The 71,182-nt window shown below is 35.8% G+C and overlaps 7 protein-coding genes and 1 long non-coding RNA gene across 9 annotated transcripts; 5 read left to right on the top strand and 3 right to left on the bottom strand.

The window, feature by feature from the left end:
* Positions 1–10,682: 10,682 nt before the first annotated feature.
* Positions 10,683–16,825, top strand: LOC111878899 (probable disease resistance protein At5g66900). Its single transcript, XM_023875379.3, has 5 exons — positions 10,683–11,489; positions 11,574–11,980; positions 12,156–12,511; positions 13,262–13,476; positions 14,029–16,825. Exons 1-5 carry the CDS (start codon positions 10,808–10,810, stop codon positions 14,844–14,846), a joined length of 2,478 nt encoding a protein of 825 aa, XP_023731147.1. The 5' UTR covers positions 10,683–10,807; the 3' UTR covers positions 14,847–16,825.
* On the bottom strand, positions 14,917–16,694 carry LOC111878900 (microtubule-binding protein TANGLED). Its single transcript, XM_023875380.3, has 4 exons — positions 16,563–16,694; positions 16,338–16,477; positions 16,185–16,240; positions 14,917–16,102 (listed from the first exon to the last, which is right to left on the bottom strand). The coding sequence occupies exons 1-4, from the start codon at positions 16,644–16,646 to the stop codon at positions 15,024–15,026; spliced, it is 1,359 nt and encodes a 452-aa protein (XP_023731148.1). The 5' UTR covers positions 16,647–16,694; the 3' UTR covers positions 14,917–15,023.
* A 1,650-nt stretch (positions 16,826–18,475) lies between the features above and the next one.
* Positions 18,476–21,109, bottom strand: LOC111878901 (uncharacterized). Its single transcript, XM_023875383.2, has 8 exons — positions 21,004–21,109; positions 20,358–20,686; positions 20,050–20,133; positions 19,860–19,897; positions 19,687–19,766; positions 19,346–19,429; positions 18,945–19,053; positions 18,476–18,720 (listed from the first exon to the last, which is right to left on the bottom strand). The coding sequence occupies exons 2-8, from the start codon at positions 20,679–20,681 to the stop codon at positions 18,579–18,581; spliced, it is 861 nt and encodes a 286-aa protein (XP_023731151.1). The 5' UTR covers positions 20,682–20,686; positions 21,004–21,109; the 3' UTR covers positions 18,476–18,578.
* Positions 21,110–21,857: 748 nt separating this feature from the next.
* On the top strand, positions 21,858–22,481 carry LOC122195896 (uncharacterized). Its single transcript, XR_006186928.2, has 2 exons — positions 21,858–22,135; positions 22,216–22,481. It is a non-coding gene; the product is annotated as an uncharacterized LOC122195896 (long non-coding RNA).
* An 18,598-nt stretch (positions 22,482–41,079) lies between these two features.
* Positions 41,080–41,835, bottom strand: LOC111876552 (uncharacterized). The gene has a single exon (XM_052767910.1). It carries the CDS (start codon positions 41,833–41,835, stop codon positions 41,080–41,082), a length of 756 nt encoding a protein of 251 aa, XP_052623870.1.
* Positions 41,836–46,327: 4,492 nt separating this feature from the next.
* LOC111878886 (long chain acyl-CoA synthetase 7, peroxisomal) lies at positions 46,328–54,141 on the top strand. The gene is made up of 23 exons (XM_023875365.3): positions 46,328–46,778; positions 47,317–47,377; positions 47,488–47,565; positions 48,253–48,324; positions 48,433–48,514; positions 48,936–49,041; positions 49,119–49,195; positions 49,307–49,351; positions 49,454–49,540; positions 49,703–49,792; positions 49,883–49,962; positions 50,297–50,390; positions 50,844–50,932; positions 51,032–51,120; positions 51,294–51,423; positions 51,537–51,655; positions 52,075–52,198; positions 52,496–52,582; positions 52,672–52,775; positions 52,856–52,941; positions 53,478–53,564; positions 53,653–53,739; positions 53,933–54,141. Exons 1-23 carry the CDS (start codon positions 46,655–46,657, stop codon positions 54,029–54,031), a joined length of 2,097 nt encoding a protein of 698 aa, XP_023731133.1. The 5' UTR covers positions 46,328–46,654; the 3' UTR covers positions 54,032–54,141.
* Positions 54,142–58,565: 4,424 nt separating this feature from the next.
* LOC111878897 (uncharacterized) lies at positions 58,566–62,120 on the top strand. Of its 2 annotated transcripts, XM_042898094.1 has the most exons (12): positions 58,619–58,759; positions 58,829–58,913; positions 59,303–59,390; positions 59,484–59,777; positions 59,874–60,032; positions 60,116–60,256; positions 60,346–60,402; positions 60,516–60,654; positions 60,753–60,857; positions 60,946–61,136; positions 61,479–61,520; positions 61,741–62,120. In XM_042898094.1, the coding sequence occupies exons 3-12, from the start codon at positions 59,322–59,324 to the stop codon at positions 61,909–61,911; spliced, it is 1,368 nt and encodes a 455-aa protein (XP_042754028.1). In that variant the 5' UTR covers positions 58,619–58,759; positions 58,829–58,913; positions 59,303–59,321; the 3' UTR covers positions 61,912–62,120. The 2 variants fall into 2 exon arrangements, with proteins under 2 accessions (XP_023731145.1, XP_042754028.1); XM_023875377.3 differs by lacking the exon at positions 58,829–58,913 and having other exon boundaries at positions 58,566–58,759.
* Positions 62,121–68,825: 6,705 nt separating this feature from the next.
* On the top strand, positions 68,826–70,630 carry LOC111878892 (F-box protein At1g55000). Its single transcript, XM_023875370.3, has 3 exons — positions 68,826–69,305; positions 69,572–69,987; positions 70,407–70,630. The coding sequence occupies exons 1-2, from the start codon at positions 68,874–68,876 to the stop codon at positions 69,944–69,946; spliced, it is 807 nt and encodes a 268-aa protein (XP_023731138.1). The 5' UTR covers positions 68,826–68,873; the 3' UTR covers positions 69,947–69,987; positions 70,407–70,630.
* Positions 70,631–71,182: the final 552 nt, after the last annotated feature.

Raw genomic sequence — 71,182 nt, 5'->3', positions numbered from 1 at the left:
CACATCCTCATCCCTGACTCGCATCTGATGGTACTCGGAGTGTAAATCAATCTTGGAAAACCAAGATGCTCCCTGCAACTGATCAAACAAATCATCTATCCTCGGGAGTGGGTAACGGTTCTTCACCGTTACCTTATTCAACTCTCGGTAATCTATACACATACGGTGCGACCCGTCCTTCTTCTTCATGAACAAAATTGGTGCTCCCCAGGGGCGAACTGCTCGGCCTGATAAAACCATTGTCTAGAAGCTCTTGCAGCTGCGTAGACAACTCCTGCATCTCTGGGGGAGCCAACCGATACGGTGCCTTGGCTATCAGAGCCGCACCAAGGATTAGGTCAATCCTGAACTCGACCTGTCTCTCAGGAGGTATTGCAGGCAACTCCTCTGGAAACACAGTCGGGTAGTCCCACACTACTGAAACATCATCAACTGTCGCCTTGCCCTTCTCCCGGGCATCTAAAACATAGGCAATATAACCGACGCAACCCTGCTGGAAATAGCGCCTCGCTCTCGCTGCCGAACACAGAACTATTCCACGTTGTGGCCTCTCACCCTGAATCACCAACTCTCCCCCACTGGGAGTGCGAACCCTCACTAACTGCAGCTCATAATCTATCACCGCCCCATTGAGGATCAACCAATCCATGCCTACTATGACTTTATTCCCTCGCAGGGGAATATGGACCAAGTCCACCGGAAACTGCTCATCTAATAACTGAAGGGAACATCCTTTATGTACTCTTGCAACCCTAATGGTCCTGTCAGCTGCTATCTCAACCTCAAGTGGACAATCTAGCTCCCCTGGAGCTCTGCTAAACCTCTTGCTAAGCGCAAGAGAGACGAATGATCGGGTGGCCCCCAAATCAAACAATATTGTGGTTGATATGTCGTTCACTGAGAACGACCCTATACAAAACATATAACCATAAGAAACAACCAATAATAATTGCAGAGATAAGGAAAAATACATACGCGTCACCATGTCAGGAGTCGCTCGCGCCTCCTCTGTTGTTAGTTGAAAAGCCCTACTCTTCGCCATCGGCGTCTCAACTCGGCCCTGACGGCCATCTGTAATCCTCAAAGTAGCAGGGGCAGGTGCTAATACCTTCCCCGCAGCAGCTAAACCCAGATACTGAGACTTTTTATGTCCCCTCTGTTTGCACTGGAAGCAAATCAGATCTGATGCCACAATGGCGGTAGTAGTGGCTGTATAATCTCTGCTCATGTGACCAGTCCGACCGCACTTATAGCAGCCGACACTCCTTGCCTTGCACGCCCCATCGTGCAATCTCCCATACTTGCCACACCGACCGTGGCTCTGCCGACTCCTGGATCTGTGATCTGAAACCTTGGGCTTTTTGCCCGAACTCCCTGAACCCAAAGCCGCCTCCGGCTTCCTTTTTCTCTCTATCTCAAGGTCAATCTCTCTCTCTCTCTCTCTCTCTCTCTCGCCCTAGCAATCATGTCATCCAGCGTTTTACAGTTGGACCGACTCACAAACTGGCGGATGTCACTTCGTAGCATCTCATGATAACGAGCCTTCTTCATTTCCTCATCAGTTGCGTACTGAGGAACGAGAAGCGCCCTTTCCCTAAACTTGGCGGTAATCTCCGCCACTGCCTCTGTAGTCTGGGTGAGATCCTGAAACTCCCTGGCTAACTACTGCACCTCAATAACCGGTGCAAACTCAGCTTTGAACCCGGCAGTAAAGTCAGCCCATGTCATAGAATCCAAAGTTGCGTCAACTCCAATGACATGTCCAACCTCCTCCCACCAATCTCGTGCCCTGTCCTTCAGGAGACAGGATGCTAATCTGACCTTGTCCCCCTCGAGACACCTGCTAGTGCGGAACGTGTTGGCCACATCCGCCAACCATCTGGTACTCGCTATGGGGTCCCGCGCCCCGTGATAATCTGGAGCTCCACATGCCCGGAATTCCCTGAAAGTAAGCGTGTGCAACCCCATCATGACTGCCACCTCAACACGAAAGGTGCCTAGCTTTTCCTCCATCATCTCTAGTATACCCTCCTTGATCGAACCAAAGATCACTGGAGTCTGCTCAAGAATGATACGAGTAACCTCTAAAGTGAAGAACTCTCTAGTCTACTCATCCAACTATTCGGCCCTCGAGCCTGATCCTAATCCCTCCCCAGCACCTGAATTGTCGCCTGCTGGTCTAGGGCGTAAAACCACCATTCTAAAACACATTACGATAAACGTCAAAAACACTGGTATATCTTGAGGGATCACTACTACTACAGGCTTTCCGGTCTTGTCTCATCCTTCCTCGATTCGAGTACGGATCCTCTGCTTCCAGTAGTATGGGCCCCTACTACCTTCCACATCTATCCGTGCCTTCCTCAAGGACCGCCTCGACTCCACCAAGCCACTACCACTGCTGCTGATCTCTGCTACTCTCATCCTAGGCTTGCCCTAGGGAAATCTCTAACTCAACCAAAACCTGTCCTCAGCCGCTGAAGGCCTCCTTGTAATGTCAATTAGTCATCACCTGAATACCATCATATGTGACAAGGCTCGGATAATCCTTCGAGTAAAAGACTCGTCCCTACAACGGTTAGACTCAAACAAGAGCTGCGCAGTAGGGCCAACTCTAGCACTCTGAGATTATTCAACTCTGATCACATGCGATGTGACGTATTCACCTAACGGCTAACACCCATTATTCGGAGTCCCACAAAGCACAAAGCAAGCAGCATTCGGACACAGGAAACTACCCAAGTAATTCTATCCTCATAACGAGAAATTGTACTAGCATACAATACTAAGCTCATACTATCAGGCATAACCTAACAGGCTATCCTACTGTTGTCTACTCAGTACTAGCATGTAACTCTCATAAAGTTGGAACACATATAGCAGGAACATAAGGCATCTTCCTAGATCCTTAGTCCTATTCTAGCATGTTGTTCTACTGAAACTAGAACAAATAATCATAACATAATCTTGTATGGGTAATTTGGGAGTACTTACTTGAGCTCGGCTGATCGCATGCACCACACCCTTTTCTCGTTTTCAAAACTCTTTTCTTTTTAAGTCTTTTCCTCAAAAATTCTTTTGAAAACATTTTTCTTTCAAAAATCTTTTTACTATTTCCCTTAGTTTGAGTTCGGTCACACCCATAAGTGTGCCTGAATCCCTCAAACCAAGGCTCTGATACCAACTTGTAACATCCCAAAATACGACCCAAAAATTTTTGTTTAATCATGACTAAATCATTATATCAATATCATAAAATACAAACCCATACGTGAATATCTCAAAACCATAATAAAGTATCATGAGAAAACTGTATCAAGACTGTATCAAATCATATCTACAAAAAAGTTGAATCGACTCCCATGACAAAAACTGAAGCGGTGGTGTATGCGATGCCATCATCCCGAGCTCTTCCCTTTACTTGTGGAAGTACCTAAAACCAAAACTGAAATTGTAAGTACGAAGCTTAGTGAGCTCCCCCAAACTACCACATACCATACAATAACATATAAAGCACATACTGGGCCTTGCCCACTGCATCAGACCAAAATCCAGAAACTGCATCGGACCGAAGTCCGGAACTAACCAAGGCCTTGCCCTCTGCATCGGACCGAAGTCCGGAAACTGCATCGGACTGAAGTCCGGAACTGACTGGGACCTTGTCCCCTGCATCGGACCGAAGTCCGGAACTAACTGCATCGGACCGAAATCCGGAACTGACTGGGACCTTGTCCCCTGCATCGGACCGAAGTCCGGAAACTAACTGAGCATAACATAGCATAACATAAACATATCAACTAGCATAAGCACATATACTGCATATTGCATCGGACCGAAGTTCGGAACACATAACACAAAACATGCTTGAATCACAAAGACATCAAGCAATCTAACTACTGCATCGGACCAAGGTCCGAAACTACTGCTAACTAAACAGGCCGGCATTGTGGCCGTAGACCCGTTCCTACTGGAAGGAAACTCACCTCGTAATCTGGCTGCTGAATGAACTGCTCGGGAAACTATCTGTTGCTGTTCCGGTATCTCCTCGGCTACGATTTCCATAAGTACACTCAATCAAATATTGATAACTATACTTAGGATAAAATGACTATTTTACCCCTGGTCAAAGTCAACCTCTTGGTCGAAGTCAACATACAGTTGACCTGACTCGTTGAGTTGGGCCACCAACTCGTCGAGTCCTTACTCTCATTTCTCGTTTCTGCTCGCTACTACTCGTCAAGTTTAGCGTAGACTCGACGAGTTCCTCTTCGATACCAACACTTAGTCAATCTGCATCCGACTCGCTGAGTTGTATGCACAACTCGTCGAGTTCTCCTACAACATATGAACACTCCGACTGTGACTCGCCGAGTTGTATGAATAACTCGCCGAGTCTGTTCTTGAGATATGAAGATTGCCTTGGACTCGCCGATTCAGGGCATTGACTCGCCGAGTCCCTCCATGAATGAGTCTGATCTGCGACTCACTGAGTCCACCTATAACTCACTGGTTCCACTCGACATAATACATGAAAGGGGGAAAACTCGGGGACTCGCGACTCGACTCACCGAGTCTGAAGAACGACTCACCGAGTCGGTTGCATGCAACTTCTATACAGTTGATTCTGCTTAAAACCAATGCATACAACTTGCAGATCTGGGTTCTTAAGGCTTGGTTACCACGTAAAGTTTCCAACTTTACGTGTACATATGCATGAAAAGGAATTTAAAGGCTCAAAAGACACTTAAAAGAGTAGATCTAAGGCTTTCATGCAAAATGGCTCCATAAAGGTGTTAGATCTAAGTTTTTGGAACTGAAACATGGCTAGATCTTAAGGCTATTCAACCCAATGCGATCTCTCTACTATAACCAAGCTAAGAAAGTGGAGAAAATGGCCTAAATGGGATTTCTAATGGAAGATCAACATAGAAACAGAAGAGATTCGGATTATACCTCAACAAGCTCTGGATTGGACACTAGATCTTTGCTTCTCACCTTCCCTTTTAGTCCTTCCTTCTTTCTTTTCTCCAAACTTCAAAAGATACACAATATATGCTCAAAATGCTCAAATAATGGCTAGGGTTTTCTAAATGACGTTCTGAGGGTGAAGGAGGCGAGTTTGGGGCTCACAACATGGTTTAAATAGGGTACAAACCCTAAAGATTAGGGTTTCCTCCAGACTGGCCTACTCGTCGAGTCCAGGTGCGGGCTCGCCGAGTAGATCACTTAAAACCCGCGTCCAACTTGGCATCTACTCGACGAGTTAGGGCTACTACTCGCCGAGTAGCTCTCTATAAAAGACATTTAATGAATTAATACGTACCAGGAATGGGCGTTACATAAACTATTTTGAAAACAAACTATAATAACTTTATGGTTTTAAAATGTATTAAAGTTTTAATTTGGCTTGAATTTTATGGGTGTTACAACCGGAGATGATCATTGAATGTGTATGGGGATAGCTTGTGTCATTACTTTAAGGAAAAGTCAACACTCCACCTTAATATCTTACCCAATAGATATCATTCTTAGACAAATATTTCCCTAAAAATGTGATTAAATTATCAATATATAGGGTCTTATATGTCAAAATATGAGTTTGGGTGAAAATACCATGTTAAAATCATGAAAAACGGGCTTAAAACGCGAAACTACTCGAAAACCGGGATCAAGAGGCGAACCTGCGAGGTTCGGTCTCTAAGAACCAAGAGGGAGGGTTCGGTCCGAGCAGCATCACAGGCGAGAATGGAAGGGAAGCGAAGGCGAAGGTTGCAGGCGAATGTAGGCGGAGCTTCGGTCCGAAGGCTTGATCCGAACCGAAGGGTTAGTTCGGTCCTTAAGGGGGTTCGGTCTCGGGTGCTTTCGATCCTCAACCTTTCGGTCCTCGGGGTTTCAGTCTTCTGAAGTTCGGTTCCTTAGACTTCGGCTTCTGCTCTAATTCTCTTCGCTTCTTAGGGTTCGTTTTCTAAGGGAACCGTCGGCTTCGGTCCTAAAGGGTTGATTTTCACATAAACATCCTGTTTTGCGCGGTTTTTGACTAAATTAAGGATCGGATTCCCCGAGTGATTATAAAAGTTGAGAGAGGTTATGAGAGAGATTTGGGAGAGATTTGAGAGAGATATGGGAGAGATTTGGGAGAGAGATATATAGTGTAACGCCCCGATTCTCAGGTGTTGATTAAATAAAAGGTTCTTTGATTTTAAGTCCTACTCGACGAGTTAGTTGCCCTACTCGTTGAGTAGTAGTAGGGTGGGATCGCGTGTTTAATGACCTACTCGCCGAGTCCAAGAAGGGACTCGACGAGTAGGAGTTGGCAGATGAAACCCTAAACCCCGGGGTGTTGCACCCTATTTAAGGAAGCTTCAACCTCTTTTGGCCTCCTTACAGTCTTTGAGAGCTCAGTGAAACCCTAATTCGTGTGGTACTCCTTGTGGTGTGTTTAAGACCTTGGAAAGAAGATTGGCTTTGAGGGAAGAGCTTGAAGAGAAAAGGATTTGAGGCAAGGAAGGTATAGGAAACATAACTTACCTCATCTAGCATCTTTTGGAGGTATCAAGTTGCAATCTTTACTCCCCTTTTCTTCTAGATCTCTTTATGGTTGAGTTTTAGGGTTTTATGGATTTTTGGGAGTCATATTGGTGAGCTATGGGTTAGACCTGAAGCTGTAACTTCAGATCTGGACCCTTCTCAAGTTCTAGAATCACAAAGTTTCTGTTTTGGTCGTGGTTGAGGCCCTCCTTGTGCATGAAACCCCATTAAGAGCTTAGATTTGGCATTAAGAGCCTTTTTAGTCTTGCATGCACGTAAAGTTTGCAACTTTACATGAAAAGCATGTCCTAGAAGCTTGGATCTGTAATTTAGAGCCATTACATGGCTTAAATAAGTCTGTATAGCTTAAGGACTGAAGGAACTCAGCGAGTCGCAAGGTTGACTCGACGAGTCTTATGAAGATGGCCATTGAACTCGACGAGTTGATGAACAACTCAGCGAGTCCGATGAAGATTGCCTTAGACTCGACGAGTTGTATGAACAACTCGGTGAGTCGGATGAGTTTTCCCCGATTTATGAATGTGTGTGTAGCCGACGTGTTGCAAGAAGGAAACTCGACGGGTGGCCTTAGGGTTTCGATCGAAAATCATGAGAACTCGACGAGTCACCCGATGACTCGGCGAGTGGGAAAGAACTTCAAAGAACTCGGCAAGTAGTCGAGGGTACTCGGCGAGTTAAGGTCAACAGAGACTGTTGACCTTGATTGAGGACTTTGACTTTGACCTGGGGTTGACTAGTTGGTTTATGGAGTACTTGTGAGGTTGAGGATTTATGAGTATTCTTGTACTATGGTAATAGGTGGAGGAGTCTTTGGCAAGTGATCCGAGATTTGGGATTTATCTACCGAGTCGACATCTGCGAGGTGAGTTATCCTCACTATATCAAAAGGGTCTAAGGCATCAAGGTCGGCCCTTTAGTTGTTATCGTTATGATATATATATATATATATATATATATATATATATATGGTTATGATCTAATAGATTGGAATCAGGATAGACAGTATATTATGCTTCTATGATCCTTAGGGATCGGGATGTTAGTGGCCTGCTAGGTATGTATTCTAGTCATGAGAGATTGCTATGATTGATGATCAGTGAGTTAGCTATGTTTGATGCCTATATATGCCAGTATATGTTAGTTTTGCGCACATGATTGTTTGCTCGTTGATTTGGGTTGAGGCGGTCCTGCTTTGTGCTGAAGGCCAACATACCTTATGAGCGGTCCGGGAAGACTGTAGGCCCACGTGGCGGTCCAGTCATGCCGAAGGATCGGTGAAGATTCAGTAAACTGTAGGCCCTATAGGGCAGTCCAGTCAGGCCAATGGCCCAGTATGCATGTTGTTGATTTATGGTTACAGATTTGGTATTCCAGTGTGGTATTGGTATTTTGGGGGTAGCTCACTAAGTACTCGGGCTTACAGTTTGCAGTTTATTGTTTCAGGAACTTCAGGAGGAGATCATGGCAAGGCAAAGGCATGACCGTACCGCTCCTCATCCTTATGATCTTATTTTGGGACACTATGATGGATATTGATAGAAAATGTTTTGTAAACAGTTACTCGTTGGTTTTAAATTATGATTGAAAAGTTTTAAATTTTGGCGTAAAAATTTATGGGTGTTACATATAGAGCGAGAGAGATTGCGAGACTTTGTTTGCGACCTTTGCGAGTGTTTAGCTTCGAAATGCAAGGTTTGTAAGCCCCATTAAGCCTCGTTATGAGTGTTATACATCCATGGAAGGTATGTAATAATGTTTTATCGAGTAGTTCCATCACTTACCCTGATTAGGGTTTAGATTTTCTGAACACGTGAAGACTCAAAGTGATTCTTTGCATTAAGATAGGGTGTTGTACAATAGTTTACACAATGTAATCCCTAATATACAAGGGTTACTTGAGTTGACCGGTTTGACTTGCTGACTTTATTTGACTTTGACTAGACCGGAAATTGACGGTTGTCACAGTGTGAAATAGACCCAATACCGATTAAAAGATACCGAAGGGGGTCAAATAGACCCAGTACCTGTTGAAAGATACCGAAGGGGTGAAATAGACCCAGTTATGTTTGACTGTTATGCATGTATGATATGTGGTATTTTGGAGAAGCTCACTAAGTTTTTTGCTTACAGTTTTCAATTATGTTTCAAGTACTTCCAGCTCAAAAGGGAAGGGCCCGACTTGATTGCACCGCATTCGCCCATGTTTTCTACATTAAGTGATTTTGGGATTTGTACTATGATATTATCCACTATGATACACTTTTGGTTGTTTTGACATAATCACTCAGTGTTTTGGAATGAATTAAAATGAATTTTTTGTCTGAAATTTTTCGGTTGTTACACTATAATTGGGATTTTTGCACTTTACCTTTTTAGGTATGTTTGTTAGATGGAATGGAAAAGGTAATGATAATGGATCGAACCATTCCATTCCTTCGCCTTCACCATCATACCAAACGCATAATGTGTGATGTTTAAGTTTAATCTCCCTACTTTGTTACTTTGAACCCTTTTAACAAATATGTACAAACCCACATGAAAGCATGAGCTTTTTTACTAGTTCAAATATCATATCAACTCACAATTTTTTATAAATTATTTTTTATAATAATAAGTTTTTTTTTTATTAATTATGAACAATAATAATTGAAAATAGCATTATATATATATATATATATATATATATATATATATATATATATATATATATATATATATATATTCAAGTTCATCATAAAAATAAATAAAATAATACAAAGTTGAAAAATATTTTTAATCATCTTTAAATGCAGTTGAAATGCGATGGGTAACACTTTTCAAATGCACATCGTCTATCTTATCACATAATACCAGGTGTATTTGTTGACTTTCAGTCCACTCATCATGTTCATCATCATTCATGCACTTATATATAGTTGATTTCCCACTCTTTAATGGTGAAACCAATCTACTCGCCAATCTCGATGGTGAAAAAGACCTTCATTATTTTGCAGTCGTCGACACTTTCTTAGGCGGTGAAATTGACTCCTTTACGATGGTCGTCCTTAGTAGGACATCAACTTTTTATGTACGATGACCATCCTAGGTGGTGAGACCGATTTCTTTTTCATGATAGTCGTCGCTGGTTTGAGATATGCAAAAGATTAGGCTACGAATCTTCAACGACAAAGCCAATCTAGTCGTCAATCTCGACAAATAAAATGACCTTCATAGATTCGTAGATTTGCTGACGTAGACACACTCTTAGACGGAGGAATCTGAATCTTTACTTGAAACTTAGCCACGCCTAGAGACGGTGATATCTTGATTAAAAACTTTGAGGGATGCTGACAGGTTCTTGAAATCACCGACGACCTTGTTTTGCAAAAACGTAGGTTTTATGAAGCAAGTTTTGAATGGAAAAGTGGGTTTGGGAATATCACAACTTTTCTAGTCGGTCTAGTCTTCTATGACACCCTGTTCACCGGAAACCGACTGTTTACTGTCTTGATTTCTTTTTTGGGTGGAGAATCAGAGACTTTGAAATTAATCCTTGATTTTGCAAGGAGAATGTGGATTTGATCGGATACTTTGTTTCTCTATTTCTTCGATCCCTGAGCTCGGGTATTTCCATGTTTAACTTCAAGTTTTGTATGGAATCATTAAGGTTTGGGTATGGTTTTGTTGTATAAATACAACTTTTTTACAACCATTTAGACTCAATGAAAATCAGATTCAATCGTATCCTATACTCTTACTATTGTATTTTCTTGTTGAAGTTAGGACAACTTGCTAGCCTATAATGATTTGGTTGTCTTGAATAACTGTTGTAGTTGTTGCATTTTGGAAAACAAACATCTAGTTGGGAGGCATATTTGTTTTAAGGACATTATGTTCAACATAAGCCTCAATAGTTTATGTTTTTGTTGTTCTTTCTTGCATTACTTCAATATATTTCCCTACATCAACATGTGGTAGAACTAGAGTGGGTCGGTGACGGGGTTCAATGATGAAATAAAAATCGAAGTTAGGGACAATTATGTAAATATTTCAAAAGTTGGACCGAACATGCATTGTTAAGAAAGTACAAGGACCATTCTCGTAATTTACTCAAATTTGTAATACCGCCGGTTGATTTTTTTAATTTTCAGAAGACTCGTTCCATTTATCCAGCTCTGTTTTTTCCACCAAAAAACCAAGACCTTCGTATCATCAACTCCATCTCAATAATCTTCCTGTCTATTCTTTTACATCGAGATTTCGGATTAAGAAACAAGAAATGGCCCTGCTTCAAGATCCCCTTTCCGAATCCATCTCCAGCCTTTTTAAAACTGTAATATATGTAGCAGAAACCACAGCAGAATTCAAGCCCCAACTAGAGGAACTCAGAGCCATCTTACAGAGAATAACACCGATCATCGAAGAGACGGTGAAGCTGAAACGGGAACTAGATCAGTCAGAGCTAGAGTGTAAGATGTTCATAGATGAAGTCCAAAAGGCAGAAGAACTTATCACCAGATGTTCGAAAGTAAAGAGGGATCCGACCAAGATGTTTCTTTACTCACGGGAGCTAAAAAATTTCAAGCTTAAGTTGGTAAACTTCTTTCAAGTTGGAGTTCAAGCAATTCAGATTCGGGACATTATGCAGACTCTTGCAGTGGTGAACGACATCAAATCAAAACTGGATCGTATGTATGTGGATTCAAGAGATTCGAAACATAGAACAAGATTGGTTGGTAGTCATAGTGGATCTGAAAGTGTAGAACGAAAAAAATATGGTTGGCAAGTACCCAGACTTCAAAGTGGAATCGTGGCATTTGACGAGCCACTGGAGAAGCTGAAGGCTGAGGTTGTTTCTGATATTGGTATTGATGATCGTTTGGTGCTGGTTGTCGAGGCTCCTGGTGGATGTGGGAAGACTACTTTGGTGAAAATGCTATGTCATGACGCTGAAATTCGAGGTGATCCATCAAAATCTTTAGAATCGAAGTATTAGTTAGTTCTTCTTGGTTGACTTGATGCTAAAATCTCTTACTTTTGAACAGAAAAATTTGGGGAGAATATCTTCTATGTGACAGTTTCAGAAACACCCGACTTGATGGTGATTGTGAGTGATCTGTTTAATCCAAATCCCTCCACCCCGCAGCTTCAGTTTCAAGGCAAGGAAGACGCAAAGATCAAGTTGGACAACTTTTTGAATAAGAAAGCATCAGATCCTATGCTTCTAGTATTAGATGATGTGTGGTCTGCTTCGTTTATTGAAGAAATCTTTCCATCCAAGATCAGAGGACACAAAATTCTGGTCACATCTAGGACTGCTTTTCCGAAATACAAGACCTTCAGATTTGAGCCTTTGAATGAGGAAGATGCCAAAACTCTCTTTTGCGATTCAGCATTCACTAAAGGAGGGAGTAGACCTAGTCCAACTATTAGTGATCATCTTGTGAATCAGGTAACTAACTATATATCATGATATTCTTCTTTTTCCATGCATGGTGAGATCCTCATTATATAATCAAAGAATGTATGTAGTATTTTTGGATGCATAAAGAAGTGATTTTTCTTTCTTCTGTTGCTCTTCCTTTTGCTTCTAACATGTTTGTATCCATTCATTCCCTTGTATGTAGATGGTACATTGGTGTAAGAAACATCCCCTGACCCTTTTGGTGGTTGGCCGATCCTTAAATGGGAAGAATGAGTTAGCCTGGAAATCTATGCTAGGAAAGCTGTCTCAAGGTAGGTTGGTTCTAGATTTACACAAGGATGTACTCATAGGCCTAGAAAGAAGCTTTGACGCTTTGGATGATGAATTTAAAGAATGTTTCTTGGATTTGGGGCTATTCCCAGAAGATCAAAGGATCCCCGTTAGTACCCTCTTGAATATGTGGGTGCATTTGTACAACCATGATGATGATGGTGTTGATACCATGGACACCATCCTTGAGCTTTCCTATAGAAATCTTGTCGATCTTATGGCCAAAGGGTATTTGACTTACGCCCTTGTTGCTTTTTTTTTTTTTTTTTTTCCATCAGACTCTCTAAATACAGTGTTCTTTGGATAAATGGTTGGTACCACATTTTCCTCACTTTCTCTATTAAGTCTCTTTGCTGCATCAAGTCAAAATGAAAAACTCATTTATAGCAAATATGTGAAAAGTTAGGGCTTTTCCTGGCTTTCTCTATCAAGTCAAAAATAAAAACTCATATATCAAATTTATAAAATAGTTGGGACTTAATGGGTTCCCTCACTTTCTCTTGTAACTTGTTCTTTTTGTCGTTTAAGTTTAAAAAAAAAAATCCATATATAGCAAATTTGTAAGTCATGACTTTGGGAACGCCTCATTTTACTCATTTCCTCTACAAGTCGTTCTTTTTGCATTAAGTCAAAAAGAAAATTGCATATGCATAAATTTTCTAAAAACCTAGGTTTTAACGGGGAACATCTCATTTTCTCCATCAAGTCGTTCTTTAAGCAATCCCATACACTAATTATCTTATTAAGACTTGTCCTAGTCAAGTCCATCAACTAAAAGAGAAACAAAACCTTGCTCAGTTACTAAAAATTACTCGAGTGAATTCAAGGGTGTCCAACATTTGTTATTAAATAGGAGGAACTCCAATTTCATTTATATATATATATATATATATATATATATATATATATATATATATATATATATATATATATATATATATATATATATTGTTGTAGACTGATCCTTGAATTGTTTAGTTTTAGGAATGATTCAGGCGCAAGAGTTAACTATTGTGACCAACAATTCGTGACACAGCATGATTTGCTGAGGGAACTTGCTATTCACTTGAATAACAAACTACCTTTACCACAAAGGAGTAGATTGTTTATTGATGCACGAGGAGAAGATTTGCCTGCATCAATTGTAAAAATCCAAGAAGCTATGCAAGCCCGCATATTGTCCATTTCCACAGGTTTTGATTCTTTTACCTTTATGCCCTTGGGCATAACATAGTTAATTCTAGGGTGGGAGTTTTAGTCTCAATGTTGCGTCTCACCTCTTAGCCACCTAGTGAGCCACAATTAAATCTGACATGATGCTCTTAAGGCATGGTGGGCCACCTTAACGGTTGATAAGAATAGCCCTTTTGCGATTACATTCATACCTTTAATTTAATGGAACCCCTTCCCTTTGAACGTCTACATTGTACTTTAAAAAATCTACCCAATTTAAAGGCGAAAATTGCTTTGTATTAGGATGAGTGGATGACATTGGGTATATATTTTTTTTAGATTTCAACTTTTATATACGAAATGAAAGTAGGATACTAGGATGTTATAATAAACAAATAAATAGAAGTACATTGCTATTTCTTGCTTTTTATAATCCTGCCAAAAACAATAATAATAATCTCTAGATTACAAGAAGTAAAAACTCTTATTTGTTCTGGACAAAGTGGCAGTTAGTATGAATGAACGTGTTATTATATTATGTTTTTATTAATCTTTTACAATCTTGACTGCAGGAGAATCATTCTCCTTGCGATGGTGTGACATGAAAGTCCCAGACCTCGAAGTTCTGATCTTAAACTTAATGTCAAAAACATACACTTTACCCCATTTCTTAGCAGCAAATCCAAAATTAAAGACTGTAAACATCACAAACAACGGATTATACCCTACAGAATTCAGCAATTTCGATTTTCTTGGCGCTTCTTACAATCTAACAAGAATTAGGCTCGAACGTGTAGTAATAAGTCCATCCATTTTATCACTCATAAACCTGCAAAATGTATCCTTCATAATGTGCAACATTGGCAACCCTTTCAAGAACCTCATTGCCAAAACCCCAAATATCTGGCCACAGTTAGTTGAACTCGAGATCGATTACTGCCAAGACTTGGTCAAATTCCCGGGGACATTATGTAACAGTGTCCATCTCAAGAAGATTAGCATCACAAACTGTAATGAGATGTGTGGCTTTTCTGAAGAATTTGGGGATTTGATTAGTTTGGAAATGCTTGGTCTTCGTTCTTGTATGAAATTGAAGAAATTGCCTGAATCGATATGGAGACTTAAAAACTTGAGTGTTCTTGATATTTCAGATTGTTTGAACTTGAGTGGGTTGCCGGAAAAAATGGGGAAATTGGGTTGTTTAAGGAAGATTTATATGAAAGGTTGCAGCGGAGTACATGAGCTACCAGAATCTGTGGAGGAACTGTCTCATCTACGTGTGGTATGTAATGAAGAAGTAGCTTGTAAATGGCGGGAGTATAGCAATGTAGAGATTGATTTGGTGGAAGAAGATCCATTAGAAACCCTTAAGAGAATTTTGTCGTTTTGATGCGGCATATATATATAATCGATTTTTGTACTTTTGTGACTGATTCCTGAATCAATAAAGAGTCAAGAAATAATGGGAACAAATTGCAGATTATTGTTATTTTATGGTTATAAAAATGTGAACACCAAACAGAAATCATATTGACATTAAGGAAATATCATATAAAAGAATGAAATCTTAAATTCTCCGAGCTGACAAATGCATCGGTGTAGTTGTTGACAGTGGCCTCTGTTTCAATCCACTCATCATGTTCATCATCATCTCGCTACTATCCACGCTCTTCTGTACAGATGATTTCCTACTCTTCAATGGTGAAACCAATCTACTCGCCAATCTCGACGGTGAAAACGACCTCCGCAGCTTTGCCGCCGTCGACACTTTCTTAGGCGGTGAAATCGACTTCTTCACGGAGGCCGTCCTTGGCGGTGACGTCAACTTCTTCTTTCCGGTGACCGTCCTGGGCGGTGAGATCGACTTCTTCTTCACGGAAGCCATCCCAGATCTTGTCGGAGATACGCAAATCGTTGGGTTCCTAATCTTCAATGGAGAAGCCAGTCTAGTAGCCAATCTCGACGGTGAAAATGACCTCCGTAGCTTTGCTGACGTGGACACGTTCTTAGGCGGTGACATCGCCTTCTTCTTCGCGCTGGCCGTTTTGGGTCTGGTCGGAGATACAGAAAGTGGTGGGCTGCGAATTTTTACTTGAAACTTAGCCACAGCGGCAGGAGGCGGCGGCGTCTTGATTAGAAACTTGTGAGGGGTGGTCTGACGGGTTCTTGTAATCACCGGCGACCTTGTTCTGCAAAATTGTTGGTTTTGTGAAGCAGGTGTTGAATGGAAAAGGGGGTTCGGGAAGATCACGGTTTTTCTAGCCCAAGGTTTGTTCTTCGGGGACACCCTATTCGCCGGAAACCGACCCTTTTCAGTCTCAATTTCTTTTTTGGGTGGTGAACCGGAGACTTTGAAATTAATCCGTGATTTTGCTCTTTCAAGTAAAGGAGAATGTAGATCTGATCGGATTATCCGTTTCTCTCTCTTTCTCCGTGACCGGAGCTCGGTGGTTTCTGGGTTTAACCTCGAATTCCGTCTGGAATGAGTCACCGGAGTTTTCGGATCGCCGCCGGTGCCGGTGGTGATCTTTTTGGCTTTCGTTTCAACAGCCGTCACGATTTCTCTAGCAAACTGACTTGCTTGGAGTATCTCCCCCACCGTTTCGCCCAAAATCATCGCTGGTAGTGACATCCTTTTCCATTCCCCTTCATCAATTCAAAACCAAAATTCAAAAATCCGCCATTGAAACACAAAATACAAACATCAGATATCACCCAAAATTCTCACCTATTTGTGTGGGTAATCTTCCAGGTGACGATTTTTGACCATTTGCATTTCTGATTCTAAAGATTGGAGAGAGAAAACATTAGCATAATTAAACCATCAAATTATAAAATACCCATCTGATTGATTTACAGAGAATTTTCCAACAAATTTTACCTGAGTGATTCCTGTTTACACCTGAGGCTTGTTCTTAAGTAGCCTCTGGAACTACGAGGGCTGAGATTCACACCGGAGATCACCTTCGTCCCACCGGTGATGTACTGAAGCTCTTGCAGTCTATCCATACATTTCTCCACCTTCAAAATCCCAGTTTTCGTCATTGAAACACCAAAATCCAAAAATGAAAAAGAACAGAGATTTAGAAGAAGGTGAAATGGGTACCTTGTCGAGTGTGTCTCTGAGTTGAATCGGATCAAGTGGAGCCACAATCTTCTTCCTCAGCTTCGGTGGTGATCTTGCGACCATTGTGTGTGTGTGTGTGTTGTGTGTGTGCGACAACAAGAAGAAAGGGTATGTTACATGAAGTATAGTGAACACCCCCAACGGTCAGATTGTGTAAAGTAGAAAACGCACACAAAGAGAGTTAAACGGCTACTTCTTTCTCTCTCTTTCTCCCAATAAAATATTATCATCATTTTAATCAACCATTGACTTTTTCCGTTTCATTTCGTAAATAATTATCTATAATTTATTATTATATTAACATGCTAATAAAATCCTGCTCGTTAAAATATTAATATCCCTTATTTTTGTAATCAATTATACTAAATGGTTTAAAGTGTAATAAATTTTTGAATATACTTGGTGCCCTTTTTTGACCCATTAAATCCTAATTTTTCACCTTCAAAATTATATCATTAAATTTTGAGTGAATACCAAATAATATTGAATCATGACAGATAAATCAGTGTCTTGAATAGATATTGTCATCTTCAAAACTGTTAATGTTTTATGATTATATAGTCTTCATTTTAAATGATACAAACAGGGAAAGACCTATACTGGGGTGAGGCCACATTTAAAAAGAAAATTAAAAAATAATTCAAAAAAAAGCAAAAATAATATTTTTTTTGACCTGTTGAAAATAATATATTTTGACCCTTTCAAAAAGTATTTTATCCTTATAAAAAAATTATTTTTTTTTTATTTTTTTCGAGAAATTTGTTAGTATTTTATCCTCAGAATACAGGTACTACAAGAACTTTGTTACAGATGAATATAAATATGAATCATATTTTGACTTCCATATAAGAAGTTGCAACTCGACAATATTGATCTGATTATAACTTAATGTGTAAAAGTGGGGGTCTGCCTCAGGGTGTTTATGTAACATTGAAATTTTTGGCAGTGCTTTAAATGGGAGATTAAATTGTGGTGTGGGTCCGAAGCATTCAAATATAGAGGTGACACGTATTGGGTGTTGTAGAATGTGGGTAACGGAATTTTTGTTCTTTTATCATCCATAACTTTGCTTCAATGTTTTTTTTTTCTTTAAACGGTAAATATGATTCATATGATTTAGTCATTTAAAAATCATAATAATTTTTTGGGTTAATATATGAAAAATCATTATATTCGTGCTTTTTGGGATTAAAACTAACTCTTTTTTAGAATATTTTTTATTTTTTTATTTTTAATATGGCCTTTTAGGTTGTTTTTTTCAGAAAAACTTATCTAATGTGACAGGTTTCGGTAAAAAAAAGTAGTAGGTTTTTTTGAAAAAAATTAAAAAATGCAAGATTTTTTCCAAAAAAAAACTCAATATATAAGATATTTTATTATATTAACCTTTATTTCAAAATGATTTACCAACTATAACGACTATATCTCATATGAGCGCGTCTAGACACATCTAAACACGTCTAAACATATCATTATTTTTTTAATTAACTACTTTGGACTTTTGGTTAAAATGATTTCCTTTAGTTAATTTGAATAGATACAAATACCCTAAAAGCCTTTTTCCGTTCTCTCATATTACCCTCATTGTAGCCCAAATACTTGTACTTGATGGTATTTCTTTGCATTGTAAACATTTTATCTCGATGGTTTCCTCTGTATTGTTTTCCCTGATTTGGTTATTCTACATAATCTAGTGTGTTTTTCCCTCGTCTTTATTGTTTTACTAATTATCGTTGATTCCCATTATTTATATATTAGTACTTTCCTTTGTTTGGAGGTGTTATTATGTATCATCAAAACATTTGAAGGTTTGGATTGGTTTTACCAACCATTAATAAACTTTGTCATTTCGGGAAGTGTTTATTGTTCTTTATCATCAAAAAAAAAAAAACTTTATCATCAAAATATACACCATAACTGAATAAATATATACATACCCTTGTTTTCTATACAAGATTTACACAAAAGCAACAAGACTTAACAACTAATGTTTGATTAATACCAATCAACATGTTTAGTTGATACATTGGGTTGCTTTTTTGGCTTCTTGTACCGATTATTTTCAAACTTGGCTTTTACAATGAGCGTATAAAGCAAGTCCGCCTCAGCAGAGCAATCAAAAGGCACATTCAAGATGCTACAACAACAACAAATAACCACATAGTAAATATTATCAAATTTTTTGTTTTTTTGGAATGTAGAGATAAAATGGTCAATTATTCTCATCCACATGATTTTAAAACAGACTTTATGTATACAACAATTTATCCAGACAAAGATCATCACCAATTCAACCGCTTTCTGTCACCAAATGAAAGCTAATTGATTTATATTTTTAATTTTTTGTTTTATAAATTATACCTGGCAAGTAACTCCTGGAGAATAATCCTTTGAGAAGGTGTTACATAATGTATGCAGTTTCTAGGGCACTGTCCAACTGCCAGCTGTACCTTATAGTCCTCACCATGACCTAATTATTAATTAAAATGTAGAAAGATGTGATCTAAATAATTACTATATCAACAATGTTTTTTGTTTTTTCCTAAATTTATGCAACAAAGTGGTTTTTTGTTATAAGAGATAAAACCACAATTCATCTTAAGACCAAAACATGCAATTTTCACTATTTCACAAGTAACCTTTGTTGCATAATTTAGGAAAAAGAAACCACTTTTTTTTGCATAAATTAGGAAAAAAGTTCAACTTTGTTGCACAAGTTAAGAAAAAGATGAAACTTTGTTGCATAAATTTTATATACAAACCTTGAGACGTTGCATATGCAGTTCCTGTTGAAGAACTGAATGTGAAAGCATGAGGTGCTGCCTTCACACATGAATAAGGACACCCTACACAACAAAATCAATAAAGGGTATTTTGGTCATTTAACATGATTTCCATGTCAATTGCTTTGACAAATTTCCAAACCAATAGAAAACAACAAAAGAATGGGGAATTGAATTCCATTCCATTTCTTCCCAACCAAAAGCAGGACAGATTTAGTTATTAAGATTTAAATTTCTTATACATAGATTTCATTCCTTCTAAAACATTACGTAGAAAAAAAAATAAATAAATAAAGCTAAAAGAATGAAGAGGCTCTTGCCTTTTCCAGCACATAGAACTTCATTAACAAAGATGTCAAATGCCTCACATTCAGGAGCATCAAAAGGGTCTAGACATTCACTACAATTTCATATCAAATACCACATTTAGAATATAGGATCCATACTTTTCACTAGAAATTATGAAAAAAGGAAATGTCCAAAAGATACATGCCTTTCAATGATCTCTGATTTGCTTAAATTGGATAACACCTGGAAAAGATAATATTCAAGATTTTGATGAATATCCCTCAACCATCACATGTTTATATCTTTATAAAGTTAGGAAGTTATTAAGAAACTTATGCATCATAGGAAGTTTCTAGATAACAATTACTAACTTAAATCTTAGGAAAATCATCTACCTCATAGGCTTGAATGACACAGCGAATCATTGTATCTGAATTACCATCATCACTCTTTATAACATCAGGATGGAATTGCTTCACCTATAAAAAATAAAACAAGAACAAAAAAGGACTATTAAATAGGAAATTTTCATTAGACTTCTCCCTTAATTATATCCCATGTGTTCACAATAGCTAACATTTCTTTGTGTTTGACACTAGAACACTCCACACAAATCGTATCCTGGATCAAATATATTTGCAAATGGATTTTGAACGTATTGAATACAACCATAGAATAACTAATAAAAATAATAGAAATATACTTTGGCACGAAAAGCTGCTTTGAGTTCGGACAAAGTGCAATCAGGCATTATGTCGAGCACCTGGTAGGCAGAAGAAACAGACATGATGGTTTGATCTCCATTACTGTCTCTGACTGAGTTAACCCTGAATTTGTTGTTGGTATCTGAAAAGAAACGATATGGGTATTTGATGCTTGTAGGAATCAGTCGATGAAGCGAGGATTCACAGGGTCTCTTTTGACAGATACGGTGATAACTCTTTTGGAGTATTGATGGTTGTGATTGATAGTAGGAGCATAAGGTGACAGCTTTATTGCATATAGGAAAAGATCCCATCCCCACCATTGCATCTACAAATATATGTTATGTCAGATGGATTTCTTGCAACTTTATATGTATCACTCGTAACATTACTTGGTAAATGATTCAATACACGGGTTTTTTGTTCTTCGAGAGGAGAAGGTTGAACTTTGAAGTAGGGTATGAATGTAGAGTACTTACTCGTTTACGTTATTTGCTTAATGCATCCCAGGATGTTTGTATATTAAATACTCTAATCGGGTTATCAACCAAATTCGAAACAAATGAAAATATTAACCACCTAAGTAATAATGAAGAAACTAATAGCAAGTAAGCACGGTATAAATCAAGGAAGAATGTAATTTACTGAAGAATTCAAAGGAGGCTTCTGGAGAAGACGAAGACGTACGGCTGTGGTGGAGAAAGAAGATACGGCTGCGGTGAGGAAGGAAGAGGAGTATAAAACAGAAAAAAGACAAAACTACAAAATTGGTCCTCTTGGTTTACAAAAATCTTTGGATAGGGTCCAAAAAGTTTCCGGCTTGCATGGAAGGTCCAAAATCGAATACTTTCCATGGTTTTAGTCCTAAAATAAAGAAATTTCTGTATTTTTGGTCCTAGGGAAACCTAAAAGCACGATTTTACCCTTCTAATTTCCTTTTTGTATTTTTTGTATTTTTATTTTAATCTTTTATTAATTAAAAATAGAAAAGAAAATAATGGACCCATTTCACACACACACACACTCTCTCTCTCTCTCTCTCTCTCTCTCGCTCTTCGATGACCAAGAAGATCACGACTCAGACTATTCCTCTCCTTTTGTATACTCCTCCCTAAACCCAATGACACCACCATGATCCTTTAAACCTGTGATCATCGGCACCATCATCGGTCACCGTCGCAACCCTATTTGGTTCGCAATTTGTCCCGATTAGCCCTTGAATGCCATAACTCACCAGAATCGATTCAATCCACGATTATGGATGTTGGCGTTATCCCATCTTTCCGATTTGAATCTGGAGGCGATTCTGAACCCAGAAAAACCTATCTATCTCATGTTCAAATCAATACAATCTATGAATGCATTATGGATGGACCAGATTCTGAATCTTTTCATCTGATTAATCCAGATGGGTTTCTTGGTTAAAAAGAAGATAGGAGAGACATGGAAGTCTTACCCTTCAATCACAGGTTCAAGGTCTAACTGAACCAGATGAATCGATTCAACACGGGTCTTGTAAATTCTAGGGTTAACCGCCATGGATATTGCAAATCTAGGGCTTGTAAAGTTAAGATTCACACCTGCAAATTGATTGTAGAGATTTTGTGTATGTATATATCTATGCATGTGTGTTAATTAGTGTATAAGAGTTTTGAATCAGGAAGATGTCGATAGAGAAATGGAAGATGATGCAGGTTAAAGTATGATTTTGCATGTGAAAGGGAGAAAGGAAGATTGCAGGGGCGATCTTGAAGTTTCAGTGCTCATCGAAGTTCAGGTGTTCATAGGAGATCTTGGTTTCTAAAGAGATGTACACGCATAAAAAAATTTGTTTAGAATTTTTTTCTTAAGTTGCAGGTTTTGTATGAGAGAGTAAAAGAGAGGGACAACGAGAAAGTCAAATGGAAGAACGATGGGGTTATGTGTTGCTCTTTTGTTTTTTTTAATTTGCAGGTGAAGAAGAAGAAGAAGAAGAAGAAGAAGAAGAAGAGAGAGAGAGAGAGAGAAGGGGTACCGTGGGTGTAGTCATGGAGAGGGGTGCGGTGATATTTTGTTATTTTTTATTTTTATATAATTTTTTAAATACTAAACTCAATAAAAAATATAAAAAAGAAATAATAGGGGTAAAATGGACATTTCAATATTTTCAGGACCAAAACCAAAGAAAAACCTTGATTTTGGACAATCCATGCAAGTTGGAAACTTTTTGGACCCTATCCAAAGTTTTTTGAATACCACAAGAACCAATTTTATAGTTTTGTCCAGAAAAAAGTCAATTTGTAAAAGGGCGCTTTTTGTCAAACAACTTATTTATTTTGATATTGTATATATATTAATTGGAAATATTAAGAAAATCCCTGTATTTTGGAAAAAATTATATTTTAGTCTCTAATTTTTTTTCGCACAAAAAACCCATGAAACCGGATAAATTAAACATTTCGACCCTCTTCAATCGGTGACCCTCATTTAGCAAGTAACAATTGATGATGTGGCCAAGATTGGCTTAGGTGGTCGGTGATTCATTAAATGTTGGTTGTATTTAAAGGTATTAAACTCGTTAACCTCATTTGTGCCCTAAAATCATACCAGGAAGCAACAATCAAAGCAGGGGGAGCAACGGATGTCTTCTTCATCTTTTGTAGGAAGCCAATGATCAAATCGAGTTGGGATGAATCATCTCACAAACGGGTGTTATTGTGTTGATCCCATAGGACGGTCGACTTCATGGACTCCATTAAACCCGGAAAGAAGATTTACAGGTTGCCTAAAATTACTAGGATGAACTCAAATATTGCAAGTATTTTTGTTGGATGGATCCTCCTCTACCAAATCAGTGGTATGCAAATTTCTTATTAGAATTTCGCAACAATATCAATTTGGAGAACCATGCAATACTTGGAGAGTTTGGGCAACAATAACATGTAGGGAACCTATTTGGAGAATTGGTGGAATAACTTGTTGGATTAGGTGTCTAAGCCCATAACTATAATTAGGATGCACTTGATCTGATTGTAGCATGGTCCTTTTGGGATGCCTTCACCATAGCAACTGATAGGATGAATTATAGAGAAAGAGGTTAATAAATAATTTATTAATATATTATAAGAATAATATATTAATTGAGAAATCATATTATTTAATTAGTATTGATTAGAAATTAATTTGGAATTAATTTTGTGATCAAAAGAGACTGATTAAATTAAGGGGACTGATATTGCAATTAACTGATAGTTGCAAGTTGAGCTTATGGATCCCTTAGGAAGGGATGGACGAAATTCTATGTGTAGCCCACATAGATTTCGTCCAAAGGGGGGCCTTCTTGAAGAATCTATTGGACTGCTTAAGGCTTAAGCAATCAGATTAGGGTTTTACCTGAAACCCTAGCAGCTCAGCTGTAACGTCCCAAAATTCAAGACTAAAAATTTCTTTTAATAAAACATCACTTAAAGCAAAATCATCGATTCAAAACATAATCAGAGTAATATTTTCCAAAACACATGCTCGTTATCAGAGTAAAACATTCCCAGGCTGACTAATTTATGGTGTGTGCCATGCGATCACCCCGAGCTCCATCATCCGCTACTGGAAGTACCTGAAACCAAAACTGAAAACCGTAAGCACGAATTTTAGTAAGTTCCCCCATCATACCATACAATCACATATCATACATACTGTCGGGCAATTCTGGGGTGCCCGACCTACCCGGTACGGCCATTCTGGGGTGCCGACCTACCCGTGTCAAGCCATTATGGGGTGCTGACTACCCATGTCAAACCATTCTGGGGTGCTGACTACCCATGTCAAGCCATTCAGGGGTGCTGACTACCCATGTCAAACCATTCTGGGGTACTGACTACCCATCGGTCCTAACGACCGAACCTCTAGGACTATTTCACCCCATACTACTACTACTATCACATATCATAACGTAACAGATTATCAGACATATCTGGGGTGTATGAACTACCCTTCGGTCCTAACAACCGAACTTGGGGACTACTCCCCTCCTACTACCTCTAACTCATATAACAGATCATGCTAGCATGTAAACATAACATCACATACTGTCAGACGTATATGGGGTGTATGACTACCCTCCGGTCCTAACAACCGAACTCTACTGATGAGTTAGGGAACCCCGTCCATGCTCATACTGATAGTGAGATACGGGCCCAGCCCACCCTCACTCTATCCCTATCTTGGGCCTCGCCCCTGATCTGCTGCTAATGAGATGTGGAACACCATCCACACTCTGCTATTGGTGAGATACGGGACCTCGCCCACACTCACCTCCCTACCAGGCACATACAAGTATCACACAGACAACACGTATAAACTATCACATAAACCATTCCTTGGGCACCCGCTCGCTATCATTGGACCTTGTCTTGAATATCATACTAGCATACTGTGCCTAGGGCTAACCCCCGGGTCTTCTACTCATAACTACATGGGTCGGCATTGTGGCCGTAGACTCATTCACACAAAGGGAAACACACCTGCACTGGCTGAACTCGCTGATGATCCCACTAGCTGTTGCCCGACAACTCACTGAACTCCTGCTCTACTAGCTCCCCGAGCTATCAATATCAATGCAACACTTAGTCTAACCGACCCCCGAAAGACAACCAAATCAACTCTGGCCAAAGTCAAAGTCCTGGTCAAAGTCAACCTTTCAGGTCAACCCTACTCGCCGAGTCCACCTACTGACTCGCCGAGTTCATATGCTCAAAGTCCTTCCAATTGCGACTCGACTTGCCGAGTCAGTCCATGACTCGCCGAGTCTACCGATTTCCGAGTCCTGGCCTGTCCAACTCACCGAGTCTCCACTACACTCACTGTTTCGAGTCTCAACTCGAAGGGTTTGGGGTTTCGCGACTTGACTCGCCGAGTCGAAGAACAGACTCGCCGAGTCCAAGACAACCTTCAACAGACTCGCCGAGTTGTTCTTCAAACTCGCCGAGTTCCTGCCCAACTTCATCCGACTCGACGAGTTGTTCATCCCACTCGTCGAGTTCCTCCTAATCTTCATGCTACTCGCCGAGTCCACTCAAAGGACTCGCCGAGTCCATTCAGATCTACATACATGCAGAGGACTTTTGAGTCATGCATGGACTCCAAACTGTAGATCTACCCTTCCCAACCCTATTCCTCACGTAAAGTTGCAAACTTTACGTGTAGAGAAGGAGATCTAGGCTAAATACACCATAAACTAGGGTTTAAGGCAAAGAGGCTCCATAATCAACTCAAGGGCCGATACTTTATGCTTCCCAAGACCAAAATATGCTTAGATCTAAAGTAGCAACTCCAGATCCGGCTTCTAACTCAAATGGATGACTAACCATGGCTTAAAAAGCCCCAAATCTCACAACCATAGAAGATCTAAAGGAAGGAAACGACTTAATACCTTCAATAACTCAAAAAGGTTCCACAAACTCCAGATCTAAGGCCAATCCTTGAAGCTTCAATGATTTCCCTCTTTCTTCTTCCTTCAAATCACCCAAAAATGGCTTGGAAGCTTGAATGCACAACAATGGGGACTTGGGGTTCGTTTTCTGTATGAGGGAGGCTCTAAGGAACCCTAATGGAGAGAATAAGGAGCTTAAATAGGGCCCAAAGTCCCGGATTTAGGGTTTTCTTCGTACAGACCAGACTCGTCGAGTCTCCTTGGTCGACTCGCCGAGTCGGTCACTTACTCCTCGACCCGGATCCCGCTCGGACTCGCCGAGTTCCTCCTTGGACTCGCCGAGTCATCCCCTAAACTTAGGGTTTCCTTTCCTTTCTTGGCCTTTCTGACTTTGGGTGTTACAACTCTCCCCCACTTAAACTAAACTTCGTCCTCGAAGTTCGCTATGGCCAACCGCCTGCGATCTGCTTCCCATACTCTACAAATTATTCCAACACCAGCTGCCTACCTTTGCTGGTCTTCCGCCCGGTCATTCCGACTAACATTAAACCTTGCGAATAATAATCATGAGTCAACCCTGACCCTGAACATCCTGAAAGCACAACTTACTCAACCGACAATCCTTCTAGTACCCTCTGAATACTGCACTGAACCCATAGGGATTCACCCCTTCTTTCCTTGCGCGATTTCCCTGCCTCCCCAAGGCAACGCTCCAAAACTAACTATTTCCTCTGCCACTGTGAAGGCCCTATCCTTCGCCAACTCCATCACCCCCGCTACTACTAGTACAGGTCATTATCGCCAGATTCCACTGGGCATTTCTTTCCACTATAATTTGGTGTCGAGCACCCCCGATCAACTAACTAAATTCCACCATACACTGCATACCCGCACTGCTACTGACTGAAAAATGTTGTTATTCCTTATCTGCCTTCCGAATGAACTGAGACCACCCTGGTCCTTACCAATCTATCAATATCTGGATTACCAACTCCCACCGGTCACTAGACCCAATCACAACTCCTAGTCGCTCCCAGCGACTTTCGAAAAAACTTCGACCACCTATAACTGCTCAATCTATCATGCCATTCAGGGGATACAATCCTGGCATCCTCGATCCCCTATCTTGACACTAAGGTCCCTACCAAGTCCCACCTATGCTGCTAAAACTCATGAGCCTCGCCCAAGGGTCCTACCCGCCTCTATCCTGGAGCGGCTTCTCCCAAGGTCTCACCTCTCTAGGGCTATACAGGCAACTCCCTATCATTCTCATCCACTACCCATTCCTGATCCCTGACTGGTCACTAGGAGACAAGGGCCTTGCCCTATCTCCGCTAACGAAGCTACTAAGGAATGTTACGGCTTACCCGTAGTCTCATATCACCATCCATCGCTGACTGCTAGTGAATGCTACGGCTGCCCTGTAGTCTTACAACATCTTCTACCACTGACTGCTAGTGAATGCTACGGCTGCCCCGTAGTCTTACATCACCTTCCACCACTGACTACTAGTGAATGTTACGGCTGCCTCGTAGTCTTACATCACCTTCCACCACTGACTGCTAGTGAATGCTACGGCTGCCCCGTAGTCTTACATCACTTTCTACCACTAACTGCTAATACGGAGGCACCCATGTGCCATTAGCTCTCAAGATTCTCATTCCGACTCCCTCGAGTCCTACAGGCGATCCATCAATCTGAATTCCTGACCACGCACTAACCATCACATCACACGCACTAGTTGATGGGGAGTTTCTCAAACTCCCAACCCTGAAATCCTCAGTCCATCAAACGCTGCACTACCTCCTTTCCTTCTTAGAGATCGTGCACACATCCTGGACCTGCATGCTCTTACCCTTGCACCCTCGGAGGATTCTCCCCCACTTCGATCCTGCTTAACCCTTGATGCTCAAAGCTCGGATAGAGATCCCAATCCTTGCCACCATTCCAATATCAACCTGTTGAGGAACCCAAGCTCGCCATAGCTAGGGATCTAACCAATCCATCTCTAACACTATACAATTCCGCTCTAGCGAGACATACCAAGTCCCTCCCAAGCATGCTACAGTTACTGCATCCTATGTAACCTTCTCCAATAGGGTACATCCCTTAACTACCATTCGAATATCCAAGGTACGCAGATGGCATATAACTCGATCATAATCAACCGCTCAAAATAAAATACTCATACCGATACTGATGCAGAACCATAACAATATAATCATGCACAAATAAAAGAATTGAAAACAGATCGCATACTTGCAACGTCCGGTGCTGCTCGCGTCTCCAAGGTAGCCATCTGAAAAGCCCTGCCTCCTACTGCAGGCGCCTCTGCACGAACCTGACGACCGTCTGTGATCCTCAAAGTTGTAGGGGCAGGTGCCATCACCCGTCCTGCTGAAAAAAAAAAACTAGGGCATTAGGCCTTCTTGTGGCCCCGCTGATTGCAGTGAAAACATAACAAGTCTGATCCCTGTGTGGTGGTAACAGTACAATCTCTGCTGAAATGACCAGTCCGACCGCACTTGAAGCAGCCGGACTCACCACCACTACCACTCCTGCATACGCCCCCATGCGCCCTGCCACACTTCCTGCACCGGCTGTGGTCCTGGTAATCCCTCGATCTAGTTTCCGATCCCTTGGGCCTTTTGCCCAAACCTGCGGCTACCTGAACCTCATCCGGCTTCCTCTTCCGGATCTGCTCCAAATCAATTTCCCTCTCTCTAGCCCGAGAAATCATATCTTCCAGCGTCTTACAGCTGGACCTGCTCACGAACTCCCTGATGTCATCCCTCAACATCTCATGGTATCGGGCCTTCTTCATCTCCTCATCCGCGACATACTGCGGTACAAGAACGGCCCTCTCCCTGAACTTGGCAGTGATCTCCGCCACAGTCTCAGTGGTCTGCGTCAAATCCTGAAATTCCCGTGCCAACTGTTGCACCTCAACAATCGACGAAAACTCCGCCCTGAACCTGGCCGAGAAATCACTCCAAGTCATCGCGTCAAACACTATATCATCCCCCAAACCATGACCAATCTCCTCCCACCAATCCCTCGCTCTGTCCTTCAGAAGACAGGAAGCGAGTCCGACCTTATCCCCCTCAGGACACCGGCTCGTACGGAATGCATTGGCAACATCAGCCAACCATCTGCTGCTAGCGATGGGGTCCCTAGCCCCATGATCATCTGGTGCCCCGCAAGCCCTGTACTCTCAGAATATCAAGGTACGTGCTCCTATTAATGCCATCATCTCGGTACAGAAGGCTCCCAGCTTCTCATCCAAAATCTCCAATATACCCTCCTTGACCGTGCCAAAGATCACAGGAGTCTGATCTAGAATACTGCGCGTAACCTCAGCTGATATCAACTCCCTCATTCGCTCCTCGAGCTGCTCGGCTCCTGAACCCGAGCCTGATCCCTCCCCGGTGCCTGATCCGCCCGCTGGTCTCTCTCGCAACGTCACCATGCTGAAAATATAATACATCCTCTATCTGAATACTTATCACTGCTGCGAGACCAAACACACACTCTACCAGGTTCCCGGTCTTGTCTCGGCCTTTCCCGAATCGAGTACGGATCCTCTTTTTTCAGTAGTACGGGCCCATACTACCTTCCACATCTATCCGTACTCTCCTCAGGAATTGCTTCGACTCCACCAGGTCCCTTATCCACTACTACTGCTCCCAGCACTATCTCATCCTACGCTTACCCTAGGGAAACCTCTGACTCAACTTAAACCAGTCCTCAGCTGTTGAAGGCCTCCTTGTAATGCTAATTAGCCATCACCTGAATACCATCACATGTGACGAGGCTCAGATAATCCATGTGTGTGAGGAACAGGGCACCGTAGATGACTTCCATGGACGGGGGATCAGTCCTCGTCTACTTATGTGGATATCAAAATTCAAAACTTTTCAAATACGCTCTCATACCTAAAAACTCATTTCAAGTTCTGCTCTCTTATCATCTTTATAAACCTGTCGAGATGCAAGGGAAAAGTATCCTACCCCCGCCATCATCCATTTCACCAACAGATGCTCACCAGCTTGATCTATGTGAACAAGTTTGATATCCTCTATAACCTAATGTTGGTATTTTTGAAGAAAATCCTAACAGAGAGATAGGTCAGGCATCTCCTTTTCTTGTGTTAATCTTTGATTTTGATTTGAACATTGTCTCTTTTTTTAGTTTTGATTTTCTTCGGTTCTTACTTGATCAAATCAACTTCACAAAGAAGTCGTCTTGAACAGTAATGGAAGATGATGATGAAGGACAATTGATCAGTTACTGCCTCTTTCTGGACCAGCAACGACGCCCTAGATGCAATGGCAAAGTGTGATTATTTCATTCATGTTGTTTATTTTAAGCTTCACAGCAGGTAAACCCTTAAAATTAATATTTTTTAAAAATCATATTAAACTTCCTTTGATTCAAAAATCTTGAAGTTGATTTCTATATTTTTTGAAAAATTAGGTAAAATGGAGATGAAGGCACCAGAGGCGTTCTGGTGGCAACATCGACTTAGTCAACTTCGTGATGACTGATTCATAGCACAAATTAAAGAGGTATACTTTGATGGGTTTTGGTCATAAGACATCTTATGTGCTCATACAAACCCTAAAGCTTGGATCTAGGTTTCTCTATTGTACATACTTTGAATCCAAGACTTTGAACCCTAATTCTAGCATATGGAAATCAGAATTCACATGTAATTAGGTTTAAGAACATACCTTGATTGTTATATAGCAATAACAATCCAATTCCTCCTTGAATTGACCTTGGAAAGCTGAGAGTCACAAGTGTCACTCCTCTAATGGCTTACAAACACCATAAGCAAGTGGAGAAGGTATAAAGAGAGAGGAGGGAGGTTAGAATTCGTCCTTAGGACCTCTTGGGAAGAGTTAGACGAATTCCTAAGCCCTAGGGGGTTTATATAGGTGTAAAGATTAAGGTTTTAGTCCTTATCCTTATCTAGTTGCTTGTCCACCAAGCAACCATAAGATAAGTCCTAGAAACCCTTATCCTAGTCGAATTCTAAGGGATTTACACCTCAAATTCGTTCACCATATATATAAGATAATCCTTACCTTATTTTGTAACTATCACATAATTACAATTCAGCCCCTCTAGTTTAATTAATTACACTTGATCACAAAATTAATTCTTAATTAATTATTGACCAATATTAATTAAACAAACATGATTTCTCCTTTAATATATTATTCTTATAACATATTAATAAATCATAATAACCTCTCTCTCTTTATTTATTTCTCCAATCAAGTTGCTTTGGTGAAGGCAACCCAAAAGGACCATGCACCATCGTGTCAAGTACATACCAAAATAGTTATGGACTTAGACACTAATCCAACAGTCTCCCACTTGGATAAGTCTAATAACTATTCTGCGTATGACTTCGGATCCCGATCTGCAATCGTAGCTTTCCAAAGTCGCTGTCAACTCTGATCATATCAAATACGCGTGTCCTTAGATAAGGGATCATATATTCCTCCATTCTAGATATCATATGAGATATGATTTCAAATCATTCTCTTTGTAATATATCTCGATTCCCGATTTATGACGACTGACTAATTGAACAAATCAAATTAGCCCTAGCCCGGCCGAGCATTTATGTTTGTCATCACTAAATCATCGAGGGTCCCAAAGATATCGCTTTTATCCTACTTTGGATAAAAGGAACAGATAAACTTTGATACAATGCTTGCTTGCACTCACTAACCAAATCACACACAACAATATGTTTTATAACACCAAGTTACTAGTGCGTTTACATATTATCAATGTGCAACCGATTCGCAAGATGCAACTCACACATCTCGGTTTCAAGAATATAAGATGTTATCGTCTCACCAATCACTCGTGATACAATTCATGGAGTGATCCAAGTGAGCGTGGGTTTAATCCAATGCTCAAATCATATTCATAAGCACTCATGAACGTTGCAGCAAACGTTTGCTTATGTCTAATGCTCTTTAGACAATCCACACACCAATTCATGACAATCTTCATTCATATCTACTTCCAACATATGAACGATTGTGGCCCGTTTGAATAATTCGATTATTCTTAATAAACTCAATTATTCTGGAAGTCAAAACATGCAAATGTGAAACACAAGAATAATACTAATCCCATATGGCCTCAAACCTTTGAGTATAAATAAAACGCCTTTTATTTATCACCATATTGATTACTCATTATTTGTCGTTTCGGGTAATCAACTTCTTACTTGAATTCCAACACTTGTCCCATGCTCCTAGCATGCACACAATGTTTACCTATGGTTCTTACTTTGTGAAATAGATCTCATTGAATACATTTCCAATCCTTCTCATTTCACAACTCCAAATCCGTTTTTCATAAGTCAAAGAATATCAAATTCTTGCTACTTATAGAATATGCTAGATTCTAACATTCTATGCAACTATCCTTTCGTAATGTCACTGCACCAAAGTCACAAAGACCATTGCCAATGATATTACAAAGTCCTCTATCGGAGATTGTTACAAGACAATTCCATAGACGTGATGTCTCTCACTCAAAGTACATTCTTTGAACATCCTTTTGCATAGAAGTTTCTAATCTAGTCATAGATTTTCAATATTCAATTCCCAATATGGACACACTTCCATATGTTCCATATGACAACTTATTCTTAATAGAATCTTATCTATTCGTAATGATGTCGATATGGTCCATCCAATATGGAAACATTTTCATATTTTCCAATACTATACTTCCAACTACTCACAAGCGACCAATCCTCGTCGAACTTGGATTGTCCTTTGATAGTTGTTTAATTATTTGAGTCAAAACCAATTCTAGTCCCTTTTCCCTCTAAATGCGCTCGACATTTGGAAAATTTTAGAATGGTCAAACATTAAAGCATTTGCAATCGATCCTATACACGAAGCGTATGGGACACGACGCATAATGTTTTATTTGCTATGTTCTCAAAATTCGAATTGTGAAGAGGGATGCCGTAATCATAATCGAAATTTTAAGAACACACTTTGTACCTTTGACTAAATTTTATTAACATTTCTCAACCTAAACCTTTAGATTTGAAATGAAGCATAATATTTTCTCCCTTAATTATAGCAAAACAACTCTTCAACTATTGCAACTTTGCAAAGTATGACTCATGTTTTCTATAATTAATATTGCTAACCTTGCAATACTTCCCTTAATAATCATACAATCATAGCATTTATGCTCCCACTATCATGATGATTATTATAAAACATAACACTTATGCTCCCACTAGCTTCGACATGTATTCTTAAACATCTTAACTTCCAGAAAGACAATACCTATTGAATTTCTTAAGTCCATGTTTCTAATACATAGTGCTTTGATAATCTTTTATCAAGGCTTCTTGAACTTATACACATTTGCCTTCGATAGTTCATATGTGTGTCTAAACAATTAAGACTAATTGCCAAACCTCACAATTCAAATTATGGAAAGGGATACCGTAACCATAATCGAATTCGAGAATGCAATTTTACAATCACTATCTTCTTAAATCTTTCTTAGTGAAAGCATTTCCTCACAATCATTTTCATGAAGGAGGAAATCTTATGACACTTAGATTTGAGCGGTGTATGTGTTCCTATCCATGTGAATTTGTCAAAACCAAAGTTTACGACAAATTCAAACTCTTATGGATCGAACTTTCTTGATCTCGATTTCTTGCCTTTATGGTAGCACAGCTGCCCACCATGTCTTCCAAGTAGTTAAGCAGCTCACATTTTCCTATCAATGTACCTTTCATTGATTAAGGTGCTTTGCCTTTTATGCGTTCAAAATGAGAACTCATAGAACTCACATGCATAATTAACTCGATTGGATTGGCACAGAATCAAAATAATGTCAACACGATAGGTTGTAAACCTCAACTCGTGTGCTAGTGATGATCGATAAGGTTTATTTGATTTGTTCTTGAAACCTTTCAAGACCATTAAGACTCCCACTGACTCCTTGACATATAAGATTCTCTTGTGAATAAATATTTCTTGACAAACAAATATTCAAGAGTTAGTGTAGTTTTTATCAAAACACTTCATAAATTGGTCCTAGTTGGTCTTTGTCTTATCCAAGACATCACAACTTTCCACATTTAATGAAAGTTACAAACCTTCTTAATACCTTTCACTCAATGTCACAATCTTAACTTTAAGATTTGTTATTGGAACGAAGTATGATTGACTTATTGATTTAACCATTTCCTCAATTCTTGATTCCTCTTCTTAGACATACAATTGTACTAAGACTCACTTAGAGGATCAATTGAGATATGGTTCTTAATCATTAAGACCTATCATAAAGCATAAAAGGTACTCTCCCTTCATCTTAGAATGGAGAAACTTTTATCTTTCTGCCTACTTGATTCTTCTTATTCGTTCTGCTATTGATTTAAACCCTTTAATCAATTCAGAATTACACCTAATCATGTAAGTATAATCATATTTACTAAACCTTTAGTAAATCATGACGAATATCATTGTTACTCTTATGGTGGACTTGATCAACACACAATATTGTGTGCTCGATCTCTTAGTCCTTTACTTGACACCTTGTCAACGAATTAGTCTAATTTCCATATATGAAATTTCTCATTCATCGTGCAACCAAGTTGCATGATTCCAAATTTCTGTCCAATTGAAACTTGGGCGATGAGAAACTCTCCCTATTTGGTAAATTCTCGACTTTTCCATAAACACCATAAATAATAATCATATCCATTTGTTGTAGAAATATGCAAACACCAATTTTCATAACAATTTCATTGTAAGGAAATAAACAAATAAATAAATAAGTCAAACGAAAATTTATTTTATTTATAAAAGCAGCGGAAAACATATGTCCTTACAATGCAAAATCCATTGAAAACTATGTATTTCAAAAGAAAAATTTCTAACAACTCTATCATAACTATCTAAGATCAAAATCTAATCTTCAAGTCCATGCGATCAAGATCCATTCCTTGTGATTAGATTCATCTTGCTCTTTCACCAAGCTTCCTTTCTTTTCACCGATCCTGTAAAACATTCAAATGCAATCTTATTACATTATGTATTAAGAATTAATGAATAGGAACTTAATGGAGTTAGATAGTGGATTTTACCTGAAGCGCAGCCATACTCTTTGACTCTCCCATCTTCTGGACTCTTCAGGCTCTTTGGTCAGACTTGTATCCAATGCCCTTTCTTTTGGCAGCAAACGCAGATCGGTTCTCCTAGAACGTCCTCGGAAGTATGGTCAGTTGACTCTCCCAACAAATACGCTCCATTGCTTCGCCAAATCATTTCTGATTCAGCAGCAATGAGCATGTAAGTTAGGTCAATGAGGTTGTCGTCATGATCCATCATATAATACTTTCTTTTGAACTCATTAAATGATTCTGGAAGTGACTGCAAAACCCAATTCACAGCCAACTCATTCGGGAATGACACACCCAACATTATCAACCTATCAATGTGTGATTTCATTCCTAGAACGTGGGCACACACGGGCTTACCATCTTCATGTTTCATTTCCAATAGGGATTTAGTGATGTTGAACCTTTCAATTCTTCGATCTTGTGGGTTAGGGAGAACAATTGGAGGAGGTGGAGGAAGTGAAGCATGATTTCTTGTTCCTCGATCGAATCGTGGAATACCATCTTCATGTGGAATGCTTGTTCCACGGGATTTGAGAAGACCATAGTTGTCGAACTTTGACATCTACAAAACGGGAGAAAAATGAATTCAAGTTAGTTGATCGATTGAGTCCTTAGTAAATCACCCAAATGAGATACTAAGGCTAGGACCCAACATAATATTCTACAACTCGGGAGAGGGATGTCGTAACCCTAATTGCAGAATATTTGAAGGTAAGTGAATGACGATTCACTAATTTCCACCATGAAAAACGAAAAAGAAATTTAAGTTTTAAATCTATGAAAACTCCTAGATCCTTTGAGATTCATTGAACTTTCAATGGCATGTTTAAATCTCGATATGCCCCTCTTGTTTGTGACTGGGATGCCGAGGATCACAAAGCGGGTGTGAATAACCATGCAAACTTACATGGTGCCCTCACATGTTACAGTCACCTATTCGATGTGCCGGTAAACCACACACGCTCCACCGAACTATGACAAACATTGAGTCACCATTTGCTACCTTTGATTAGACCCATTTAGTGTGCCGGTTAACCACACACGCTCCACTAACGTCTTCGCAAGGGCATAAAGTGTAATTTCATGGAATTGCATCAATTCACTTTTGCCTAAGTAACTAAGATTGAGAATTTTATGAAAACATTTAGTTACTTTTATACTTCATTATACTTATAATGGAAGGTTTTGTCCCATCCTACCCGTTCGGCTAACGACCCTCCACTAGTCAAGAGTGCGGTGGGTAAGAGTGGATACCCATTCAATCGCCATTTTATAGGCAATTTCCTTAAACACCCCTTATAGACTAGCTTCGTGAATGAGGCCTACTAACGGTAAGACTGACTTTTACTCGTACATATATATAATGTTAGACTTTTAATGTTATATATAGTATAGGGTGTATTTTACACTTTTTAAAATACTAGGTGGTCTAATTTAACAATTATACTTTTAATTCAATTAAATTGTAAACCTAAACTTTTATGGATTTATTAAGCCTCTTTTAATTATACACCCTAATTAATTAATAAAACCATGAGGGTGTGATTTGAACATTTTTCAAAACAATACTAGAGTTTCAGAATTTGACATTCCTAATTAAACTTTTAATCAACTTTTAAATTCCAAAACTTGAGGGCAAGTTTTGAAACATTTCAACACATTAGGGTTTAGAATTTAAATATGCATCAAAATTAAACCATTTAATCAAAATTTAAATTCCAAAACTTGAGGGCAAGTTTTGAAACCTTTTTCAAAACATTAGGGTTTTAACTATTTAAATTTCAAAACAACAAAACTTTTGGGGTTCAAATTTAAACTATAAAACCTAAAGGGCAAAATATGAAACTTTTCATAACAACAAGGATCAAATAACAAATAATTCAAATTAACATTTAATCACATAATTATCCATATTTGTTTTATTTAATGATTTCTTGCAAAACAATTTATCAGTTTACTCAAAATAATTAATCAATTATCTTAAAAGGAAACAATTATCTTATTAATTGATAAATATCTTCAATTAGATCAAAATTATAGTCAAATATATCATATAATCGATTAAGATTGATCTAACATGATAAGGTAATTATCCCAATGCAAAAACAGCAAGAAATCCCGAGATAAGCACTATCTGACGCACCGACTCGCCGAGTCACCCTCTGGAACTCGCCGAGTAGGGCTGACTCGCCGAGTCCAAGAGTGACTCGCCGAGTCAGGTCGAACAGTGAGGCCAAAACACGATTTTCAGTTACATCAAGCATCAATACAATAGAAACCAATCATGTCTCTGATACCACTAATGGGTTTTGGTCATAAGACATCCTATGTGCTCATACAAACCCTAAAGCTTGGATCTAGGTTTCTCTATTGTACATACTTTGAATCCAAGACTTTGAACCCAAATTCTAGCATATGGAAATCAGAATTCACATGTAATTAGGTTTAAGAACATACCTTGATTGTTATATAGCAATAACAATCCAATTCCTCCTTGAATTGACCTTGGAAAGCTGAGAGTCACAAGTGTCACTCCTCTAATGGCTTACAAACACCATAAGCAAGTGGAGAAGGTATAAAGAGAGAGGAGGGAGGTTAGAATTCGTCCTTAGGACCTCTTGGGAAGGGTTAGACGAATTCCTAAGCCCTAGGGGGTTTATATAGGTGTAAAGATTAAGGTTTTAGTCCTTATCCTTATCTAGTTGCTTGTCCACCAAGCAACCATAAGATAAGTCCTAGAAACCCTTATCCTAGTCGAATTCTAAGGGATTTACACCTCAAATTCGTTCACCATATATATAAGATAATCCTTACCTTATTTTGTAACTATCACATAATTACAATTCAGCCCCTCTAGTTTAATTAATTACACTTGATCACAAAATTAATTCTTAATTAATTATTGACCAATATTAATTAAACAAATATGATTTCTCCTTTAATATATTATTCTTATAACATATTAATAAATCATAATAACCTCTCTCTCTTTATTTATTTCTCCAATCAAGTTGCTTTGGTGAAGGCAACCCAAAAGGACCATGCACCATCGGGTCAAGTACATACCAAAATAGTTATGGACTTAGACACTAATCCAACATAATTCAACCTTGAATCCTAAAATTCCTAAATAAGGGCTCCAAAAAGCAGCATATGGGTTTAACTACGTCTGTGATTCAAGGTTAGATATGGGCTCTATTTTGCTTTGGAATTGGTTTGGGGTTTTTACTCTATTCTGGTTTGTAGGCTCATGTATGCATTTGGATTTGGAAAAGAGATATCGACTGGAAAAATAGGGGACAAGGACATTCACTGATGGTGATTTAAGGGCAGAAGGGTATCAGTTTGAAAAAAAAAGCTTAACCAAACCCTAAACCAACATGCGATTTAGGTATTTTTTTTAATTTATTGCTTCTTTTCCTTTCCCGTGCTTCTTTTTTGTTCTTACCTTTTTTTTGTGACTTTAGAGGCTCTAGTATCCGTAATCTCACCTTATATGCCCCAATCGGGTAAGATCTCTGATTTGACAACAACTTTGATTTCAATTATTTAGAAGTTATTCATTTTTCATATTTTGCCTCTTATTCATTTTGGCTTCTGAATCTGGACTTTTCCGTTTCCCTTTACTTCTAAGGTGGAACGTATAACCCTTAACCAAAATATTTTGGCTGCTAATTAGTTTATTGAGCTCTAACGAAGGTACATTTAACTGTTCATTTAGTTGTCTACAAATCTCTCACGCTTGAGTTGTTTACAGGTGTTTAATTTAATATGATCTTTCTCCCCATCCTCCTTTGTATCTGAAAGCATTTGTTTACAAGCTGAAATAATGCAAGTTCTATAATTTTGTATTTTTGTTGTTTAAATGTGATGTAGGCATGTACTTATGGTAAAGTATGCTGCCATTATCTAAGTAATCATGTTTTGGTTTCATGTTATTGTACAATTGGTTGTGGCTGAAAGTGTAGTTTAGAAAAATTAGAATATTGTTATTGTCTAGTTAATTTGCAGGGTGGTGGCAAGGAGGTGTTGATCTACTACATCCGTTGATATCCTTTTATTTGTTGTAAGGGTAAATGAGTCCACATACAATCCTAATTTATATTAGATTCAATGCAACTTATATTGTAGTCTCTAATGTTTTCTTTTATGTGGATTATTTATGCAGCTACACAAAAAATTGTAGTAAACATTACCTGATTCTTAAATTTGGTTATTTAGACAGACATTAAAAATATCATTTTGGGGAAAACAGAAAACACCAAAGTATAGCAGCAAAAAAAAATGAAATCTTTTTTATATAGATTATCTTAGCAATATCAAAATTCCATATGCCCATGTGATAGTTATTTTCTAAATGTGAAAAATATTATGACTTTTGTATTCAATATATGAAAACCATTGTGACTGTTTGTCTCCAGTTTATTTTCAAAATAAGAAAATTTTCCTTTTAGGTAATGTTTTATTTTATTTCCTAGCAATTTGTTCGTTTCAATGGAAGGTAAAGTCTTTTTGAATTTTATTGATTGTCTCATTCATCGTATATTATCTTTTAATACAATGTTTTTACTATAAATAGAGATATTTGATATATGTTGAATGCTAGAAGTGAAAACATTAAATAGTTTTTAAATGATTTAAGTAGTGGATATTATCATGTGAAGCATGGTTTCTGCATAATTGACAGTTGTGTGTTGGAAAGTGTATTGACTTGAAAGACCAATTATATGCGTGTATTTATAGGTACTATTGCAGTAAGTATATCTAACTGCCACCAACATTTTCAGTCATATGAGAAGCCGAATACCAAGAAATGATGGGGTTTCGAAGGAAATCTCACTTTAAAACCAAATAATAAATAAATGGAATGCCCTTTGTTTCTATATAAATTATTATTTATATTGTGTTGTTATTAATATCATAATTTTTATTTTATTTTCAAACATAGGTATTTTCTATATCCTCAATTCGAAATTTTATTATCATTTAGGTGAAACTTACTTCCATAAATTAATATGATCGTTTTTTATGTCATAGCTACTAATATCTAATGAACCACCAAGATAATAAATCATGTGTTTGTATATATTTGTAAACGATCGTAACTCTTCATTTTTTACTCTTACTGATTACATATTTACTAGAATGAATATTATTGATAATTTTTTAGATGTAGTAAATTATTTGTGCAAAAAAACTATTTGCCACTAGAAACTATTTTATGAAAGATTCACACTCGTCGCTTGGCGCAGGTAAACGACTAGTATATATATATATATATATATATATATATATATATATATATATATATATATATATATATATACACACACATTTAATTTTATCTTTGTAATTAGTTTTTTTTCTTTTTTTTAAACGTCGGAATTGCATTAAAAATGTTATTGGAAGATTATTTTTTGAACTATTTTATATTTTACTTTTATACTAATAAAAATATTATGTTAATATTATAAACTTTATTGTAGAGTTGATCAAAAGTTTTTATTATTCACCGCTAAAAGTTTTCGCGAAGTTATATTTATATTTACGTGTAAGAACCTCGAGCAGTTAGAAAGACCTTAATGGTTTGAATTGATATGAGTATATTATTAGTTGTTCGAGTTTGATTGTTAAGTTTGAATTATTAATCGTTAAAAATTATATTTAATTTCCTTTAAACAAACTTGAATAATAATAAAAATAAAGTGAATTATGTGACTGAGTATGTTATCCTATACTATGTCACATTTAAAGGCCTTAAGTTACTTAAAAGATCTATATTAGATCTGATGCCTTAGGCTGGAGGGAGTGGTGCCATCGAAACCGTATTTTCTCCCCCGCCACATAAGCGTCATGTTACTTTTTACCACTCAAGTGTGGTGACACACTTTTCATTTTTTTTTTTGTTTTTTTTTCTGATATTTTAATTTAATAAAACTTTTTTTTAACTATTTTAATTTAATATAACTTCTATTTTAATAAAAAAAAAACATAATTTTTCATTACTTGAAAATTAAAAAAAACAGTACATTGCGTTACTTAAAAAAAAAAAAAACCCACACACATGACATTTAAATAATCCTAGAAACTTAAAAAACATAAATAAAATAACTAAAACAAACTACGTAAAGTCGTTCTCCGAGAACTCGTCTTCGGGGTCACCCGGTGGATCCAAATTAAGGTTAATGTTTTGAACCTCGTAAATGTGTTCCACCAAGTCATTGCGAAGATTGTGAAATGTTTCAGTGCAACGTATCTCTGCTCTCCTGTTTATAAACTTTTCGCCACCAATTTCTATTGGTTGTGTCTCTGGTATGGTTTTTTCCTCGTCAAACGCACATATCGCTCTTCCTTCGTCTTTAATAATCATGTTATGCAATATAATACATGTATACATGATTTCTTGAAGTTTTTCGTCACCCAAATAAGCTGCTGGTTTTTTCAATATGAACCACCATTTCTTCAGAGCTCCAAAAGCACGCTTAACATCCTTCCTAGCTATTTCTTGAGCTCTCTTGAATTTCTTTCGTCTAGAACCATGTGGAGCTGAAAACGATTTAACAAACACAACATACCCAGGATGGATTCCATCAACCAGATAATAACCATACTTATATGACGTTCCACGCACTTGAAAAGAAGAATCTGGTGCGGATCCATCGTATATGTTGTTAAATATTGGTGAACGGTTAAGAACGTTGATGTCGTTAATCGAACCAGGAGAACCAAAAAAAGCATGCCAAATCCACATATCTTGTGATGCAACTGCTTCAAGTATGACCGTTGGGTGACCATGATCACCTCGGGTAAATTGCCCATTATATGCTGTAGGGCAATTTTCCCATGCCCAATGGAGACAATCTAAGCTTCCTAGCATTCCAGGAAACCCATGCACACTAGCATAATGAGCTTGCAATTACAAGATGTTATTACGTGTAGGCTTACGTAAATATTTTGGACCATAAAACTGAATCACAGTTTTGCAGAAAAAATGGAGATTGTCCTGTGCTATCCTAGCAGACATCCTAAAACTTTCGTCTAACGCATCAGGCGGAATGCCATATGCTAACTGACGAAGTGCGGCCGTGCATTTTTGTAAGGGAGTGAAACCGAGTGTACCTCTAGCATCGTAGCGTTGTTGGAAAAAACTGCACTCCCTCGTTACATCTTCAACTATACGTTCGAACAAACCTTAGAACATTCTGAAGCGCCTATGAAAATAATACCCTTGGTAAGTGGCATTCTCTGCAAAATAGTCTTGCACTAAACGTTGGTTGGCTTCTTCACGATTTCTGTAAAAATATCTTTGTGTTCTCTGTTGAGAACTTGCAGCTGCATTGTTACATACAACGTTGTATGTTTGTTCCGCCATTTGAACACACGCAACAACGGTATCCAAAATAGTCTGAAATTCTTCAGAAGATGAAAAAGATGACATTTTTGAGAGAGTGGTGATTTAAAAAAAAAAATTGGGAGAGAGAGGAGATTGTGTTGTGAAAAAAAAATAAGTTGATATGTATATATATAGGAAAGAAAAAGAAAAAGAAAAAAAAAGCTTAAATGCTCAACGACTACCTTCCTCAACCAATCAAAATGCACGACATTGGAGGACCGCACTGCGGCCAAGACCGCACCAGACCGCGGTCTGGGGGCGGTGTTCGCGTCCTATGTGGCACGAAGTGCGGTCTTGGACCGCATCCATACCCACCAGCCTTAGTTGAGAATTAGACGAGAATGGTATCATATCTTTTTGTCTATATTATTAGTTTCATTTCAATTCCATATCAATTTTATCATATTTTATGGTTCCATGCCACCCATAAAGATTGGACACTATGTCATGTCATATTTTTTTTAATAATTTTTTTAGACAATTCAATTTAAACAAAATAAGAGTAAGAGAGAGCACAAAGACCGCGACATGCCAATGCCACAACCGAGCGTGACACTAATGCACACCCAGAGTGGTACGTGTAGTGTCGAAACTGACATACAATGATTGATACCATGAACACTCTCGCTAGCATCATGACCAATGTCCATGACTCTTTTAGTAACATCATATATCAAACTTTCTTTTATTTTTGAATTAATCTTTTGTAAAGTTAGCTAATCATATCATTTTATTAAAGTAATTTATATTTTTACAAATATATATTTTTCATAATTATAAAAAATATTGAGAATAGGGATAATGACTTAAAAAGGTAATATATTTTTCGATTTGTACACATTTGGTCACTAAGTTTATTTTTTGTCCACATTTACCCCTTCAACTTGTTAAAATATACACGTTTAGTCCTTATGACTGGCTATTCCAGGTTAGCCGGTAAAAATGACTTAATAGGGTAATATATTTCTCATTTTGTACAATTTAGTCCTTAATTTTTTTGTACACATTTAATCCTTTTTATGAATGATTTCATTAGGTTTTTCTCACAATATCTTATGTGGAACAATCATTAACGAGGCGTTTTAGGCTTTTGATGCTTATGTCCATTGAGATCTTGACTATTTAGTTGCTTAGGTCATGTCTTTTGAACGTCATAACTTCTTCATACTATCTCGAATTTTAACGATCTTTATATTTATGCGTTTGTATTTTAGTATGCTACAACTTTCGTTTAGATTACTCCCGTTAGAAAGTAATATATACTTTTACTTACGATCTTTATATCCATATGTTTTTTATGAATGCGTGTATGGATGTTTTTTTTTTTTTTTTTTTTTTTTTTTTTTTTTTTTTTTTTAATAAAATCGTAAGTAAAAACATATTATATTTTAACGTGGGTAATATTAACGAAAGTTTTATCAGACTTAAAAAACGAACATGTGGATATAAAGATCGTTAAAATCAGATATCGTATGAAGAAGTTACAACGTTCGGAACACAAAACCTAAGCCAAACCACAAGACTTATGCAACCAAACAGTCGAGGTCGTGATTGACATAAGCATCAACAACCCCAAACACCTCATCAATGATGGACCCACATAGGATGTCGTGAGAAAACCCTAAATAAATCATTCATAAGTACTGAATAGGTACAAAAACAAAAGTAGACTTATTTTGAAACAAAAAAATATTAAGGACTAAATGTGTACAAAAATATTAAGGACTAAATGTGTACAAAATGAGAAATATATTATCCTAATAAATCATTTTTTCTAGCCAACCTGGAGTAACCGGTCATAAGGACTGGATGTGTATAATTTAACAAATTGAAGGGATAAATGTGGACAAAAAAAAGGAAAATCTCCGGAAAAGTCTCAATATTTTACCCTAATTTGCAAAAAAGTCCCAAACTAAAATTTGTTTATGAAAAAGTTCTAATTACCGGTAAAAATGACGATTTGACCCTATTTTCCCGGTTTCATTATTTAACCGATTTTAATAAAGTCCCATTATTTTACCATAATTTACGAATAAGTCCCAAATTATGGTAAAATAATAGGACTTTAATGAAAATTATGGTAAAATAATAGGACTTTAATGTTTCCGGGTAAGTAATGAATCCGGCAAACCGGGAAAATAGGGCCAAATCGTCATTTTTACCGGTTTTTGGGACTTTTTCATAAATCAATTTTAGTTTGGGACTTTTTCGTAAATTAGGGTAAAATATTAGGACTTTTCCAGAGATTTCCCCAAAAAAAAAAACTCAATGACCAAATGTGTACAAATCGAAAAATATATTACCATTTTAAATCATTATCCCATTTAGACAACTACTATAACATAAAGTAAATTTTTTGACCTATTGATAGTTGATTATTGGGTCAGCTCTAACCGACTTAGACCCAATAAAAAATATATACAAGATTAAACCGAATAAAGGGGTGTTTGATTTAGCTTTTGAGAGACCAAAAGATCTTTTAGGAAAAGATCAAAGGTAAAAGATGTTTGACAAAAGACTTTTAAAAGATACTTTTGGATTTTAGATAGAAGGAAAATTAACTTTTTGGAAAAGTTAAAAAACCTTACTTTTTGCAACTTTTCCAAAAAAGACTTTTACCCTCTAAAACAACTAAGCCCACCAATCCCTAAAAGCCTTTAATTACGGTATAAAGAAGGGATATATATAGTAAAGTTCCAATATTTTCATCGATTTGACAAGAAAGTCCTAAACTTTATTTTTTTGACAGTAAAGTCCAAATTACCGGCAGTTTTTGACACTTTTACCGTTTTTCCCCGGTTAGCCGGTAATTAGGACTTTTTTGTCAACAAAATAAAGTTTAGGACTTTCTTGTCAAATCGTCAATTAGGACTTTACTGTCAAAAAAATAAACTTTAGGACTTTTTTTGTCAAATCGTTCAAAATATTGGGACTTTAGTGAATATATAATTTTTTTGTTAGAAATTTAATGGTATGATACTTTTTAAGCATAAGAGTTATTGAGACCTTCTCTAATCAGCTAGATCCTATTGAAATCCTTTACGTTTGCTTCTTGTTAAATCGTTTTTTTAATCTCAACGAACCGACATTGAAAAAAATTGAGATAATCAAGAAAGAAAGAAAGAACCAGGGTTGTGTTGACTTTTTGCAGTCTCAAAAATGGAGAAATAAGAAACCGAAAAAAATCGAAATTGCCCTTCTTTCCCTTCTCCACATTCACACCCTTTTGACTAGGCATGTGTTGTTTGTATTTGTATAAAGCTAGGGCAATTTCGTTTTTTTAGGTTTCTAATTTCTCCATTTTTGAGACTGCAAAAAGCCAACACAACCCTGGTTCTTTCTTTCTTTCTTGATTATCTCAATTTTTTTCAATGTCGGTTCGTTGAGATTAAAAAACGATTTAACAAGAAGCAAACATAAAGGATTTCAATAGGATTTAGCTGATTAGAGAAGGTTTCAATAACTCTTATGCTTAAAAAGTATCATACCATTAAATTTCTAACAAAAAAAATTATATATTCACTAAAGTCCCAATATTTTGAACGATTTGACAAAAAAGTCCTAAAGTTTATTTTTTTGACAGTAAAGTCCTAATTGACGATTTGACAAGAAAGTCCTAAACTTTATTTTGTTGACAAAAAAGTCCTAATTACCGGCTAACCGGGGAAAAATAGTAAAAGTGTCAAAAACTGCCGGTAATTTGGACTTTACTATCAAAAAAATAAAATTTAAGACTTTCTTATCAAACCGATAAAAATATTGGAACTTTACTGTTACAATGTTTATCGAGTAAAATCCAATTTGGAAACATATCAAAATCTTATTGAGGACCACTTTTTAATGTGACAATGTTTATGCACAGATGTCGGCCCATGACCCCCACACGGCTCGTTGAATGCAGCCGTCACTTTGTCATTCATTTCCTGTGATCTGATCGTTTCAAGTATGGAAGGAGGTCGTTGATTTCTTTTTTAACCTAACCCTTATCCAATTCCCTAAATACCTTTCCAATTTTCATCTCTCTCGACAACATGTGTATGTGTATATATATCCTCCTCAATTATCAAACAATTATTGTAATTTATTCTGTCATCTTCACCATAGAATTGCGTGCCTCCTCTCTATACTATTTATCTCTCTATTTTCCTTTTTCTTTACACACACGCGTGTATATGTATCTACATCAAATTCAGACTTTCATATCGACCACCAATTGCCCCAAAACTGGAGATTGATTCTGTAATTGCTGTTTTATCTTTTATCTGCAACTGATTGACACTGTGATCGAGCTTCTGATTATTGGATGGAGGATTCAAACTCGATCGCTGGTCGACGCCTTACTGCAATTCACAGCCATCTTCTTACGTCAACCGACAATACCCACTCTCAGATTGAAACCAATAGCACTGCCGGAGAATTCTTTGATGGTAATCATCTGATTCTGTTCTATGTATTCCAAGTATCAGATGAATAATAGTACTTTTTCTTTTTCACCTTACCTACTGTAGTGGTCAAATGATATTGGCAAGTAAATATAAAACAGTTTCTGCCTATGTAATTAGATATCTTTATGTAACAGTTTTCTGCTGTCCTGCTATGTTAATTAGAAATCTCATTCTAGAACCTTCTTTTATCTTTCCGCTTATGTATACAAGCACCTCTTCCCTAATTTCCCTGTTTTATTTTTCACATTAACTACTGTACAAGTCAAATCATATAGGCAAGCAGCATGTTATATTGGAAACATAGGTATATAGACTTGAATTATTGAGGCAAGTAGTACAAAGTGGTCTTGAAACAGTTTATTAAGTAAATTAAGAACTTTATGTCAAGTCAATGAAGAACTTCATAGATTTTTTTACTAAACTTATCTCATGATCTGAAGTGCCACACACAAAGTGACTTAATAAACATAAGTTTCTAAATGATGTTTAATTTAATCACACATTCATGAATATGCTGCAGAGCAAAGATACAGTGTTGTTCTTCCAGAGAAATTGAAGGAAGGAAAATGGAATGTATACAGGTGGATAGATATATTTTATTTCAGTCAATAATCTTTCAGTTTTATAGTTTTATCTAATTTTTTCTATGTTGGTATAACTGGCTTCTTACAAAACTGATTCATCCTGGCAGATCTGCACGTTCTCCATTGAAGCTTCTTACCAGATTTCCTGATCATCCTGATATTGAAACATTGCATGACAGCTTTGTGTGAGCATCTTAATCATCTTCACTATGAACACTTCTTGATAATTTTCTGCCCCTTTATGATAGTTTCTCATGTTTTACTAGTTGTACTTACTTAGATTAAATGGCTAAATGCATGAAATAGCGACATACTTTCATTTATCTGTGTTTTATAGCATCCTACTTCTATTTCCTTCTATTACAGCATTTTACATTCAGTATATTTCTTATCAAGATACTGTACTTTGAAAATCTACCCAATTATAGCATTGTACTTACATTTTTCTTCTTATTAAGACATTATACTTTGAAAATCTATGCAACGATCATTAAAAATTGCTTTGTAGGGTGGAATTGCTATATTTAGGTAGATTTTTCAAACTACAATGCTGTAATAGGAAAAAACATGAAAGTATGATGCTATAAGAAACTCTTTCTATTACAGCATTGTACTTTCAGTATACTTGTTATGAAGGCATTGTACTTTCAACTTTTTTTTTTCTTCCCATATAAGACATTATACTTTGAAAAATCTTAGTAATAGAAGTGAAAATTGTTTTGTATTTGGATTGTGTTTGCTATAATTGGGTAGATTTTCATCATAATGTTGTTATATAGGAAGAATTGAAAGTACTCTGCTACAATAACTGATTCTTAACCTTATTTGTAATCTTGAAACGAATTTCATATTAAGTGATATTATGTTTTCAGATATGCAGTTGATACATACCCAGATTACAAGTACTTGGGTTCACGTGTACGAGTAGATGGAACAGTTGGCGAGTAAGTCTACTTATAAATTTAACAAAGTTCCATTCCATGTTGACCAGAGTTGACTAATTTCACATTAAGCCATACATATTAACATGTTTGACTGACTTGTACCTTAAGGTACAAGTGGATGACATATGGAGAAACAGCCACTGCTCGTTCTGCTATAGGATCTGGCCTGCAGTATTATGGATTATCAAAAGTGAGTTCAGTTTTCTGTTTTTTTCTCTATCTCCTCTAACATGCTTTGCTCAAGTATGTTACTTAAATGCAAGAAATAGCTACTTACTTTCATTTATATGTGTATTATAGCATCCCACTATCATTTCTTTCTATTACAACATTATACTTTCAATCTTTTTCTTATCAAGACATTAATTATACTTCACAAAATCTACTACCCATTTTCTTATTAAGACATTATACTTTGAAATGCAAATTGCTTTATTATTTGGATGACATTGATACAATCTGGTAGAATCTTCAAAATACATTGTTTTGAATAAGAATAAATGAAAGTAGGATGCTATAATCAACAAATGGATGAAAGTATGTTGTTATTTCTTGCATTTAACCATAAAAGAATGTCTAACAGCCATATGATTTGGGTTGTTTTGGAGCAGGGAGCATGCATTGGACTTTATTTGATAAATAGACCAGAGTGGATGGTTGCAGATCATGCATGTTCAGCATATTCATATGTTTCTGTGCCTTTATATGACACTCTTGGTGTGTAAGTGTGGTGTCATAAGTTTTTTTTTTATAGATGTAAGATCTCTAGTGTGTTCCTAATACTTGATTTTCAGGTCCTGATGCTGTTAAGTACATCATAAATCATGCTGATTTACAGGCGGTTTTTTGTGTGCCAAATACATTGAACATCGTAAGTCATTTTAAAATAAAAAAAAGTTATTTGAATAAAGATCGAAAAGGAGAAGTTGTAAAAAAAATATTCTTATAGAATCAAGGCTTACAATCTTTTCTCAACTTGCAGTTGTTGAGCTTCTTATCTGAGATTAGTAGTGTACGTGTAATAGTGGTATGTTCTCAAACCTCTTTTTAGCAACAAAGAATTTATACAGAAATGATGTTGCTTGCTTTATTATAAAATTCTTTTCTTCTTGTGCTATCGATTTTTCAGGTAGTAGGAGGGGTAGAAGAACACCTTCCCTCTCTTCCAGAAACATCCGGTGTGAAACTTGTATCTTATTCAAAACTCTTGAGTCAGGTTGGTTGAATTAAGGACTCTTAATTGTTTTTATCAACTTGGTATTTTAGGAAGTTAAAAAACTCTAATTTCAGTTGAAAAAGGAGGAAATCGCTAAGCATCAATTTGATGTGCACCTTTATAATATCAATTTCTCCTAATAATTAATAATCTTTCTTGTAGGGTCATAATAATCTTAAACCTTTTTGCCCTCCAAAGTCTGAAGACATTGCAACCATATGCTACACAAGTGGTACTACTGGAACACCAAAGGTAACATTAAGCATCTCAATTTTTACTTCAAATATTTATAAATTTATAAAATGTATACATATATTAAATTTATGTATTTGTTGTGTGTAGGGTGTGGTTCTGACACATGGGAACTTGATTGCAAGTGTCGCAGCTATGACCTTGTCAATTAAATTCAACTCCACAGACATGTGTGTTTCTATTTTAGGTTTAAATGCATGAAATAGCTACATACTTTCATAAATTTATTTATTAACTATTATAGCATCCTATATCCATTTCTTTGTTTTACAAAATTGAAAAATCCACCCAGTTATAGCAATTTTCACTGTTATACTCTAGTAGATTTTTCAAAGTAGAATGTGTAATTGTAATAAAAAGAAATCAAAGTAAGATGCTATACTAAACAAATGAATGAAATTATGTTGCTATTTCTTGCATTTTTAGGCCTTGTCTTTTATTCCCAAATTTAATGATTATGCTCATACTTTGTGCTAAATATTATGCTTTATTTTGAATGGACAGTTACATATCTTATCTTCCATTGGCACATATCTATGAGAGAGCTAACCAAATTATGTTGTCATACTGTGGTGTTGCTGTTGGTTTTTACCAAGGGGTATGTACTGTTTACAATTATACATGTAGCTTGCTTTAATTATTAGAATTCAATTGGAAAGTACTATTTTTTTTTTTTTTCTCACATAATCAATAAATTAATATATCTCAAAAAAGCATTGAATTTAAGATGCCTGGTTGCAGGTCAAACTGGTAATAGGGATTAGAGTAAATTACATTTTTGGTTCCTTTGTATAGCTGATTTTTGCAATTTTGGTCCCAGTAACTTCTCTTGCAGTTTTTGTCCGTGTTCCAAGTGAAATGACTATATTACCCTTCATTTTATCAAAAATTCAAATAAAGGGTGGTAGAGTAGTCATTTTACTTGGAACAAGGACCAAAATTGTTAAGATAGATCAATATAAGGACCAAAATTTCAAGAGAATTTTGTGGGACCACAATAAACAGACCCAAAAACAACGGTTTGTCTGATATTAGTTTATGTTTTGTGCAGGACAATTTGAAATTGATGGATGACTTGGCAGTTCTAAGACCAACACTTTTCTGTAGTGTACCTCGTCTCTACAATAGAATATATGCTGGGTAGAGCCATTTCTAAAAGCTAAATAAATTTCCTTTTCTTTTTTTTAAATAAAAATAAAAATATTTCCTTCCAACATTTCTGGGTCTGTTTTTGTGTAGGATCATGAATGCTGTAAACACTTCTGGGGTTTTAAAGCACAGACTATTTACTGCTGCATACAATTCTAAGAAACAGGCGATAATGACAGGTATACCCTTGTTTATTTATACACAGACTGAATGTTTTTTGTTAGATCTTGTTCATTAGGCTTCGTTTGTTAGAGGGGACAAGACTGGACAGCCTTTAATAGGGATATTTTCAATAATGAGGATGTGGAGGGTATTTACGTCTTTTGGTAATTATTGTATGTGTCTGTTGTAGGTCGAAAGCCATCACCAATTTGGGACAGATTGGTATTCAATAAAATAAAAGCAAAAATTGGAGGACGTGTCCGTTTCATGGGCTCAGGTGCTTCGCCTTTATCTCCTGATATCATGGACTTTTTAAGGGTGTAAGTTAATCATCATCAACTCTACTTATAGTAAAGTAAACACACTCTTTCGCCTTTTTATATGTCATCAAGCTATCTTTTTAGGGACATTTTCGTCTTTTTGTTTTGTGCAGATGCTTTGGGTGTTCAGTTATTGAAGGGTATGGTATGACGGAAAGCTGCAGTGTCATAACAATCATGGATGATGGTGATAACTTGTCTGGTCATGTTGGTTCTCCTAATCCTGCATGTGGTGAGTTTTTTTTTTTTTTTTTTTTAGGAAGGTTTAAATGCAAGGAATAGCAATGTGATTTTATTTATTTTTTACATCTTAGTTTCATTTCTTTCTATTGCAACATTGTATGTTTAAAGATAAGAGTTTTTATAATTACTTTTAGCACTTAACACATGTCATGCATGGTTTCATGTTTAATTTCAAATTGCTATTATTCTCCATAATTAAGGGTTTTAGAAAAATCAGACTTATTGGTCCTTTTTCTGATACAATTAATCTTTTAAACCTTGAAGAAAATGACACAACTCAGTTTTTTGAATTTCCACATGTCATCGTTTTTTCATCATATACTTCGTTTAACTGATTTTGTATATAAACAAACTATTCATCAGAATCTGTTGTGTGATTGTGTCCTAACATTATGTTTCTTTTTTCAGAGATAAAACTTGATGATGTACCTGAGATGAATTACACCTCTGATGATCAGCCTCATCCTCGTGGAGAAATCTGTGTTCGTGGGCCCATCATCTTTCAAGGCTACTACAAAGATGAAGTCCAGACGTCTGTCGCTAACATAATTTCCTTTTATTTTTTATTTGAGAAATTAAATATCCTCCTACCTTTTAAACCTACAAATCTTCCTACCCATTTAATTGATGACATGTGTCATATTAGTATCCTAAAATATCATTAAATCTCATTAAATGAGCATTAAATGTTACACATGTCACCATTTCATTGGGTAGGAAGATATTTAGGAATAAAAAGTAGGAGGATATTTAATTTCTCTTTTTATTTTTATAAAAAAAATAAAATCTGTTGGTTTAACTGATATGATCTTTTCACATAATTGAGCAGAAGAGAAGTACTCGATGATGAAGGCTGGCTTCACACAGGGGACATTGGATTGTGGTTACCTGGAGGACGCCTTAAGATTATTGACAGGTATGTATTTATTGAGAAACTCCAGGGGCATTTTGGTCTTTTTTTTTTTTTAAGAAATAAGAATAAATATTCTTTGATTTGTGACACAGGAAAAAGAACATATTTAAGCTGGCACAAGGGGAGTATATAGCACCTGATAAAATTGAAAATGTATATGCCAAGTGTAGGTTTATTAGCCAGAGTTTCATATATGGTAAGGACCAAGGACACTGATTTTGCTTTATTAATTAAACATAAATAAATATAACCTGCTGACTGTTTTTGTGTGATCAGGTGATAGCTTCAACTCATCTTTGGTGGCTATCATCTCTGTTGATCCGGATGTAATGAAGGATTGGGCTGCATCTCAGGGCATAAAGGTACTCTAACAAGGCTAGAATGGTCATTTACTCTTAAATTGTCAATTTCACACATATTATTCAGCATCACTTCTTAACTGTTCTCAAGTAAACTCTCTCATTTGTATTATTCAGAACACTTTTAAACATAAGGGTAAGACGGTCATTTACTCTATAAATAGAAGGGTAAAATGGTCATTTACTCACGTAGTCAGTAATTTGTTATGCAGCATTACTTCTAAACAGAAGGGTAAAATGGTCATATACCGGCATTTTTTTTTTTAATTCAGCGTCACTTATAAACAGAAGGGTAAAATGGTAATTTCCTACAAAAAAAGAAGGATAAAATGGTCATTTATTGACGCGAAACAGTCATTTGTTATTCAGCATCATTTCTAAACAGTTCTCAAATAAACAAACAGTCATTTGTCAGTAACTTGTGAACAGAAGGGTAAAATGGTCATTTACGCACATTCAGTCCATCATCATTAATCATATGTTATTATTATTATTTTTTTTTCATTAAATAAGGTTTTATGGGGTGTGTGGGTGTGTAGTATAATGATTTGGGACAACTATGCAATGATCCAAGGGCAAAAGCAGCTGTTTTGGGTGAGATGGATGTTGTAGCAAGGGAAGCTCAGGTGATCTTTTTAAATATGAGAACCACTTTTACTTTAATTTTTATATTTTCTTCAACAAACACTAATTTTACATATTTATTTATTTCAGCTGAGAGGTTTTGAGTTTGCAAAAGCTGTTACCCTAGTGGCTGAACCATTTAGTGTGGAAAATGGCCTTCTTACCCCCACGTTCAAGGTACCCACCTGACCTACCTCTATTGTTCTCAGATAATAATAGCAACCTACTTCTTTAACCAAATAATACCAACATATTTGATTTGATTTTTAAAATGATGGGTTCTAGTAAGGAAAAGAGCAAATAGGTTTCTATTATTAGTAAGTAGGTGGTTGCCTAAAAGGAGTGAAACTGTGGTGTTTGTTTGTTTCAGGTGAAGAGACCACAGGCAAAGGCGTACTTTGCAAAGGAAATATCAAACATGTATGCAGAGCTTTCAGCTATGGATCCCACCCTTCATAAGCCATTATGAGTGCTCCTTCCTTTAGTTCCATACAAATTGTTCCTTATTGTAAGGTTAAATTGTTGAATTCGACAATTAAAGCACCAAATTATAAAAAACATTTTTACAGTCTTGCCTTATTTATGGCCTTTGTCCCGTAAGTCTCTCAAGGATCAACTAAATAAATAAATAAGTCCTTATTTATGGCCTTTCCGTTCTTGCATGCTTGGATGTAAGAATATCAGCAGGCTCAACATTATTTTTTTAGTTATGTTATTTACCTTTTCACAATATTTTTGTTTGACCAGAAAAAATAAAAATTGAATATAAAATTGATTCTGTAAAATACTTGCAATCTATACTATACAGACCGGAATTTATGCAACCAATTTCGGACTCTAGCATGTAATCTTATCTTATGGAAGAATAAATAAATACATTTAGGTTGATATATATATATATATATATATATATATATATATATATATATATATATATATATATATATATATATATATATATATATATATATATATATATAAAACTAGACAAACTTCGTGTGTATGTTTTTACGGAAAATTATATAAAACTTCTGGAAGTTTTTTGGTTTAACCACTGAAAAATATTTTTATGATTTGAGAACGAATTTTCAAAATTTTTATTTAGCGAACAACAATATCGAATTTTAAATTTTATAAAAATCACTGTAATTCGGTTTGATTGTTTTAGTCACATGAAGATTTTCTTTTATCATTTAGCATTTAAAATTTCCTTTAAAAAAAAAAAGAACTTTTACCATGAAAATATTACTCCCATTGTTCTCTACAATTCTTACCAGAAAACTCTTTTAGTGGATTCTTTTTATAAAAAAACAAAATTAGTGGTTAAACCATAAGTTTTCTTTTGATGGTTAAAGAAAAAAATCAACGTGTAGGAACTTTTACGGAATTTGGCATATATATAAGGTCAAGGTGTAATGACCATGACACATTTTTAAAAGTAATGTTGAAAACTAATCATCCTACAAAATTACTATGGGTGCGTTTAGTTGACGAAAAATGAGCCTTTTTTCGGAAAATTTTTTTAAGAAAAATGAGAATTTTGAAAACGCGTTTAGTTCGTCTATTTTTTAAAAATTTTCATGGAAATTTTTTTCTAAAATTACAAAGAAGTTGGAAATTTTTGGAAAACCGATAATAATTGTTTTCCATATTTTTCTAATTTCAATTTTTTTGTAAAATATATATACACACTTACTCCCACCTCTATCTATCCCCACCTTAACACCCCAACCCACCATACCCCTACCTACCCATATCTACCCACTCCCAAGCCCATCCTCACATACACACACACAAACACACACCTACCCCCAACACACACATAACCACAAACACACACACACACACAAACACACAGCCACATCCACTCACACACACCCCAATCCTCACTCACACCTACAACCCTAAGGCTAACGAAAGTGTAATTTACTCTAGATAAAAATTTAATATATTTTTTAAAAATTACTCACATGTTATAACAATAATAGTAAGAAAATTACTTGCGACAATTAAGGAGCCTAACGAAAGTGTAATCGGATGTTATGACACATTTGTTATTTTGGCTAAAACCCTAAGGCTATATTGAAGCGACTTTACATAGTCATGCGTAAGTGAAGGAGCTACACCGCCCCCATGCATCATGAGTAAAAGCTTCGTCAGTGCTACTACGCTTCAATACAAGGAAGAAGGAAATATAAAAGAAACAGTCATATGACCGTTTGACAATTTTTCAAAAAAATAAAAATAAATAAAAGAGAGAATTACACGAATGGTCGCTATGGTTTAGTATAAATTGCAAGCTTGGTCCCTAAATTATTTTTTTAACTCAGACTATCCTCATGTTTTAATTATGTAAGGCGACTAGTCCATGTTATAAGATTTCATCAACTTTTTCTATTAGACTCCTCATGTGTCTTGCATGCCGGAGGTATATTTGACCTTTTACCTTTGCAACGTTCTACCGCTAAGAAATAAGATGAATCGTTATAACATTCACGCTATATCTCTTTATCGGACACAAAACCTTCACACACCCCGATTGAAAACCATTGATCGAGAAAACCCTAAACGTGAAACACTACAGTTGAAGACGACGATGACGCCTTGGAGGATATGTGCTACCATGGACGAGATTGACGTTTCTCATAAAGTGTTCATAATTTCCATCAATATGTTAGGAATGTAATTGATCTTTCCTCTCAATCTATAGTTGGACATCCTACGATATTCTCTATCAGATTACACCACGGTGGAGAGTTTACACAGTTCTTTGGAAGAAGGTACATCAAAGGCAAGCAAATGTACATTGATTTGCTAGACATTGACACCTTTTCCATTCACGAAATTCACGAGATGATGGAGGAGATTGAGCATATTGATTCAAACGTTAAGCTGCTCTACTATCATTTTCTGAGACCATTTGACAATTTGGACTTTGGGTTCTGATCAGGATATTCACCATTTAGGTACGTATGTTGGTAACCATAAGCTAATAGACATATATTATGAGCATAGTAAAACAAATTTACATACATATAACATGTCCCCTAATCCTAGTAAGGTTAAAATTGTTGAAATTGAAGAGCCTTTGACTTTCTCATGTCCAGTTTCTCAAAATAAACTGAATTTGAACTAATCAAACTCACGCTTTAAGGGTGAGTGTTTACGACCCATTTTTAATGTTTTCATTATTTTGGGGGAGAGAATACACATGAAAAATATTTATCGATTATGAAATATGCATGCAAAAACTTATATCTAGTTATAATCAATATTTTGTCAAGATAATATATCATAAATTAGTTTCATCTTGGCATGCATATGTTGTTGTGGCTTAAACATCTATAATCAGAATATATAACTTATTAGTTTGCTAAAAAGTGTAATGATTTCATGTGAAACTAATGTGTGTCATAAAACTTGTGTCATGAAAAATGTTATCATCTTTGTAATATTTCAAACCTATATCATGCAAGTACAAATTAATAAATTTATTATTTTGACAAGGAACGAAATTTCAAGCCCACGTCTTTAATAAAATATATATTTTTTCAGAATATTTGAAAACATCTATCTTTATAAATTAATAATTTTTTTCTTATCATTGTTCAATTATAACCTTGATTTATTTATAATATTTTTTTCTTTTTCATCCATGGTGTCCATAAAATTTAACCTAATATTAACTATAAAAAATATTATCTAAGGTACCAACTACATCATTACATCCTCAAAACATCTCCAATATAAACTAATAGAAAACAACTCAAGACAAAACAAAAAAACAAACAACATCACATATACACATTTCTCACTCTCATTCACACTCCCAAAATGTATAATCCCATTTGTTCTAAATCAAGGGAAAAAAACACTAAAATACACTAAATTATATTGATAACTTTTTGAGAAAGAGGAAATTATATTGATGACTTAAACAAAACAAATTTGACATAAGGCAATACGACACATATTAAACCCTAATCAGTTGTAGGGGTGTTCGTTTGGATGGATCGGTTCGATCCGATCTAATTAAATAAATCCAAATTGATTTCGGTTTTCGAAAAATGGATCCAAATAGTCCAAACTAAATTCAAATCCGATTCGATTACAATTCGGTTAGATCGGTTTTTATAATTCAGTTTTCAAAAACCATAACATTTTAAAATGACGTAGAATTATAATATGATCTAATTTTACAGAAGAAGTAAAAACAAATTATTTACTTGTGATTTAATTTATACACATCCACTAAGAAAACATATTATAGTTTATTATTTAATAGATAAAAAACTTTTGAAAGAAAGTACATACTAATGTCTTTTATTAGGTAAAAACTTTTAAACTTATTTAAAAAAAAATATAAAATTAATCAATAATAATAGATATTTTGAAAATAAATACATAACAAATTGTTATTCGGTTTTTTTGAACTATTCGGTTATTACTTTATAAACCAAAACCAATCCGAAATCCAAAATAATAATTCGGTTTTGTTGAAAACCAATCCAAAAATCAAAATATCCGAACCAAATAGTCCAATCCAAATTGTCCAATTGGACACAATTCGGTTTTATCCAAATAGTGAATAGCCCTAATCAGTTGACATGCTTACAATCCCAAATTTTGATATAAGACAAAATAATCAAAACCTTGTTTGATTAACAAAGAATCAACATAGTAGCCCTAATTTCTATGACTAACAACCATATAAAAGCCTAACACTTGATATATGTATTAATCATGAAGTTTTTTATTTAAAAATTTGTAAAAATGTTTTAATTGAAAAAAATTTAGTGATTTCATAATAGAATTTACTAAAAATAATTGATTAGTTAAATTTTTTTTCTATCGACAAGTCTAACTTACTAATAATCTGATTTATGTCACGAGATGTTGATCGGAAGGAAGAATGAATTTCCACGTGTCAATATCTAACTGTACGGTTATGATCATCATCCATGTCGGTTTGGTGGGTCAGTTTCCTTTAACGCATAGATAGAATCCAAAAAGAAGTCCAGTTTGTTCCTTTCTCCTCAGCCTTCAACTTTCTTCTTTCCGGCGAATCTCGTCTGTGTCTGACAATGGCGATGGTGGCGAAGATAGGCCTCATACTACTGTTTTTATATCGTATTCAATTTAGTTCCTCCGCTGAACAACCGTTTGACGTTCGTCAACACCTGGCTACCGTAACACGGTAAACTCTTTACCCTTTCTCTGATTTCATCACTCATGATCTAGGTTTCTCATTTGTTCAGCTTCATAGGTGTGATTCGTTTCGCAAATCAACAAGTGTACAAAAAGTGAATACGACAGATACGGTGTTTTTATGTAAGAGGAATTTAATGTCGGTAGGTTTTGGTCTTACTTCCTTGAGGATATTTGAGATTCAATCAGTGCAATGATCTTATTGGAACAGTTAGGGTTTTATTAAACTGGAAATAACCGACGGAAATTGATTCGAAGAAAATAAAATTGGATTTCAATGGTTCGTTAGTCATAGTAGGAATTAAAGATATCCTAGCGCGAGTGACATTTTATATCCAGCTACTAGATGTATCCACGTTCACTAGCTGTTCAAGGGGGGAAATGTATCATATGTTGAGATTTCTATGCACAAGAATCACATTACATCTTAGTTTATCTTCGTATGTGTTAATGATGTTTACTGTGAGTGCACAGTGTATGTTTTTGAATAATCCCTTTGTAACTTATGAAGTGATTTATGTTTTGACTGCAGATATGGGGTTTCAAAAGACATGAAAGAAAATCCGTTTGTTTCATCAAACATCCCTGATCAATGTTCTCCTATCCACCTAAATCTTGTGGTATTTCCAATATCTTGTTTCTTCATATATCTTTCAACAATTTGTATGCATATCTGCTTACACTTTACAAACATTGTGTGAATCCTTTTGCAGGCAAGGCACGGGACACGTGCACCTACCAAGAAAAGGATGAAAGACCTGGAAAATTTTTCAGCTCAACTGAAATCTCTTTTGAAAGACGCAAAAGAAAGAGGGGCATCTTTGGAAAAACTTCCTTCCTGGTTGTGGGAATGGAGGTCTCCATGGAAGGGGAAAACCAAAGGTGGAGAACTAATAAGTCAAGGAGAAGATGAAATGTATAACCTTGGAATCAGAATCAGGGAACGGTTTCAAGAACTGTTTAGTGATGAATATCACCATGATGTATATCAGATCAGAGCATCCCAGGTTTTCCTTCCTTAACCTATAGCTTGAACATGGTTTTTCTTTCTACCATATCTTATAAGTTTTAACAGTTTTATATCTGTTCTGAATATGATTTAGATTCCCAGAGCTTCAGCTAGTGCTGTTTCATTTGGAATGGGCATGTTTAGTGGGAGAGGAGAACTTGGAGTAGGAAAGCATCGAGCTTTTGCAGTTTTGAGTGAAAGTCGTGCAAGTGATATAATGTTGAGATTCCATGATTGTTGTAAGAACTACAAGGTACATAACTAAACCTTTTTTGTATTATGATATGATCATAATAAAATTAAAGATTGTTCCTAATTGCTTCCCTTTTGTTGCAGGCTTATAGGAAACAACAGGAACCTGCTGTTGATAAGCTTAAAGAACCTGTTTTAGAAGAGATAACACATTCATTAGCAGCACGTTATGGGCTTAATTTCACAATCAAAGATACCACCACACTTTGGTTTTTATGCAAGCAGGTAATAAACATGTGATGGGCTTCAACTTTCAACTGTGGAAATCATTTTTTGTATTTAATTAATAAATCTTTTCTTGTACTAAATTCCAGGAAGCATCCTTGTTAGACATAACTGATCAAGCTTGTGGTCTTTTCACTAATGATGAGGTACATCTGTACTCATATTCACACAATTATTAATTATTTTGCAGAAACTATAGTAGGATGCTATTTTTGTCAAATCCTATATACTCAAAAAACAAAAAAAATGATTTATATAGGTGAGTCTATTAGAGTGGACAGATGATCTGGAAATGTTCATAGTAAAGGGTTATGGAAATGCATTAAATTATCGAATGGGAGTGCCATTGCTGCAAGATGTAATATTGTCCATGGAGCAGGCGATTAAAGCAAAAGAAGGTAATTACTAATAATTAGAAAATTCTATTATTTATTATTTATATGAATTATGAATTATAAATACACAGTTTATATTGTTATTAATTTATTGTTTATAGAAGGGTATGCACCAGGGAGTTATGAAAAGGCAACGTTAAGGTTTGCACATGCAGAGACATTGGTTCCTTTTTCATGTTTGATTGGACTCTTTCTTGAAGGATCTGGTGAGTATCTCTTAGTTACTTTTATCTGTGTATTTTTTTTTTTTATATATATATGATAATTAAATTAATTATTTGTTATTATGTGCAGAGTTTGAACAAATACAAAGAGAAGAGCCGTTGAAATACCCCCCGAAACCCCCAGAGAGAAGAACATGGAGGGGAAGCAGAGTGGCTCCTTTTGCTGGGAATAATGTTTTAGTTTTATACAGCTGTTCCCGAAATAACACAAATAAATATTTCATGCAAGTTTTACACAATGAACAACCAATCCCAATGGCTGTAAGTCTTTCCTTCATCTTTTCTATATTTGGATCATCTTAACAATTCTTATGTGAGATGAGTTGAGAGAAAAAAAAAAAGGTAAAAGGGTTAATAATGTCTTATTACATTGATCCAGGTTCTTTTTTTGGCTAAACCATTAAGTCATTCTGTCGAAATTAAGTAAAAAAGAAACAGTCTGTATATAACTGTACAGATTAAGTATTTAATCCATTAAGCTCATTAATTTAAAAAAAAAAAAACAGCTCTTTGATCATGGTTGGCATATTTCGTCTAAAAAACCACATTGTTGCAAAAGTTTATATAAACAAACATTAAAACCCATATATCTTTTATACACAGGGATGCGGGGGTACTGATTTCTGTCCATTTGAAGTTTTCAAGGTAATATATTTCCTCTTGGTTTCTTTTCGATGATCAGGTTAATGAGGGCATTTATGTCTTTTGCACATACGATAGATTGAAAGTGACTCCCTGTCCCATCGTTTTTAGGTGGGACATGAGTCTGAGTTTGATAAATGCGAAACACAGTTAGTTGTGAGTTGTTTTGTCCTATAAATAGAATAGAGAGCAACATTTGTATGTTTTTAATTTGTTCCAACAGGAGAAAATAGCGGCGCCACATTTGAAGCACAATTATGATGAGCTATGCAACGCGAAGGTGCAAGAGCCGGAATGCAAGTCATATACGACTAAAATAACCGAAATGTTGGGTTCGATTTTCTCAGGAAAAACCAACAACGATGAAACATCATCACAGAAAGAAGAACTATAATAAATTAATTAATTATAAACAGATCACTTTTCTTTGCATTTATCACTCAACTTTTGAAACTGGCATCGGCATGTAACTAGTCAAGGTTTTAGCTTGTATGCCGGGAGTTTTAGGCTAGGGACTAATCTAATCCAACATTCATACTTCTTTTTTTGATGTTATATTTACATTTTGAATTTCATAAATCCAATTGTCATGTTTTCCACTTCTATCCAGTTTTATGTCTTTTTTTTCATCAGCCATAAATTGATCACCTCATGCATAGGTGTGGTATCTCCGTATTTGTTATTTGTGTTGATATTAATAGGAGATTTGCTAGAAGATGAAAGAAATCGTCTCTTAGAAACAAACAAAATCAGAGTAGATTGATGGAGGGAAAATATCAACCCCTCTCTATTCTAATCTAATAAAAGAATAGTTACGATGAACATGCCGGTTTGCCACGTGTCATTGTTTTTATAAAGCCTTTTCTATTCATTTTTCTGCCATGTAACTTTTCCTATAAAAATTTGAAAATTTCTATTATAGCTATTATAAATGGTAATTGGTAATTTTCTTAAAATAGGAAATTGATTTTTTTTTTCTTCCCCTAAAATAACCATTTAGTTATTAAAAAAATGTTATGTTATTACAAAAATTTAAGAAAGTTATTCTTAATCATTTATTACTTGTCAAATAATATAAAGAAATTGATTTTAGGCAATAAATCCGGTTGAATTTCCGTCATAGTTTCTCATTTTGAATACAATTTGATTTATTATGTCAATCCCTTTAAATTAAACACTAATTATTTCATCTACCTCCGTCACATATGCTTTGATTTTTAAAGTCATATTACTTTTATTATAGATTTATGAAATTAGGCTATGCATTTATATGTCAGGGGGTGTTTGGCGATCTTTTTCAACATCAAAAGTATTTTTGTAGAAGGATTCTTAATAAAATAATTTTTTGTGGAATGAAAAGGGCTTTTGTGTTAACTTTTTACAAAAAGTCAGGTTTTTATGACTTTTTGAAAGCCATTATTTTCTTCTGTGCAAAAGTCATTTTCAAAAGGACTTTTCTTATACCCAAACACTTTTTGTTTATTTTTTGACTTTTTAGAAAAGTTAGAAGCCAAAAGTCATTCTGAAAGCAATCCCAACCATCCCTTTAATATAAATTTTAAAAATAGCTTAAAAGGATAAAAGTAAATGTTGGTCATTTAAGATAAGTTGGACTCTAATTCTTTTTGACAGGATGGTAAAGCAAACAGGATATAACAAATTAGAGGAATTGAATTTCATTGTTGTTCGTCCACCAAATGTGTAATAAATCTTAATTTTTTTGGATTTCCTTTCAAAATTTTAATCCTTTCAATTTTTTTATTCAATTATGTGACGACTCGACAACACAATATATGAAGATATGTAACATGAACATTTTCTTGAGTTATAATCTTATTCCACTTTTATGTACATAGATCTATTTCAAATAAAATTAATATGAAATATATGTCGTTTATTTTAATGAATGTATACTTTAAGTATGTTAAGTAACATATCAGTTTATTATTAGCACAAATATAAATAATTAATATATTACAAAATATTAAAAGTAAAAAAGGAGGAAAAATAATTATATTCTTTTGAATAAGCTGATCATTTGTTAATCCGTAAGTAACAATTTTTTTTTTGAAAAAACTCACCAATAGTTGGGTTAAAAACATTCACACTTAAACGTTCACATATAAATGATATGAAATCACTTGACAAAGAGATGCATGTTATATCTAAAAAATTTCAAATCTTTTATATTATTATATTACTTTTTTATTTTATATAAAAGAGCATTATTTTCATAATTATCTTTGCTTTTTAAATTATATTATATTTTAATTTTTAATAAAGCAATATTATTTCCATGATTGATTATATTTGTTTTTCCACTTTATTTAATTTTCTATTTAATTATACAACATTATCATATCAAATTAAAATAGTTATGATAATCAAACTCTATATAAAAATCACATTTTGTTAACATTTACTATTTTTATATATTATATGTTGTTTTAATTTGTTTACCATAAATTCTACGGATTCTAACCTAGTTTTTTTTTTCTTTTTTTTTGTTTTGTTTTGTTTTGTATTCACGAATTTGAAAGTTCACTATGTTTAACAACTACAATATCATTTATCAGTAAATATATAAGATGAAAATGTTTTTTCTTCGGTGATCAAACTAAATTTGGTACTATTCATAAACAACATCATATTGCTGTAGTTTCTATCTTCACTATTTTCACATAATAAAGATTTATTTAAAAAAATGAACGAAAAGGACTATGCTACTTTTGGTTTTTTAAGCGTTTTTAAAATTTATAATAATGAATTCATATAGGGACAAGCGGCAATGACTCTTTTTAGGTCGTTTTTTTTTTTTTTTTTTGTTTTGGGGAAAACGATTTAGGATGGTAAGAAAGTTTTAGGTTTGTTAAAAAAACATTATTTTTTGGCTTTTTTTTTTTTAATTTTTTTTATAAATATTTTTTTATATCATTAAAGTCTCAAAATTGTTCAAAAATCAATATTTTTACCAAGAATTTGAGGTTTATCCGGTAATATTGCAAAAGGTAAATAGTATAAAAGACACTCAGTTTACATTAAAATTCTAATTTGGTGGGTTTTTTTTTTTTTTTTTTTTTTTTTTTTTTTTTTTTCAAATTTGATACTGTGTTTTTAAATTTGTTACAATTCTGACAACTTGACCGGTCAACCAGGTTACATACTGACATGACATGATGACGTGTCAGTTTTGATAACAAGGCATGCTGACGTGTCAAAATTGAAATTTTTTCCATAAAAAACACTATGTTTTTATTTTTTTTTCGATTTTGACACCAAGTTAATTTTTCCTTTCAATTTTGACACTACGTTTTTTTTGTTCCAAATCGAACATCATTTTTTTCAATTTTTTCAATGTTGACAATTTTCTATTTGAAACCGTATAAATATTTTTTTGATACATTTAAACCGTATAAATATGTTTTTTTTTTCAATTAAAAACCACAGTTTTGCGTAAATACAAGGTTTTTCTTTTACATTCAAACCATAATTTTACGTATAAATATGTATTAGTTATATAAAAACCGTATTTTATATTAAATACACAACTTTAAAATGAGTTTGGAGGTTTGGAGGCGTGTAGTCGATCAAAACCCGGATGTCAAGTTTGCAACCCGTGAAATTTTTACATCTTTATTAGAAACTTATGGTTAGTTTGATTCTCATGATATAACTAATACATATTTATACATTATGCTTTGAATGTAAACAACAAAAACACTTTGTATTTAAATAAAAATATGGTTTTTAAATGAAAAAAATATATATTTATACGGTTTAAAATATATTAAAAAAATATTTATACAATTTCTAATGAAAAATTGTCAACATTGAACAAAATTGAAAAAAATGTTGTTCGATTTGGAACAAAAAAAACATAGTATCAAAATTGAAAGAAAAAATTAAACTTAGTGTCAAAATCGAAAAAAAATTGAAAACTTAGTTTTTTTTTTTTTGGGAAAAAAATTCAATTTTAACACGTCAACATGTCATGTCAGTATGCCACATCATCAAAACTGACACGTCATCATGTAACCGGGTTGACCGGTCAAGTGGTCAGAATTGTAACAAATTGGAAAACACAATGTCAAATTTCAGACAATAAAAAAAACACAGTGTCAGATTAGAATTTTAATGTAAACTATATGTCTTTTGTGCTATTTACCCTATTGCAAAAAAAAAAAAACAAACTTACATAGGCATTAGGTCTTATTACGTACACATTTAATATAACTTTAACCACTCAACTTATTGGTACTTAGATAAATATTATCCTAGCTCACGTGAAAATTAGGGCCCGTTTCTTTAAGTCAGATTCAAGCTATCTCTCTAACTCACAATAAAACAATTTTACAAGAAAAGACAAGAGTAAATTACATGAATGGTCCCTATGGTTTGAGGTAATTTGCGTGCTTGGTCCTTAACTTATTTTTTTAACTCGGAAAGTCCCTAACGTTTGTTTTTGTTACGCGCTTGGTCCCTACTATTTGTTTTTGTTACACGATTGGTCCCTGTTTTATCTAAAAAAACTATTATTTAAATAGGAAAAAATTGTAGGATAGGTAAGGTAAAGTGAGGGGGTTGGGGTTGGGGTGTGTTTATTTAAATATTTTAAAAATTCAAGGGCAAAATAGTTTTTTTAGGTAAGACAGGGACCAAACGTGTAACAAAAACAAACAGTAGGGACCTTCCGAGTTAAAAAAATAAGTTAGGGACCAAACGCGCTAATTACCCTAAACCATAGGGACCATTCGTGTAATTTACTCAAAAGACAATTAAGACTTCGTCTAATACAGATGAACAATAGTTCCTAATCATTGAAGTGCACTATAAAGCTTCATTTGCCCTGAGTCCGCTAGTTGACTTCAACCCTCTTAAAGTTTGTGTGAGTAAATAATTTCTATTGAGTTGATTAGTTCTTTTTAAAGCCCAAAATGTAAAAGCAAGTATTTATCTTGTAAATATTCAACTCATTTTCTAGAATTGCAATCTTCAGTCAAAGGTGCTTGCTTTAACCTCATCTATCTCATGTTTCATTCTTGTTTGATTCTTCATTCATCAATTTCTAGAAATTACATTTCTTCTTTAGATTCTTCAAACCGCAATTAAAATTAGACGAAGAAAACATTTAACTTAAATATTAAGACCTACTTACCAAAAAGTTTGGCAAACCCTAAACTTTTTGCTAAGATTATCCTTGGTCCATAACTTCTAAATTCAAAAAGGGTATCCCTAGTGACTAACTAGAGCTTGCATCATCAACTATTATATTTTGCTATACCTTTGTCTAAATGGGTATTTAATTTTAGGGTTGAGAATAGACAAAATTGCAAAAATGGTCCTTGTGGTATGCATTTTTTTTGGGTTTTAGTCCAAACCACGATTTTTTTGGATTGGTGGTCCTTTTGAGGTAGTTTGCTTGTGATTTTGGTCTTTCGATAAATTGCAAAGACTAAATTGCCCTTACCATATTTATTTTCCATTTTTATTTTTTTCCTATAAGTATTTATATATATAAAATAAAAATAGGGGCCCATAACTCTCTCTCTCTCTATGTGTGTGAAAAAACAAAGCAGCAACCGGAGGTTGCTGTCCTCCGTTCCAGTCTTACTTCTTCGTTCTTTCTAGACAATACACAAACCTAAATACCCCCCTGGAGAGCATCATTTCCAGTTGCACCCACTATCGGTCAAAAACAACTCGTCGACACCCCTAATTGCTGAGTGAATCTTGTGAAAAACCCACTGGAAGTTTCCCCCATTTCGCGACTGTTTTCAACCTCCAACAAGATCCCTCATTGACCCATCTACTTCAATTAGTGATCCACAAGTTATCATTCCCGTTTTTTTTGTCGAAATCGAGCCAAAACGACCAAGAACAACTGCCACACGTCACCGTGGTCGGCGGTACGTGCAACAAAGGCACAACTGCTCCGGTGGAAATTTTCAATTGAAATAAGATTTCCTAAGTTCTTAACATGTTGGTTTTCCATGATGTGTGTGTAGATTTTCTCCAAATCATCTCATTTAAAAAGTTGAGTTTGTAATCAGTTTCCAATTTCTCGATCATTCTGAGTTTTCATCTTCTAGGTTTTCACAAAGGTTTTTTCTTTTTATGTGATGTAGGTCTTGTATCTGATTTCTTGGTCATCCAATTACAATCCTGTACAGATTCGATATCAATGGAATTGTTATCGGGTTCCACCGTGTAGATTGGAAAAGAACAAATGAAGTTACTTCAGAAACATCTCCTGTTCTTGTAGATGGATGAGCCACGTCAAAGGAGAAATACTTAGGAGGATGGTGCTCTGTTGCTGTTCCTGGGCTGATGAGTTCCCCACCTACATCAGGAGGGTGTGACGGTGGAGGTTGTGGAAGGATGCTAGTGGCGGTGAGGTTCTGAAGACCGAATACAAAAAGAAAGGGAAGCTGGTAAAGAAAGAGCATTTTGTTTTCAATGATCAACGACATAGCAGTGGAGAAGGCAAAGCATGAATCCGACAATATTTTAGGGGTTGTGTGTGTTTAGAGAGAGAGAGAGAGAGAGAGAGAGAGAGAGAGAGAGAGAGAGAGAGAGAGAGATGGGTCCAATATTTTTTAGAGTAAATTACACGAATGGTCCCTATGGTTTTGGGTAATTTGCGCGCTTGGTCCCTAACTTATTTTTTTAACTCGGAAGATCCCTATTGTTTGTTTTTGTTACGCGCTTGGTCCTTACTGTTTGTTTTTGTTACACACTTGGTCCTTGCCTTACCTAAAAGAACTATTATTTAAATAGAAAAAAATAGTGGTGTATGTAAGGTAATATGAGAGGGTGAGGTTGGGGGTGTGTTTATTTAAATAAATTAAAAAAATTGAGGGTAAAATAGTCTTTTTAGGTAAGACAGGACCAAACGCGTAACATAAATAAACAGTAGGGACCTTCCGAGTTAAAAAAATAAATTAGGGACCAAACGTGCAAATTACCCTAAACCATAGGGACCATTCGTGCAATTTACCCTATTTTTTATTAATAAAACTTAAAATTAAATAGAAATAAACATATAAAATATATCAAAAGGGTATTTTAGTCTTTTCAATTTAGCGAAGGACCAAAATTACAAGCAAACTACCTCAAAAGGACCACCGGTAAAAAAAAGTCGCGGTTTGGACTAAAACCCCAAAAAAATACATACCACGGGGACCATTTTTGCAATTTTGTCTTGAGAATATAATGTTTTATTAAGGACCAAAATGGGAATAATCAGTAGTTAAGGGACTCATCTGGTATTTTACCGAAGATTCTTAAATGGTAAAGTTTTATCCACGTAAACCACCATAACTCTCTGCTTGACACATTTCCTTTCTCTCTCTAAAAATGGGATGCTGTGGTGAAGAAGAGGAAGACATCCTCCAACCACTCCAACAACAACAAACCCCAACCCGACACTCCTCATCCTCTTCCATGGCGTCGTCAATTACCGGCGATGACTCATATACCACCATATCTCCGATGAATTCCAATTTTGCGGCTTTAATTTGTAAAGATATCCTGCGTACGATCTTCGAAAAGCTTCCGGTGGTAGATCTAGCACGGTCGGCGTGTGTATGCAGGTTGTGGAGTTCAGTAGCTTCTGATCGAGAGATTCAGGTTAGGGCTTTCAAGGCGCCGTGGAAACTGAAGGGCGTGATCGGGAATCCTAGCTCCGGTAGCTTCTGGAGAGATAATAGACTTAGCCGTTTCGCTATTTCACATCGGTTGGTTCGCAGTGACACTGTTGCTAGCCTCGCTGTCAAGTACTCCGTTCAGGTTTTCCTCAATCCCTGTCTGCGTCTGTCTTATTAAACTTTCAATCTATTTGTTCATCAGGTTCCTCAATCTATGTGTGATAGATAATCAGGGATGAAGAATTGATTGTAATTTGAGAATGGAAATTCACTCCGTTTCTTATCTGTCACTCCATGTGTAGTGTGGAATCCGATTTTATCTCAGTCGAATTGCTACATGATGCTAATCGGAATTTTCAATCTATTTGTTCTTCGTTGATGTGATGATTAACTCTGTTTCTTCTGTAGGTTATGGACATTAAACGCTTGAACAACATGATGAGCGACCACGGGATACACTCAAGGGACAGATTGTTGATCCCTGTAAGCTCGCCAAGCCTTCTCATCAATGGCACATGCTATATAGAATTGGATGCTCATGCTAAGAGGGAAGTGGCAGTTTTGTATCTGGAAGGTAAACCTGAGAGAAGGGTGACTGGTGTGTTGAATAACGTGACCTCTGAGCAAGGAAAAAGAAGGATAATCGACTCATTGAGGAGAAGCATGCAGGTTGATGATGGTACTGCCCAGTACTACTTGTCTTTATCAAATGGTGATCCCAGAGGTGCGGTCATGGAGTTTTCTGAAGATCTTAGGTGGGAGAGGGAGGTTCGTTTTGCCTAATTTGGTCATACAATTGAAGGCTAAATGCAAGAAATAGCAAGGTACTTCAAGTTATATCTTCTTTTTTATTTCTATTTACAGCATTATACTTTCAGTTTTTGAAAAATCCAACCAATTATAGAATTGTACTTTCAATTTTAGTTTCTTATTAGGACATTTGTAAAATGCTCTGAATTTAGATGACTATGCTTTAAGTGGGTAGATTTTTGAAGTGGAAATGAAAGTAGGATGCTATAAAAAATAAAAGTACATTGCTTTGCTTGCATATTGATGTGGGAATTTAGAGATGGGGACAATGTAATTAAATAGTAACCATGTTTTTGTTCATTATTGTGACATTTTGTATTCCTTTTGTTCCATTGTTATGAATATTTGTATTTGTTTTATGTGGTGCTGACGTGGAGATAAGAAATATGATGGAAGGAAATGCTGATTAATAATACCTGTGAAATTGTTGCAGAAAATGGGTTGTGATTTCTTTCAAGTGGAAACACTGGGAGTGGGACTAAAGCCAGCTGATTATATGCATCAGTTTATGTGTGTTTAAATGTAAATTCTGTGATGATATTATATTTTATATACTAGTAGTAAGTTTCCTGATTCGCTACTAGATGTATTGGTTTATGTTCACTTAGTAATTGTAAAGCTATATTGTATTATGTTAATCCTACATAATTTAAACTACATGATATGCTTCCTTCCCATTCCCCCATAATTCATAAAAATGTTCAATTTTTCTGAACTTGTATAATATATCATATGCTTTAATTTCACAACTGGAGTTCATCTTCTATTTATATTCACAGATACAACTTGGGTATTCTGTGAAAGTTTTGGGGCTCTGATCCTTTGACCTTGCAAGGGGTTACAACACCTATGACCCTATATAATTCACTGTGTTCATGATCAAGCTGTGTGCATTTTCACCACCTAAATTGTATTACTAACTTTGGTTCCTTTTGAAACTAGCATAAATTCATATTACACTCAAAATGACATGTGATCACCAACAATCCTCCCCTCCCCTCCCCTATTTTAATGTAATTCTTTACTTAATACAGACAAAATAAACAACTCAAATCATGCATAAATGAAAATATTGAATCAATTGAATGTTCACTATAGTATTCTATATTTTCCAAATATTTGAGAATCGGGATGTCATAAGGATTGAAGCTGTCAACCCATTCCCATTTGAATTCATGGAGATAAAATCCACACAGGTTTACTAGCAGG

Source organism: Lactuca sativa, chromosome 9, assembly GCF_002870075.4.
Source record: "Lactuca sativa cultivar Salinas chromosome 9, Lsat_Salinas_v11, whole genome shotgun sequence".
NCBI lineage: Eukaryota > Viridiplantae > Streptophyta > Magnoliopsida > Asterales > Asteraceae > Lactuca > Lactuca sativa.
The sequence above is the reverse complement of the archived record's forward strand: the minus strand, read 5'-3'. Positions and strand labels throughout refer to the sequence as shown.

Bases quoted from the DNA above. Each gene is read 5' to 3' on its own strand.
- LOC111878899 (XM_023875379.3), top strand. From the start codon at position 10,808: ATGGCCCTGCTTCAAGATCCCCTTTCCGAATCCATCTCCAGCCTTTTT. The intron at 12,512-13,261 runs GTATTTGACTTA...TGAATTGTTTAG, and splicing joins GTCGATCTTATGGCCAAAGG to TTTTAGGAATGATTCAGGCG. The intron at 13,477-14,028 runs GTTTTGATTCTT...TCTTGACTGCAG, and splicing joins CATATTGTCCATTTCCACAG to GAGAATCATTCTCCTTGCGA.
- LOC111878900 (XM_023875380.3), bottom strand. From the start codon at position 16,646: ATGGTCGCAAGATCACCACCGAAGCTGAGGAAGAAGATTGTGGCTCCA. The intron at 16,241-16,337 runs GTAAAATTTGTT...TCCAATCTTTAG, and splicing joins TGTAAACAGGAATCACTCAG to AATCAGAAATGCAAATGGTC. The intron at 16,103-16,184 runs GTGAGAATTTTG...GAATTGATGAAG, and splicing joins AAGATTACCCACACAAATAG to GGGAATGGAAAAGGATGTCA.
- LOC111878901 (XM_023875383.2), bottom strand. From the start codon at position 20,681: ATGGTGGGGATGGGATCTTTTCCTATATGCAATAAAGCTGTCACCTTA. The intron at 19,430-19,686 runs GCAAGAGCCTCT...TTTGTTGTGTAG, and splicing joins AGTTCTATGTGCTGGAAAAG to GGTGTCCTTATTCATGTGTG. The intron at 18,721-18,944 runs GTATAATTTATA...TTGTTGTTGTAG, and splicing joins CTCCAGGAGTTACTTGCCAG to CATCTTGAATGTGCCTTTTG.
- LOC111876552 (XM_052767910.1), bottom strand. From the start codon at position 41,835: ATGCTAGGAAGCTTAGATTGTCTCCATTGGGCATGGGAAAATTGCCCT.
- LOC111878886 (XM_023875365.3), top strand. From the start codon at position 46,655: ATGGAGGATTCAAACTCGATCGCTGGTCGACGCCTTACTGCAATTCAC. The intron at 52,199-52,495 runs GTCTGTCGCTAA...ATAATTGAGCAG, and splicing joins TACAAAGATGAAGTCCAGAC to AAGAGAAGTACTCGATGATG. The intron at 52,776-52,855 runs GTAAGGACCAAG...TTGTGTGATCAG, and splicing joins TAGCCAGAGTTTCATATATG to GTGATAGCTTCAACTCATCT.
- LOC111878897 (XM_023875377.3), top strand. From the start codon at position 58,647: ATGGCGATGGTGGCGAAGATAGGCCTCATACTACTGTTTTTATATCGT. The intron at 60,033-60,115 runs GTACATAACTAA...CTTTTGTTGCAG, and splicing joins ATTGTTGTAAGAACTACAAG to GCTTATAGGAAACAACAGGA. The intron at 60,858-60,945 runs GTGAGTATCTCT...TATTATGTGCAG, and splicing joins ACTCTTTCTTGAAGGATCTG to AGTTTGAACAAATACAAAGA.
- LOC111878892 (XM_023875370.3), top strand. From the start codon at position 68,874: ATGGGATGCTGTGGTGAAGAAGAGGAAGACATCCTCCAACCACTCCAA. The intron at 69,306-69,571 runs GTTTTCCTCAAT...TTTCTTCTGTAG, and splicing joins CTGTCAAGTACTCCGTTCAG to GTTATGGACATTAAACGCTT.